Source organism: Myotis lucifugus, unplaced genomic scaffold (assembly GCF_000147115.1).
Source record: "Myotis lucifugus unplaced genomic scaffold, Myoluc2.0 scaffold_46, whole genome shotgun sequence".
Taxonomy (NCBI): Eukaryota; Metazoa; Chordata; class Mammalia; order Chiroptera; family Vespertilionidae; genus Myotis; species Myotis lucifugus.
In genome coordinates, this window is record NW_005871094.1 from 6,474,191 (window position 1) to 6,546,279 (window position 72,089).

Below are 72,089 nucleotides of genomic sequence, written 5' to 3' on the forward strand. Positions count from 1 at the left end.
ACCGAGCCTAGCCAGTTGGGCGGGGTACTTTTTATTGTAAAAAATGTTTGTTTGCTTGTTTTTTTAAATTTATTTTTCAGTTACAGTTGGCATATAATATTATATTAGAGTCAGGTGTACAATATAATGATTAGACATTTATATACCTTATGAAGTGAACACCCTAGTAAGTCGAGTACGCACACACCTAACACCATACATAGTTTTTACAATATTGTTGACTATATTCCCTATACTGTACTTTACATCCCCATGACAATTTTTATAACTGACAGTTTATACTTCTTAATCCCTTTGACCTTTTTCACCCAAATCTAGAAATTAATTTAATCAAGGAGGTAAAAGACCTGTACGTGGAAATCTAAGACACTGAAGAAAGAAAATGAAGAAGGTACAAAGAAGTGGAAGGATTTACCATGCTCATGGGAAGGAAGAAATAATATGGTTAAAATGGCCATACTACCCAAGGTAATCTACAGATTCTATATTTGTTTTTAATATCCAGAACTGGTGAGGGTTTGGAAAAAATGGGCACTAGTGGAAGAGTGTATACTATTACAACTTTCCAAGAGACAGATTTGGCAATTCAAATCCAAAAACTTGCCCTAGTTGGTTTGGCTCAGTGGGTAGAGCATTAGCCTGTGGATCAAAGGGTCCCAGGTTCGATTCCAGTCAAGGGCCCGTACCTTGGTTGCAGGCTCCTCCTCAGGCCTGAAGCCTGGTCAAGGCTCATGCAGGAGGCAACTAATCGATATGTTTCTCTCACATCGATGTTTCTCTCTCTTCCACTCTCCCTAAAAATCAATGGAAAAAATATCCTTGGGCGAGGATTAATAATCAACACTAATATGGAACTCTGTACCTACTGTTCTACTTTTAGGAATTTATTCTAAAAAAATCCTCATAAATACACATAAAGATTTACCTAGAATTTATATATTTTAAAATGGTGAAAAACTAGAAAAATCCTAGTGTCTTCTAATTGGCAACTGGTTAAATCAAGCAGAGCAAATTCACACCAACCAAAGATGAGGTGACCATTAAAAATTATGTTGTATAATTTTATTATCAGCAGATAGAAAGAAAAGGAAGGAAAGGAAGGAACGAAAGGAAGGAAGGAAGGAAGGAAGGAAGGAAGGAAGGGAGGGAGGGAGCGAGGGAGGGAGGGAGGAAGGAAGGAAGGAAGGAAGGACATGTATTCAAATTGTTAATATAGGAAGGAAATACACCAAAAAGTTAACCCAGTGATTTGGCTACAGAAATTGCCAAAATTTATTTTTTAAAGTATATTTTTATTGATTTTTAGAGAGAGAGGAATGGAGAGGGATAGAGAGATAGAAAAATCAATGAGAGAGGAACATTGATCAGTTGCCTCCTGCATGCTCCCTACTGGGGATCAACCCCACAACCTGGGCATGTGCCCTAACCAGGGATCAAACCAACAACCTCTTGGTTCCTGGAACCACACTCAGCCGCTGAGCCACACCAGCCAGTTGCCAAAATGTCTTTGCATTCACAGTAACTTTAATTTTCTTCAATGTACTTATGATTTAAATAAAAAGAAAGAAAAGACTAAATCTTCTGAGGTGGGAAGCCACGGTTCTCAGTATGTTTTTTATACCTTGGTCCCAGCCTGGTTTGGAGTCCCTCTTGATACTGTGCTTTCTAACCTGGTTTTCCCTTTGGTCTGTGGGTTCCTTCTTTGGCTTCACCTTAATATTCCATTTTCCCACCAACCCATCCTTTGGGACTCTCCAGAGCTCACCACCCAGCCCACTCCGTGCTGCTCCCTCCTGTGGTAGCAGACAACACCATGGTAACCTGGGGGACCTAGATTACATTGGGTCCCAGCCTTCTCCTTCCAAAGACAGCATTTGCTCTTGCTGAGTCTAAAATCTATTACACAGATTCTTTTTTATATTAGTCAGTTGGGAAGAACAAACAGACTCCACAGATCATTGCTGTTTGCATCCCCAGGCTGGGAAGACCTCTAGTACAACAACTATTTGCTCCTGCTCAGCTGGAAGTAGACAGGCCCCCAGCACCATGTTGTGAAGATCTGTCTTCTGCTCCTTCTCTTTCTGCATCAGGTTCCCATTTATGAGCCCCCCAGCTCATGGATTGATCATTTCTGGAATCATTGCGGTTACACATAGGGCTCCAAAAATGAGTAAGATCTTTTTAGCCAAGAGCTCACTGTCTAGACCAGCACTGTCCAATAGAACTTTCTGTGATGATGGGAATGTACTATCTCTGCCCTGTCCAATAATGCAGCGTCAAGAAAGACATGTGGCCATTGACCACTTGAAATGTGACCGGTATAACGGGGGAACTGAATTTTTAATTTTATTTTAATTAATTTTTACTTACATTTAAAAACAGAAGCAGTGTAAAATATTTTTCCTTTAAACATACTTTAATGACTTGGCAGGACATTTTAACTGTTGAAATTTTAGCATTCAAATTGAGATGTGCCATAAATGTAAAATACACACCAGACTTCAAAGACAAGACTTAGTATGAAAATTAGAATGTAAACTATCTCCTTTATGATTTTTTATATTCATTATGTGTCAAAATGATAATATTTTGGATACGTTGGGTTAATAAAACATATTATTAAAATTAATTGCACTTGTTTCCTTTTACATTTTTTAATGTAGTTACTAGAATATTTAAAATTTCATATGTGGCTTGCATTAAACTTCTGTTGGATAGCTCTGGCCTAGAGGGGAAAAAAAGTGATGTCTAAATAGTCTTCTACTAACATATATTATAGATTCCTGGAAATGTATACAAAAGTCTAATGTAGTCCTGGTTGGTTTGGTTCAGTGGATAGAGCATCGGCCTGCAGACCAAAGGGTCCTGGGTTCGATTTCCGTCAAGAGCATGTACCTCAGTTGCAGGTTCCTCCCATACCGGGCCCTGATTGGGGCTCGTGCAGGAGGCAACCAATCTATGTGTTTCTCTCACATTGATATTCCTCTCTCGCCTGCTCTCTCTAAAAATCAATGGAAAAATATCCTCAGGTGAGGATTTAAAAAATAATTTAAAAAATAAATAAATATACTGCATAAAAGTTAAATACACTTACCTGGGGTAGTTAATTCTCAAGAACCTAAAAAAAATCACAAAATCCTTAATTTCAGCCTGCATTACATAATAGGCTTTTTTTTCCAATTGCAAAAGTAACTGATGCTGATTATTAAGAATTGAAAGATTACAGCTCTGCTGGTGTGGCTCAGTGGTTGAGAGTCGACCTATGAACCAGGAGGTCATGGTTTGATTCCTGGTCAGGGCACATGCCCAAATTGCAGGCTCGATCCCCAGCAGCTGGTCAATGATTCTCTCTCATCACTGATGTTTCTATCTCTCTGTCTTTCCTTCTCTCGCCTGCTCTCTCTAAAAATCAAAGGAAAAATATCCTCAGGTGAGGATTTAAAAAATAAATAAATATACTGCATAAAAGTTAAATACACTTACCTGGGGTAGTTAATTCTCAAGAACCTAAAAAAAATCACAAAATCCTTAATTTCAGCCTGCATTACATAATAGGCTTTTTTTTCCAATTGCAAAAGTAACTGATGCTGATTATTAAGAATTGAAAGATTACAGCTCTGCTGGTGTGGCTCAGTGGTTGAGAGTCGACCTATGAACCAGGAGGTCATGGTTTGATTCCTGGTCAGGGCACATGCCCAAATTGCAGGCTCGATCCCCAGCAGCTGGTCAATGATTCTCTCTCATCACTGATGTTTCTATCTCTCTCCCTCTCCCTTTCTCTCTGAAATTAATAAAAAATATATTTTTTAAAAGAATTAAACATTATGGAAATACCTCAGAAAATTAAGGTATCTCTAGAGATAATTAACACTTCGAGCTATATAAACACGTATTGATATTATTGACTATTTTTGTTAAGTGGTAGATTATACAGCATTTGGAGAGAGCTGAATTGTATTCCACTATATGGATATATTGTAATTTATTTAACCAGTCTCTCATGTATGGCATCCAATTTTTACTATTTCAAAGCCTGTTACAAGGAACATTTCAGCACTACTTTTGAATGCTCTTTACTTTTTCTGCTTCTAAAATAATATTCTCACAGTAAAACCATTCAAACATTACTGAAAATTATAACACAAAAATGTGACAACCTCTTATATTGCCCACCCCCAACTTCTCTGCCCTAATCTGTACCTCTGCTGATTGTTACCAGTTGGGTGAATATTCCACAAGAATGTTTCTTCTGTGTCTATTTTTACCAGCTTACCTTTTTCTTTTACAAAATTTTGGACAGACTCTATATACGGTCCAAATTATATTTTTAACTTAAAAATATAATTTGGCTACTTTTCCATCAATGCTCATCAAGAAGAAACTAGTTCAATAAATTATGATATATACAGTGGAATACTATGCATCCACTAAAAGGAAATGATACATCTTTATGAATGAACATGGAATGATGTCAAAAAGCAAAAAAAAAAAGGCAAGTGGTTGAATAGCATTTATTACAATTCAATTTTTGTAAGAAAATTAATATTTTGGCTGGTATGACTCAGTAGTTAGAGTGTCAGCCCTCGGACAAAAGGGTCTCAGTTTCAATTCCTGGTCAAGGGCACATGCATTGATCTCTTCTCTTCTCTTCTCTTCTCTTCTCTTCTCTTCTCTTCTCTTCTCTTCTCTTCTCTTCTCTTCTCTTCTCCTCTCTTCTCTTCTCTTCTCTTCTCTCTCCCTTCCACTCTCTCTAAAAATCAATGGAAAAAATATCCCCGGGTGAGGATTAACCAAAAATATATAATAATAATAATCTGTACAATCATCCCTGGCTATCCAAATCTATTTATCTAAAGGCAGATAGCAAGAGGTAAAGTTTGGCTAGTGAATTCAGATAGTGAAGGATATTCAGTTTTCAAAATGTATTCAGCTCTGAAGTTTCAGATAAAGAATACCAAGATTTGGGATGAGAAGAAATATATCTCAAAATATTTATCTGAATCCATTCAGTTCCCAGGTTTGGAAAGCAAGAGTTCAGCTTATTACATGTGTTTATGCACAGAAAAAAAAAATGGTCTGGAAATTATATGCATTGACCTGTTGGCAGTAATCATCTTTGGGATGCAATTTTCTTTCTCTTTTAACATAGCTATCATTTTAATTTCTTACAATGTGCATCGGCACTTCTAATCAGAAAACCACACAATAAAAATGTCATTTTAAAAAAGCAGATTCTAGGAACATGGCAACTCTTAAGTACTTCAGTGAATAATATCCTTATATATGTATCTACATATATTTTTGATATCTGAAAGAATTTTTCTATTGGACCAATTCTTTTTTAAAGAGATGACTATTTTATGGTTAATATTTTATTGATTGATTTTTTTGAAAGAGAAAGAGAAGCATTGATTTGTTGTACTTATTTATGCATTCAGTTGTTGTTTCTTTTTCCATTGGTAGAAACCTAGGTGTATGGGGACAGCACTCTAACCAACTGAGTTACTCAGCCAAGGCAGTTGGACCAATTCTTTTTTTTTCCTTTTGTTTTGTTTTGTTAATCCTCACCTGAGGATATTTCCCAATTTTAGAGAGTGGAAGGGAGGGGGAGAGACAGAGAGAGAGAGAAACATTGACTGGTTGCCTCCCATACACATCCCGACCTGGGTCCCAGAAGGAGCCTGCAACTGAGGTATATGCACTTGACCAGAACTGAACCTGAGACCCTTCAGTCTGCAGACTGACGCTCTATCCACTGAGCCAAACCGGTGAGGGCTGAACCAATTCTTAATAATGGAATTGCTAGAACACAAAGTACAAGCATTTTTTATATTCTCAGGTTGCCCTCTAAAGAAATTATACCAGTTTTCTTTCCCACCAACATTTCTTTGAAGTGCCTGATTGCCACAGCTTTCAAATACTGGCTCCATCGCATATTGGTCGATCTAAAATAAGAAAAATGTTTGTCTATTATGTATTTCTTTAATTACTTGTAAAGTTGAGCATCTTTTTATATACTTATTGGTCCTTTGGAATTCCTCTTCTGTGAACTTTCTATTCATATATTGTGACCATTTTTCTACTAACTTGTTTGGTTTAATCTTTTGTTTTGTTTTGTTTTTTAAATCTTTATTGTTGAAAATATTACATCTGTCCCCCTTTTTCCCCCATTGACCCCCTCCATCCCTCCTCCACCTCCCACCCCAGGCCTTCACCACCCTATTGTCTGTGTCCATGGGTTATGCATATATGCATACAAGGTCTTTGGTTGATTACCTCCCACCCACTCACCCGCCCTCCCCCGCCTTCCCTCTGAGATTCCTCACTCTGTTCCATGCTTCCATGTCTCTGAATCCATTCCGTTCATCAGTTTATTTTGTTAATTAGATTCCACATATGAGTGAGATCATGTGATACTTGTCTTTCTCTGATTGACTTATTTCACTTAGCATGATACTCTCCAGGTCCCTCCATGCTATCTCAAAGGGTAAGGGATTCTTTTTTTTACTGCTGTATAACATTCCATGGTATAAATGTACCACAGCTTTTTTATCCACTCATCTACTGATGGGCACTTGGGCTGTTTCCAGATCTTAGCTATCATACATTGAGCTGCTATGAACATAGGGGTGCATACATTCTTGCTGATTGGTGTTTCAGGTTTCTTAGGATATAGTCCTAGAAGTGGAATCACTGGGTCAAATGGCAGTTCCATACTTTTTGTCTGAGAAACCCTTTATTTCACCATCTGTTTTGAATAATAGCCTTGCTGGATGTAGTAATCTTGATTTCAGATCCTTGCTTTCTATTACCTTGAGTACTTCATGCCTTTCCCTTCTGGCCTGTAGAGTTTATGATGAGAAGTCAGCTGACAGCCTTATAGGAGCTCCTTTGTAGGTAACAGTTTGCTTTTCTCTTGCTGCCTTTTAAGATTCTCTCTTTGTCTTTAATTTTTGGCATTTTAATTGGAATGTGTCTGGGTGTGGGCCTGTTTGGATTCTTCTTGCTTGGGACTCTCTGTGCCTCCTGAATTGTGTGGCTTTTTCCTTCACCAGGTTAGGGAAGTTTTCTGCCATTATTTTGTCAAACATGTTCTCTATCTCTTTCTCCCTTTCTGTCTCTTCTGGCACACCTGCTATTCAAATATTGTTACGTTTGCTGTCCTCCTGTTTTTTAATTGTTTTTTTCTTTTTGATTCTCTGATGAGTTATTTTTTTCTACCCTGTCTTCTAATTCACTGATCCAATCCTCAGCTTCCCCTAATCTGCTGTGTACTCCTTCCAATGTGTTATTTGTGCTATGTTATTCTTTATTTCTGTTTTCATAGTTATTATACCTTTTCTCATGCTGTTGAGCATCTTTATCATCATTATTCTGAACTCTATATTAGATAAATTTCTTATCTCCATTTCATTTATCTCTTTTGGCGAATTCTCTTGTTCTTTCATTTGAGGTTGTTTCTTTGTCTCCTCATTTTGGCTTCCAGTTTGGGTTTGTGACTATGCATTAGGTAGATCTGCTACACTTCTCAATCTCTAGTGCAGGAAAATGTCAAACGCTGTTTCTGACTAATTAGATCAAGCAAATACTCAAAGCCTCCAGAAACCACCTCTGCCTGCAGACTGATTGGATTCAGTCGTGAATAGCCCACATGCAATAGTCCACAGGTGTGGCGAGGTTTTTCCAGCTGCTTGGAGGCTGTTATTCTCAATTTCTGAATGGGCCTCAGAAACTCCACACCATGGGGCAATGTGTTCTGCAATAGGGTAGGTCAATTGTCTTCCCCCCTGGCCCCATGGGTTGGCAAACCCCGGCTTGGAGAGCCACATGCGGCTCTTTGGCCTCTTGAGTGTGGCTCTTCCACAAAATACCACGTGTGGGTGCGCATGTACAATGCGACTGAAACTTCGTGGCCCATGTGCAGAAGTTGGTATTTTGTGGAAGAGCCGGTATTTTGTGGAAGAGCCACACTCAAGGGGCCAAAGAGCCGCATGTGGCTCTCGAGCCTCGGTTTGCCAAGCAGCAGTTTGCCGACAACTGCGCCAGGCAAAACCACCTGAATAGCAAATGTCTGCATGAGAAAGATGACCTGTGCAGCGTGAGGGAATGACTCAGCACAGGAAACTGGGGTGTCTGCCTTCTGAGCTCTAACCCAACCGTGACTTCTGCTCACACAGCTCCAGTCCACTCTCCCTCCCTCTGCTGGAGCACAGGTGAGTGTCTGCACAGGGAATTTTGTGTGTTGGCCCTTTAAAAGGGTGCCTGCATTTCCAGCCATTTCTCCCTGGCAGATAGCAACCGCACTACTTTTCACAGCCAGATGTTATATGGGCACCCTTCTCAGTTTTGGTGCTCTGCTGGGGGGCCCAGCTTGCAGATTAGACCCCAGAGTCTTTAGTGGCAATCCCCCACAGCTGAGCTCTCTCTCTGGAACTTAAGTTGCTGTCTTTGGGAGACCAGCCAGCCCTTTCTCGCCCCCGGCCCCTCCTACAGTCTCTGTGTGGTCTCCACTTCCCGTCCTCGGTCATCAGGGTTCCCTCCAGCGAGTCCTCAGTTGATTATTCAGGGAGTATTTCTGTATTTTAGTTGTAATTCCAGTTTGGTCCTGGGAGCATGTCCATGCAGCATCTACTTACTCTGCCACCATTTTTAATCTCCTATCTCAGTGGTTCTCAACCTTCCTAATGCCGCGACCCTTTAATACAGTTCCTCATGTTGTGGTGGCCCCAACCATAAAATTATTTTCATTGCTATTTCATAACTGTAATTTTGCTACTGTTATGAATCATAATGTAAATATCTGATATGCAGGATGTATTTTTATTGTTACAAATTGAACATAACTAAAGCATAGTGATTAATCACAAAAACAATATGTAATTATATAGAGTGGGGCCTTGACTTACGAGTTTAATTCGTTCTGTGATGGAGCTCATAACTCAAATTACTCGTATGTCAAATCAACAGTGAACGAGTGAGACACATGATGCTGGGCTGATGTTGTGGCGTTCACTGTGACGTTCGCTGCGCCAACTAGCGGTGGGGTATCTGAAGCTGGCTTGTAACCCGAATTTTAGCTCGCAACTCAAAGCAAAAATCGGCCGAGAGGCTCGTATCTCGAAAAACTCGTTAGTCGGGACACTCGTAAGTCAAGGCCCCACTTTATGTGTTTTCCGATGGTCTTAGGCGACCCATGTGAAAGGGTTGTTCGACCCCCAAAGGGGTCGTGACCCACAGGTTGAGAACTGCTGTCCTATCTTATTTTAAAACTCTTTATATGTTACGAATATTAAGGGTTGCCCTAATTTCATGTTCCAAATTTTTTCCTAGTTTGTCTTTGTCTTTTTACTGTATTTACTGAGTCTCTCTTTCTCTGTTTCCCCTTCTCATCTCTCTCTTTCTCAGTTTCAATATTTTTAAGCAGTTCAAGTATCAGTCTTTAAGTCTTCTGGATTTATTTGTATTTTGCTTGGAAAACTCTTCCCTGCTTTGAGATTAGAAAACTGTTTGCTGGCACTTTTTTCTAGCACTTTTATGGTTTCCTTGTTTTCTCTTTCAATCTTGTTTCATCTGGTATTAATATTTATATAAGGAATTCATTCACATCACCTTTCAGATATATTCTTCAGGAATATATTTCTCAACATTTTATGTGTTTTTTTAATTTTGATCTTTTTTTCCCCACACATGAACAGTCTCAACAGGCTTAAGTCCAAATATATGATTGATACTAAAATGCACCCTTCCAGCTTGTCTAATGATTTCCAGCTTTGTTTCAACTGCACTAAATTTATTAAAATCTACTCTTCTTATCGCTAACACCAATACATTCATTTTCCATGTATAAATGTCAAAGACTAAATATTCAACTAGATATGCAAACACTGATGCACGAAGATATTGATGCCAATAAAACTAAACAATGCAGTTGTTTGAAAAGTTCATTCATGAGCTTACGTACAAATATTCAAGTTCTGGGAATTTAGGAGTATCAGTGCATATTGTCCAAAAATTCCAGTTACATTTGAACATCAAACATTTGAAAGACTGGGTTTCATTAGAGTAAGCTACGAGCAAGTCTACAACAGGGGTCTTAACTGTGGGAACCCAGCTTTCCTGGGAGAGCCACAGAATATGTTAGAGGGGTGACAGAATATGTTGAGATTAGTCTTAAAATTGAGGAGAGGTTCAACACTTGAAGAGTTCAACATTTAAAGATTTGGTGACTGGCCTACAGGCAGAGGAATCAAGTATGGGAAGGTGGCTAGACTGGAATGGGTTTCTTCAAGTCTCAGTACTATCTTTCTCTACCCCTCCCAACTTCCCCTCATCAAAGGAGGGAGGAATCTGATGCAGGACTTACTCTTACTGATTATTTGACCTCATTCACAACAATAGTATTACTCCAACCCTACATATGCATTTAATGCCGTCTTATCTTTAATTGTGCAGTAAAAGGCTTTTCTCTCTTTTAAAAAAAATATTTTTTAATTGATTTCAGAGAGGAAGGGAGAGGGAGAGAGAGAAAGAAACATCAATGATGAGAGAGAACCATTGATCGGCTGCCTCCTGCATACCCCACACTGGGGATCAAGCCTGCAACCCGGGCATATGCCCTGACCAGGAATTAAACCGTGACCTCCTGGTTCATAGGTTGAGGCTCAACCACTGAGCCATGCTGGCCAGGCGGCTTGTCTCTCTTTAAAGGAACTTCAGACAAAAACAAAGCAGATCAGGAGATTTTACAGGATATGGCCAAATGACCAAATTTAGCCCTTTGTTGGTATGGTAACTGGGGTACCAGGTAGCCTTGGCTTCTCACCCCTCAGAATGCCCCCCCTGACTGGTACAAGGTAATATTTCCCTTTTGTCAAGGTCTGGACCCTGCCCTCACACAGGTCACCTTCGTAACACCTTCCCAGTTGCACTCCCAGCCTCTTTCCTCAATCCAAGGCCCCTACCTCCCACCTCATCCCAATATACCTGAATCATTATTATACTGAAAAAATATTTTTTCAATATTATTTAAAAACTTAATCCTACTTTCTCTACTCCCTGAGCCCCAAGACTCTGCACATTTGAAATTAATTAAAATATTTTAATGCCAGAATTCCCAGCTTACCGGCCATCAGTATATAGCCCTGAATCTCCTCTATATCAAGTGAGTTTTCTGAAAAGCATGCTTTATGTTGTATTCCTAGGCAGTGTGAGCTGGAGCTGGCTCAGACCAGTTTGCCAGAGCCAATGTGCTCATCTCTTCCCAACTCCATGTTCAGTGATGTCACTTTGGTAGCTTGAAATAAGCAATAGTGGGAGTATTTATATCACTGATAAATCAGCAAGTGCATCAAAACAAGGGCTTTTAACAATCAGAGGCGATTGTTAAACATTTACCAACACACCACTGTTTTAAGGATTCTTTTGGTTTCTCATAATAGAAACCCACTTGAGCTAGCATAATCTCAAAGGGAAATTTATTATAAGAATCTGCTAGTGAAATGCCATGACGCCCATGAGCGGGTAAACAATTGGGCCTCAGGAAGTAACTGGAATCAGGGAAAAGTATCTCAAGTTTGATTCCCCATCAAGGGCATGTTCATACCTGAATTGCAGGTTCCACCCACAGGGCCCCCCCTCACCCCCCATTGGGGCACGTGCGGGAGGCAACCAATCAATGTGTCTCTCTCACAGGCATGTTTCTCTGTCTCCCCCTCCTTCCCTTCCTTCCAATATCTCTAAAAATCAATGGAAAAAATACCCTCGGGTAAGAATTAACAAAAGAAAGAAGAAGGTCTTACTGAAATCAGTGCCTGGACCAGGTGAAGGTGGGTGGGAACTGGCAGGATCACACTGTACCGGCATTCATGAGACTTGGGGTAGAAGAGGCTTCCAGAAAGAAGAGTAATAAAGCAGTCACCCCCGAAAAGGCCCACAACATTTACATAGACCTTTATAAATGAATAGCCACCGACCCCATCAAAACATGCATTTTGTTTAGTATTTAACATCTGCTGTATTATGGAGTGCTTCCCAGGTTAAAGGAGCTGTTTTAAAAATTATAGATGATATAAGAAGATGACTAAGACTCTGTATTGGCTGCAAGTAACAGAAAAGCCAGCTTAAAACGCTTAAACAATAAAGAGAATTTTCTTGCCTAATAAGTCAAATAGTTGGATGGTTCCAGAGTTTGCTAATTCAGCAGCTCAGGATTTAGTCTTTTCCACAGTCTCCCTCTGACATATTCAGAGTAATGCCTTTATGGACACGTGTAACTGTCACGGTTGCAGACATCAGGTGCAGACTTGAAATCCTCCACCAAACAAAAAGGGACCATTTCTTCCCTGGGCAAGTCTTTTTTTTAAGACCAAAAAGACTTTTCTGAGAATGCCCCCACCAGCAAACTACCGTTTCCAGAATTAGATCATGAACCCATGCGTGAACCACTCATTGACGGACCCGCATTGCCATGGTTGGCTTAAACAATCAGGACCTAATTCCAAGTCTTGAAGGGAGGTGGAACGATGGAACAAAAATGAGGGTCTGCTTGAATGGAAGGAAAACAATCAAAGGAGGCTGCCACAGACCCTTTCTGCAGCTGAAGGGGTGCAATCAGAGAAGAGAGACAAAAAGACCCTGGTCCTAAGTGGCATTTCTCCAAGCCCCTTTGTCTCTTGCTCAACTCTGACCTGCCAGTCAGTCTTACTAACCCTGGCTGCAGACCCTTCCACTGGGGCCTGGTTTTTATCTCCTCGTTTCTCCCTTTTGATTTACACTAATTAGTAGCAGAGCTGGCTCCCTGCCTGATGTTCTCACTGCTAAATCAAGATTTTGAACACATGAAACTTCATGGTGAGAGAGGGCCCTAATAAACAAAGACAATTATGGACAACAGACCCCTGTAATAAGGCAGCTTGAGGAACTGCCTGTGAAAGAAGCCAAGCTCAGAAGATTTAAAAAAAAAAAAAAAAAAGATAAGGACAAGAAAACAGTATGGCCCAGGATTATAACATTTTTGTTTTTTAGTTTCTTGTGGGGTGTTTTTTTTTTAGAGCATATTATGTATTTCCTTTGGTGCACTAAGTGGATATTTGCAATGAGAAATGTAATTCATAAAAGGACAAGTATATCTTTTTTCATAATGCATCTTCCAACTTCTCTAGGCCTCTCCAAAAACTTCCAGTTAACATTAAAGAAAAAATCAGTTTTCTATTTTCATCTGTACCTTTGTTAAATTTAGATTAAAAGTGCAACTCCTTTTTACAACAGAAAAGTGACTATAATCTAATATTGTTGATATATAATAGGTACCAAAAAAAAAAAAAAAAGCATTTTCTCCCTTTATCTCCTTCCCACCCCCACATGTTTGTGCCCTTCTCTCAAGTACCTCTGTGACCACATGTTCCTGACGGAGAGAGAATATCCAGGTGGCCTGGCACTTGGAAACTTGTCAGATGTTATTCAAAGCAATAAAGAACACATCATACAAGTCTCTAGTATATTGTTACAGGGAAACCCTATTTAGAATTCACTAATTGGGAATTTGTAATAATTTAAGGACAGGCTGGCTGAAGTTAACCTTTGTACTATCTATGCAAAAAAAAAGAAAAAGAGTTCACTAAAGTTTTGAATAGTGTAAACAAGATTGGAAGGGGAATAATTATCTACTTAAAAGAACCAGTTGTTTTGAAAAGCTTTAGAAGTATCCTTTTACATACAAACAGGGTAATTATGATTTAAACAAAGGCTGGCCTGTTTCTAAGGCTTCTTTGAAATGTCAATTACAAATTATGCTTGTCTATTCACCAAGGCTAAGCCCACCCCTGTGTACCAGGCAACAGTTGGTTAGCTTGCTTCCACTTACTCTATATAGAAATAATAAACCTTAAATTCTTTAAAAGTAGTTGAATTCAGTTCAGGCTTTTCACTGATCTAAACAGTTGGTCCATCCTAGTGTATGGATCAGTGGTTCTCAACCTTCTGGCCCTTTAAGTACAGTTCCTCATGTTGTGACCCAACCATAAAATTATTTTCGTTGCTACTTCATAACTGTAATGTTGCTACTGTTATGAATCATAATGTAAATATCTGATATTCGAGATGGTCTTAGGCAACCCCTGTGAAAGGGTTGAGAACCGCTGGTATGGATGAAGATTTTACTAATGGCTAGTGTACAACCATCAAAAATGCAGAGAGTGACAACTGCCTTCACTCACTCAGTGGAAGAGCTGGTTAATACTGAAAATCTGCAAAGAAAGCTACTCCCGTTCACTGGCTTTGTGGGGCTTCTTTTCTTGCCATAGTAAGAAACACATTTCGAATTGCAACTGAATACACACACACTGGAACAGAAACAATACTTACCCTTATTATGTGCAATACTCTGTTATTTTCTACTTACTTTCTAATAAATGCTAGTCACAACCCACTAAATTTGATTTCACACTCTATTAATGGGTGGCTGTTTTGGAAACTACTCTAGCATCTGCTGGGAGATAGTATTCCTTCCTGGGAGAAAGGGATGGCAGTGGGGAAGAGCAGTGGTTGCTACCTGGTTTCCTGGATGTTGTCCTCTCCCCATTCTCCTCTCAAATCCTTGGTCATCAACCTCATTGACTCTTATACCTTGACTAGTGGCCCAGTGCATGAAATTCGTGCAGGGGGTGGGGGTGTCCCTCAGTCTGGCCTGCACCCTCTCGCAATCCAGGACCGCTGGCTCCTAACTGCTCACCTGCCTGCCTGCCTGATCGCCCCTAACCGCCTCTGCCTTGGCCCCGCCCCATGGCTTTGTCTGGAAGGACATCCGGAAGTCCACCCGGAAGGCCTCCCAGTCTAATTAGCATATTACCCTTTTATTAGTATAGATACTCAGTGCAAAGTTCATTCTTACCCTCACCAACCTTTCCAGCTAATTTTCTATTCCCCCTCCCCCCCCCCTTTTTTTTCCCCAAAAGACCCTATGTTGTACAGCCTCTCCACTCAACAGTGTGAGCCCTCTCCAGCTTTACTAAACTGCTCCCATGGCTGCTCGGTTTCTGACTCTGCTCCATTTTCCATTAACAGGCCCCTGTTCACTTTGGATTCAGTTTGGTATTTGGTATAGTTCTCCCAAGTTCTTATCTAATCGCTCTCCATTGAGAACACAGATAATGTATTATCATCATGGTAAAAACAAAATCCTTGTGGTCAGACAAGACCCAGCTCCCCCACACTCACCAGCTGTATGACCTTGGGTATATCATTTAATTTCCCTAAGCCTCAGTTTCCTTATCCATAAAACTGGGAAAAGATGTATTCTGCAGGCTTGTGAAGGGTAAATAATCTTTACAAAATGCTTACCTCGGTGCTTGGCTTATGGCAAGCACTCTCTAAATGTTAGTGTTATCAGTATTATTGTTGTTGTTGTTGTTTAGATTTTACCTACTAGCTCATTTCCATCTCTGTTGGACTTTTCCCTGCATCACATAGCTCCCTGCATGGCAATTCCTGACAAGAATGATGATGTTTGATGTAAGCGGACATTGCCGCAGATGTCAGTTCTGAACAGTTAGCTGCATGGAAGGGCCACAGCTGGGAGGCAAGCCCAGGGACTCCATGCCACCCAAGCAGGTCGCAACCAGACACAGCCTCGTTTATCCCATTTACCAAAGGGGAACTGAAGAGGAGAAGTTATGCAGCTCAGGGATCCCACCCTGATAGCCCACACCAGACTGCATACAAGCAACATCCAGCCAAGACTAGAGTTTGCAGCCCTGGTTCCATGAACTGTCTCCCACATCAATAGCTCTGTACCTTAATAGCTCATTAATCCCATTCCAACATGCCTAGCTATGCTTTCGCTCCTCATCCCACGCCTTTGCCTTAGTCCAGCGTTCTCAACCTGTGGGTCGCGACCCCTTTGGGGGTCGAACGACCCTTTCACAGGGGTTGCCTAAATACATCCTGCATATCAGATATTTACATTATGATTCATAACAGTAGCAAAATTACAGTTATGAAGTAGCAATGAAAATAATTTTATGGTTGGGTCACAACATGAGGAACTGTATTAAAGGGTCTCGGCATTAGGAAGGTTGAGAACCACTGCCTTAGTCCTTTGATCCAGTGGATTTCTTTGCTTGGCTTTGTTTGGCTCTGTTTTCAGTTTAATGTACTCACAGATTACCCTAGTTAATCCCCTCATACTTAGAGGCCCTGGTTTATCTCAACCCTAATTCCTTCTTCCTATAGGTGGCTTTTACCCCCTAACTCTGATCTGTTCTAGCCCCATGGATAAAACCATGAAGAGTAAGTCTTCGATATAAATGACTCTTCAGAAAATAGTGTCATTGGTTTATATTCTAAACCCACAAGCAAGACATTTGGGGCATGTTCCCTTACTCTGTTATCTAAATAATAGTCATCTTTTCCTGGTAAGATGATATTTGCTTAGACATCACTTATGGCTGTGTAGGAGGTAGTGATTAACTTACCTTAAAATCAGGATCTTCCATCTTCAGAGAATAATGGTTAAATCATAGTAATTAAGAGCCCAAACTCTGAAGCCAGAATACTTGGGTCTAAATCCTGCCTCTGCAAACTACGACTATATTTTTACTTGTTTTGTCTTTTGTGTTTTGTGTTGGTGCTCTTTAGATAAACAAAATAAGATCTTGATCTTATCAAGTTAGAAATATCATACTTATTAAGTTTTAGATGTTGGCCTCTGCCTTGCTTTCTCTGTCACCTAGCTTTCCTCAGCTCCTCCTTTTTGAATTTGTGCATCCCTTTGTATATCTATTCAACTGCATTATTTATCTGTCATGTCTGGCACTGTACTGGGTCACAGAAATACGAAGGTGACAAATCATGGACTCTACCTTTAAGGGTATGTATATATGCATATACAGGAGTGGGTAAAAGTAAGTTTACAGTTGAGTACATGAAACAGAGAGTGAATAAAGCTACTGTAATAATCATAACCTGCATGTATTTTTCCATACAAACTATAAACCTACTTTTGCCAACATATATATACATATGTAATATATATATATATATAACTAACAAACACATTCATTAAAATATTAAGGGTGCTGATATGGAGGACTTTTCAATGTGCACTGGAGCATTAGAAAGGGCCTAGTGAATTTGCCTGAGGGAACACAGTGGAGGAGGGTGTGGAGAAGTAAAGGACATGGAAAAGGTAGACCTGTTTCAATTGTGAGGCAATCTGAATAAGACAGTCTCCTCAAATAAGCTCAGAAATAGCCCCATGTCCTGGACTCTAATAGCCTATTGGACTCTAGTTCTGATGGTAGAGGCTCCCACATTGCCCTCCTGGTCTCTTTGTTGTACAGCAATCAGTTAAGGAAGCTGCTGTTATCAGTGACTCATGAGCCCTGTGTCAGAGCTCTGTGATCTTCCCTCCCATAAAAGGCTCAGTCCTTGTGTTGCAATCTTTATCATATGTAGCACTTAAGTCCTCCCCTAAGACCTAAAGCCCTTCTTTGAACTTTAGCTTAGTGACCAGAGTCTCTGCTGCTTATCAATCCTGGCCAGCCCTCTTCTCTGGAATCTGGGTTTCATTTTCTATCCCAGCTGGGTTCTGCCATTAGAGAGTGATAGCCAGAATGGCCACCCTCTCCCCTAGGCCTACTGAGTTCCCCACTGCTGGGATCCCCACTTAACTGGAAAGCCCAGCCCCAACTATTTCTAGGTTACAGCTAACTTTCGACAAAGACCAAACTTTAAGTCAGGCTCTTCTGAGCCCTCTTGTTGAGCAGATCTCAACTCGGTTGTCTATCCTATCTTTGGCCTATCCAGCCCAGTTTTAGCAAAAATACTGCTAAGTAGGTTTAGTGAGAGTGTCCCATCCACCCTTGAGCTCTGATCACCCTTGACGTCTGATCGAGTTCCTCATCTTCCATCTTTGATGTGTAAGTCCTTGGCCTGCCTTCACCAAGAATTCTATTAGGTTAGTTTAGCAGAAACCCCTTATCCTTGATGTTTCCTCCTAATAATTTCTATTCACTGACCCCCTTACCCTGCTCCTTGGCTATAAATCATGGCTTGTCCTTGCTGTATTTGGAGTTGAGCTTGATTTCTCTCCTTTATTGCAATAGATTTGACCCCTGTAACAACAGTGTTGAATAAAGTCTTCCTTACCATAGTGTCAGAATACATTTTTTTTTAACATTTGCCATGCCCTTTGGACAATAACAATGGACAGCCCATGGGCCAGCTGCCCTTCTAGGTCTACCTTCCCTCCTTGGTCTACTCCAAGAATCAGAGATCTTATTCCAGGCTCTTGAGCTCCTCCTCCTCACCAGCCTCCAGCTGACGCATGTGCAGCAAAACAGCTCAGATAGAGTTAGTCACCTGAAAATATGGACCTGGAGAATATGGGCCAATTCTATTCTAACCAACTTCACTTAACTCATTGTCAGTCAGATCATCAAAACATATGAATAATTGTAAATGGTTCTGAACATAAATATAATTTTAAAGAGCTTCCTTAAACAAAATACATTTACTCAAGGGATAAAATATCTGTCTTGTGCTCTTTTGAATAAAAAAAAGATAGCGGATGCAGGTCTCTGATGCTCCAATGGTGCCATGAACAAATTCATTGGCCTGTTTTTGGACAAATAATTATTTGAAATTTTACCTCTTGGGTTCCAAGTATTTTTGTTGTTGTTGTTTTAATTTTTTTTTTAATCCTCACCCAAGGATCTTTTTCCATTGAATTTTTAGAGGTGGAAGAGAGAGGGAAAGACAGACAGAAATATTGACGTGAGAGAAACACATGGATTGAGATTGGTTGCCTGCTGCATGAGCCAACCAGGGCCGGTGCTGGGGAGGAGCCTGCAACCGGGGAGAAGCCTGCAACCGAAGTACATGCCCTTGACGGGAATTGAACCCGGGACCCTTTGGTCTGCAGGCTGATCTCTATCCACTGAGCCAAACCGACTAGGGTTTTGTTGTTGTTAATAGAGAGACTTTATTATAAAAAGCCTCCTCACCTACAGCTCTGGTGATTTTTCCTGTTTTATCTCTTTCATTTAGCTTCAAATAAGGTAAGGACTCGATAAAATTCAAAATTTACTGAATTTTGTGTTAATCTCAGGTACAGAATTTTCCTCTTGAATATCTCCCTTCTTTGGGGCTGTTGCTGTTGTGTTTTGAAGGAAATGGCGTGCCAACCATTCATTGGTTCTCATGGCTTTGCAGTGGAGGCAGGGCCTTTCCCTGATTTGGTAGCTTCCCACACTCTTTTGCCTCTGAACTGTTTTTCTTTTAATACCGGCTGATGATGGGTGTTCATTTTCACTCTCCTTCCACGAGGAGGCTCCGGAGTCAGATTCTTCACTGTCATACTCAGTAGTATCACTGTCAGGTTGGGTCTGATTCACCTGGCTGAATTGAGAATGGTGCATAGATCGTCTTCGTTTAAGATAGGCATTTACCAAAGCCACTTCTGAGTCAGTTATAGGAGTAAGCTGGATCTGCTTTGGTTTTTTCATCTTTTGTGGAGAGTCCCAGGCACCATCTTCGTTTTGCCACTTACGGGAAGTATCTTTGCTTGCTAACAATCAATGAAACAAATCAACAAGTTAGGCACATTGTTGGTTACCATACCTTCACATTACCTAAGAGCCTATAACATGTGTGGGCTCACTCTTAGTTGCCATTTGCCAAGCCACCACTTTTCTCCACTTACTTGCAAGTGTTGGCAGCTGACGGCATTTTCCAGTACCATACCAGATCTTCCAAATACCGGAAGGTCAAATAGATGCTTGACATATGACTTTTGAAGTTTCATGAGCCCTGATCTAAGACCAAGGGGAAAATCTCTAAACTCTTCCAGAGAAGGACCCTTTTCTCCTTTGAAGTCTTAAAGATTCACGTGTTTATATGAATGTGATTTGGGTAGCAGGAAACTAAAAAGAATCTTTTCTTTATACAGTGGTGTACTGGAATTGGCTGGTCAATAGCTTAGTTAAGCTTTCAGAAATTTTGAGAGATAGTTGTTAAACACAGACATTAGTAAAAAATTAAACTATCAACATTTACATCAATTTATTACAAATAAACATAATGCTCAAAACATCACTTCCTAATTATTTTATTACATTTTATTATGATGTATGCTCTTGAAGCTACTTGTCTGTTGTTGGGTGTTGGAAATACCACATAATGATGTGCTACTGTGCATCTCCTGCCCAGCTCCATGTTCAGTGACATGTTAGTGACTTGAAATCAGTTTGGGAAGGATAAAAATCAACAAGAGCCAAAAGTCAGGCATTGTTTTATGGTTTTGTTGACTGTCTAGGTTTAAAGTGATGGAGAACATGGTACTAACCTAGATTTACATTTAAAAGTATCATGCCTATAGCCATTACATTGAGAATAGCACCTCCAAAAACTAAGGAAATATTCTTCCAGAATATTCTAAAGCTATAATCCAATTTGCCAAGAAGTCACTCACATCATTGACAACCAAGTTAAGTTCCAACATACATCTTGTTTCTTTCATATTACTCTTTAGGGAAAGTAACATTCATAATGGAACTACACTTGTTGATCAATTGCAGACATAAGTTGGCTAAGGATGCAAGAGTCTGGTAAAAATCAAGGAGAGTATTTTGTGAGAATCAGTGGTCTATATGGAATTTACCATAAAGAGTATTATATATTTTACTAGAGGCCCGATGCATGAAATTCATGCATGGGGGGGGGGGGGTCCCCTCAGCCCAGCCTGCGCCCTCTCTTGCAATCTGGGACCCCTCGCTCCTAACCGCCCTCCTGCTCGCTCCTTACCACTTGGCTCACTGCTCCTTAGCACTGCCATGGAGGCAGGAGAGGCTCCCGCCACCGCAGCTGTGCTCGCCAGCCATGAGCCTAACTTCTGGCTGAGCAGTGCTCCCCTTGTGGGAGCACACTGACCACCAGGGGGCAGCTCCTGCATTGAGTGTCTGTCCCTTGGTGGTCAGTGTGCGTAATAGCGACCAGTCATTCTGGCCATCTGGTCGTTCCACCCTAATGGTCGCTGGGCTTTTATTATATAGATTATTTGTAAATTATGTTATATACATCCTTTATATCAGTAATTTTTTAATATATATTTTATTGATTTTTTACAGAGAGGAAGGGAGAGGGATAGAGAGTCAGAAACATCGATGAGAGAGAAACATCAATTGGCTGCCTCCTGCACACCCCCCACTGGGGATGTGCCCGCAACCAAGGTACATGCCCTTGACCAGAATCGAACCTGGGACCTTTCAGTCCGCAGGCCGACGCTCTATCCACTGAGCCAAACCAGTCAGGGCTATATCAGTAATTTTTAAAAAATGTATACACACATCCTTGGAGAGTCAATTGTTAAACATTTTCCAGCACACAACTGCTTATGGGTTATTGAAAAAGATGTTATTTACAGCTCATAATCCTGTAGTAACTCTAATCGTAAGTGTGTGTAAAAAGGAAGCTGTGTGAAGGGAGAATGCTGAGGAATGAAAAGAACTTGAGCTTTACCTACCAGTAATTCATAGCCCCTACTAAATTAAAGCAGCTAAATTATCCTGCACTAAAGCAAGGAGCTTGTCCAATAAGCTGCCACAGGTCTTGGGGAGGCCCTATAACACGCTTGGCTGTTCACCTCTGTTGCTTGCTTTCTACACTCGCAACATAGTTCTCTCATCAAAGTCCAATACTAAATATGCACCAGCTCTCACCTTTACTTACTGAAGTGCTTGTCCCACTATCTTCATCCTTTTTCTTCTCAGACATCTGTTTCAGAAATATAGATTAGTGATGGTGATCTTACATCATACACACCCTCAGATCATTCACACCCTCATAGTCCCAACTAATATGTACAGATGCAAAAGTTGGACAGTAAAGAAAGCTGATAGGGAAAAAATGGACTCATCTGGAATGTGGTGTGGAAGGAAAACTCTATGGATACCCTGGACCACCAGAAAGATGAACAAGTGGGTCCTAGAGCAAGTTTAACCTGAAACATTTCTGGAGGCAAAAATAACAAAAGTGAAGCTTTCCTATTTTGGGCACATCATAAGAAGGCAGAGAAAACAGAAGATAGCGGATTCTTCACTAGAAAGGCCAAATACGAGATGAATCGACTTCCCCAAAGAAGCCATAGGCATGAGTCTACAGCAGTGGAGCAGGGTTGCTGAGGACAGGACATTGTGGACACCACTCATTCATAGTGTCACCAGGAGTTGGAGTCACTCAATGGCACACACAATAGTCATCATAGTTGGTTGCTTTTCAGTTTCACTTCTGCTGCCCATTAGGAAGACCATACTTTGATAGCAGAATCTACCAAAATGTTTGAACCAAGCAAAAGGAACAAAGACTTGAGGGAAAATAATAATGATAAGGGGCTATAGGTTATAAAGTTTTTCTGTATTCATATGAGAGAGAAATAGCATTTAAAAAGAGATTTTGATAGTACTATGATTAGTGTTTTAAATTGTTTAAAAAAAAATTTTTTTAAGTCTCACTCGAGGACATTTTTTCCATTGATTTTTTTGATAGAGTGGAAGGGAGAGAAAGGAGGGGGAGGGGGGGGGAGAAACATCCATGTGAGAGAGACACATTGACCAAGGTACGTGCCCTTGACCGGGAATCAAACCCGAGGCCCTTAAGTCCGCAAGCTGATGCTCTAACACTGAGCAAAACCAGCTAGGACTTTAAATTACTTTTTAAAGGGCATTTTATCAAGTCACATTATCAATAATTCTTTCAGATCTTTACCTCAATTCATAGACTTAGTATCTCCTAAATCCTTCAGAAACTTTCCTTCAAAATGCAACCAAAACATATATTATCTGTGAATATGGCAACCAGAATAAATAGATTTCTCTGAATAGTTCCAATTTCAAATATTCTGCCTAATACAACATAAATGTATTTGTCCCATTTATCAGATCAGTCTCCTACTTTTTCATGCTGAAGATGGTTTTGTCAAATAATCCTATATAATAAGAGAGGAATATGCTAATTAGCCATTACACTCTGAGGCATAATGACCAAGTGCATCACGACCAGATCACAGATCAGCAGGAGGGTGGGCCAGCCAGGTACGAGGTACAAGCAAGCTGCAGGAGAGCTACAGGAGGGGGCAGGGCAGCAAACTATGGGGAGGAGGGGGGGAGGGGTGGGGGAGGGGGGAGCTACAGGAGGGTGGCAGCACCTACTGGCGCAAGGATTCATGGGCATGGCTACTGGTACAAATATAAAGCTCCTCCTCCTTCAGAATATATCAAAAATTTTAGGAATACTCGTAACACTTTTGACACATAATTCTTCTGGGAACTTTTCACCAGGAAATAACCCCCCAAAGAGAAAAAGTTTTGTGTACAGAAATATTCATCACAGCGTAATTCGGATAATATAAAATACAAAATTCAAAAATAGACATGGTTAATTAAATGCAGTATAATTATACAATCATATAATATATAGTTGTGGAGATGATTATGGTAAAAGTATGTTATAATATGAAGAAATAAATGTTATAATATTAAGTTAAAAATCAAGATGCAGCCGAAACCGGTTTGGCTCAGTGGATAGAGCGTCGGCCTGCGGACTGAAAGGTCCCAGGTTCGATTCCGGTCAAGGGCATGTACCTGGGTTGCGGGCTCATCCCCAGTGGGAGATGTGCAGGAGGCAGCTGATCGATGTTTCTCTCCCATCGATGTTTCTAACTATCTATCTCTCTCCCTTCCTCTCTGTAAAAAATCAATAAAATATAAAAAAAAAATCAAGATGCAAAGTTGTATATACAGTATGATCACAAGTTAGCTAAAATTATGAAAAGAAAAAAGACTTTAAAGGATTCCAGGAGTGTTAGCAATGGCTAACTTTAAGTGGTAAAGTAATTTTTCCCCTCTAATTTTTCAAATTGTCTAAATACAGAAAAAAATGAATTTATGTAAAATCAAACACTCTTTGGGTTGAAAAGTGCCATACTTGGGTATTCATAATTGCAATCTAAGATCTTTGGCCCATTCCTTTCTCTTTTTTAAAATATATTTTTATTTATTTCAGAGAGGAAGGGAGAGGAAGAGATAGAAACATCAATGATGAGAGAGAATCATTGATCAGCTGTCCAAACAAACACTAAACAAATATATAAGCTAAACGCAGCATATATAGTCTCTGAAAGCAAAAGGTAAATGCATCTTAAAAAGTGGCAAATCCAGCCCTTGCCAGTGTGGCTCAGTTGGTTTCCCGGTCAAGGCACATACCAGGTTGTGGGTTTGATCCCCAGTCAGGGCATGTATAGTAGGCAACCAAACAGTGTTTCTCATATTCTCATTCTCTCTCATTCTCTCTCTCTCTCTCTCTCTCTCTCTCTCTCTCTCTCTCTCTCTCCCCTCCCCCCAACTAAAAATAATTTCTTAAAAAGTGGCAAATCCAGAGGAAATCAGTGTGCTTCATGTTTGAGGATAATTACCACCACACTTCCATCACACTTTTACCATTACTTCAAGGTTTGTAAATAAAGGCTTATAGTTTAGCAGAGAAAATGAAGTTCAAAGGGAAGGAAAAATTCCATCCTCCTTGACTAGTCCTCATATGATTCTCAGATTTCAAATCTGGGACCCTTTAGAAGAAGCAGTTCAGCTGAACAAAATAAAAGATGAAACTTCTAAGATAATTAAGGTTTTAATTAGCACTGAATAAATTAATTCAACATTTCAACTATGCTTTGAAGCAAACAAATGGTATGGCAGGAAACTTGGGTTTACTGCTCCCAAGTTTGTGTGAGATTGGACAAGTCACTTAATTTCTTTGGGCCTTATCAATTTTAAAAAGGATAGATAACTGATATCTAACTTGCTTACAAACAGGAGACTGGACCCTATGCCAGTGGTAGGCAAACCGTGGCTCGAGAGCCACATCGGCTCTTTGGCCCCTTGAGTGTGGCTCTTCCACAAAATACCACATGCTGGCGCCCACGTACAGTGCGATTGAAACTTCGTGGCCCATGCACAGAAGTCGGTTTTCGGAAAGGAGATAGAGGGACGAAACAAGTATACAAGACGAGTGTGGATGGGGGAGTTGGAAGGGGTCGACCTCAGCAAATGTACCTCAATCAGATTGAGGATGTTTTTTAGCAAAGGCCAGCTTAGGAGTACAATGTACCTACCTACACAGTTTAAGTTTAAAAAATTTGGCTCTCAAAAGAAATTTCAATCCTTGTACTGTTGATATTTGGCTCTGTTGATTAATGAGTTTGCCGACCACTTGCCTATGCAACCTTGAGGTCGTAGAAGCTTGGGTCACTATGACTATGACAGAAGCAAGGGAGTAGAAGAACACAGCTTAGGTCTCTTAAGTGGTCTTCATGATGAAATTGCCAGGAATCAATTTCAATTTTTTGTTAATTTTCTAAACTAGCTTTTCTTGCCAGACCAGACAAATTCAATATACTTAGCTAGGGAGTCTAAGATACGTATGAGCTATCGCTTCTAAATCTCCTTTTGTCAAAGTATCTACCTTATGAAGCATTTAAACTTTAGATCAGGGGTCCTCAAACTACGGCCCACGGGCCACATGCAAATACAAATATTGTATTTGTTCCCGTTTTGTTTTTTTACTTCAAAATAAGATATGTGCAGTGTGCACAGGAATTTGTTCATAGTTTTTTTTTAAACTATAGTCCGGCCCTCCAACGGTCTGAGGGACAGTGAACTGGCCCCCTGTTTAAAAAGTTTGAGGACCCCTGCTTTAGATGAAACTTCTTAAGGGGGAAGACATGACGAGGGAAAGAGTCTTTGATTATTATAATGGAATCCAGCTGGCATAGACATAACAAACCTCCTCCTCTCCATCTAGAGCTGATATAGCACTCAGTCTAGCTGACCACCGACAGCCCAGGGTTCTGGCTGCAATGCTAAATGATGGTGGTTTGATTAATCGTCAACCTGGTATTAATGGCCAGCAAGGATCCCATGTCAGCGACTTACAAGAGCTTGGTCACAGTCATTATATATTGGAACAAAACAGTCCTGATAAACTGAGCTACCTCATTCCTAAGAGGATGGTATTTTTTTTCTGCTAGGAGGTGGTCTAGAGTAGCGACTTTAGTTCTGTTTAGTTTCATTTAGTTCTGTAGCTTATTCTATTCTGAGAGTATGTTGCCCCATTCTAAAATCCCCAAAATATTACAACACATATCCAATAAATAAAACGACTTTTTTATTTGTAATTAAAATTACCTGGCTACACAAGGAATTTCAAGGTCATTAACCGGTAGGGAAGTTTATCCCAGCATTACACAGCATATTAACAAAGTACAAACCACCTCAGTATCTCAAAATTGCAGATTTGTTATGGTGCAACCACAGACAAAACAAAAGTACGCAGTCACTAAGAATTCTGCTGTGTGAATATAATTTGGAGAAGTGTTACAATATCAAGTTTTAAAAAGCAGGATATGAAACTATACACTATAACATAAATGCCAACCATGTAAGATCAAAGATAGAGAAATGGAGAAATATATATTGTTATAGAGAAAAAGAAAAACTAGAACATACTACAAAATGTTAACAGTGGTTATCTCTAAGAAATAGGATTACAGTAGTTTAAATTTTCTTCTTCATCCTTTTCTATATTCTTGGATTCTCTAGAACAGCGGTTCTCAACCTGTGGGTCACGACCCCTTTGGGGGTCGAATGACCCTTTCACAGGGGTCGCCTAAGACCATCGGAAAACACATATATAATTACATATTGTTTTTGTGATTAATCACTATGCTTTAATTATGTTCAATTTGTAACAATGAAATGGGGGGGTCACCACAACATGAGGAACTGTATTAAAGGGTCGCGGCATTAGGAAGGTTGAGAACCACTGCTCTACAATAAGATCGTCTTGTTTTTAAAACTAGAAAACAAACTTTAAAAAAGTAGTTTCATCAAAGTAAAGTGAATTTTATTTTAATGAAAAAAAAACACCTAGTGTACAGTAAACATATTATTTAAAATAAAAAGAATATCCTACCCAGAAAGGAACTCGAGAGAAGAACATCAAGACCAATATAATGACAAAATACCAGAAGAGTAAGGTCCCTACTGCCCCGCAGGAGTCATCCTGCCAGCACTCATGATCCTGACTTGGAATGCTGAAAGTTAGCGGTCTGGGGGGAGGATCCACCGCCCAAAATAAGGAAAGAAGTTCTCCCATGAGGGCTTCTTGCTTCAAAAGTAAAACATGCTCAAAGGGATGACAGTGGCTGGGAAGTACTTCACTCCACATGTATGACAACTTCCTTGACAACCTATTATGACATACACTTCAGCAACTGTGACAGGAACTGACAAACCTTTCTTAGATTCCTAAATTTTTGGAGATTTACTTAAATTACTTTTATGAAAGTTTATGGTCTTTCCTCATAACTTAATATAGTGTGTTCTGCCTTATGTCCCCCTATCCCTGAAATTTGTATATATAATAGACCCTTAAGCAACATTGGTTTGAATCACATGGGTCCACTTATTAGGATTTTTCTTTCAATAAATACCTGTTATGTTTTGATCTGAATTTGGGAGCCCAAGGATGCAGAAAACTGTATGCATTGATCTATGCCATTTTCTATAGGGGATTTGAGCATTCTTGGATTTCGGTTTGGGGCCCAAACCCCTGCAAATACTGAGGGTAGTTAAGTTTTAGGGGAGTCAAAAGTTATACTTGGATTTTCTACTGTGAGGAGGTTGGTGCCCCTATCCCCCATTTTGTTCAATGGTCAATACTGTATTTTCTTTTTTAAATTGAATTTAGAGAGAGAGAGAGAGAGAGAGAGAAGGAGAGGGAGAGAGAGAGAGCCTCCTGCACACCCCCTACTAGGGATGGAGCCCCAAACCCAGGCATGTGCCCTGACCCAGAATCAAACTGGCCATCTCTTGGTGCATGGGACAACACTCAGCCAACGAGCCACAATGGCCAGGGCTGTACTATATTTTCTTTACATACAGTACTTTAATGTCTTTAAGTCTTAGTCTCTGAAGTACTCATTTTATTCAGTCTCTTATGATTGTAAATTAACATACACATTCTAATGCGTAATAGACTGAACTGTGTTCCCCAAAATTCAAATGTTGAAGCTGTAATCTTCAATTTGTCTATAATTAGTGACGGTGCTTTTAAACAGGTAATTAAGTTTAAATGAGGTCATAAGGGTGGGGCTCTAATCCAATATGACCGGTGACCTTATTAGAAGAGGGAGAGACAGTAAGGCTGTTCAAGCACAGAAAAAAAAAAGAAGAAAAAAAAAAAGGCCAGAGAGAAGGTGTTCATCTGTAAACCAAAGGAGACAAGCCTTAGGAGAAACCAATTCTGCTGGAATCTTGATCTTAGACTTTCAACCTCCAAAACTGAAAAAAATTCTTTTGTGTAAGCCACCTAGTCTGTAGTGTTTTGTTAAGGCAACCCTAGCAAACTAATGTGTAATGCCAAGTAGCAGTAGTGTTCCTTATTAAGCCTTGAATAAATGCACAGTAATTTATAGATTGCATTAAAAGGGAAATTATCCGTGTGTCTGTTGTGAATGACATCAAATGTATACAATTTCTTCTTAGGTAAGAGCCAGACATGGGATAAGGAGGAACCTGGTATTCTTAATTTGACTGTACATAGAACCCTTTCACTTTGAACAATTTTCAAGTTAGTTCATCTCTCAATCTAAAACTAGAGCAAAACACCATTGCTATTAAGACGATATGAAAATTATAAAAATCCCACTCTAAAAAAAAAATCTCTCAGATCTGTAAAACCACAGCATGCCTTCATTTTCTCAATATGCAATACCACAAGGAAACGTCATTTTCTTCTATTGGACTTTAGGAACATTTTAAGAAAAATTTTGGTCTTTGGGACTTGCATGATGTAACAATCACTAGCTTGCGATATGGGGTGTTTTTATTAGGGGCACACTTCTCTGCATCCTCAAGGGCACGTCCTCAGGCCCTGCCCATTCTGATGGTTGCCTGCCTGAGGCCTGCTGCTTCCTCCAGGCAGGTAGTGGGGAGCCGCACCTGGGCCCAGGTGCCTCCCAATGCACCTGCCCTCCTTCCCCCAGCAGAGCTCCCGGAGGCAGTCATCAGAGCGCTTTTATTTACACCCCTGCATGGTTCGGCGACACACTGCAGGCGTTTGTATTTGTTCAATAAAACCAAACTGAACTCTATGATGAACTTTTCCCCGGGATTACAAGTTCTTCCAAAGAAAATGCAGGAAATGTAAATTTTTTTTAAAAAAACCTCAAAACCACTAACAACTTTAACAAAACACATTTGAGTTTTTCTTGTTACTGCTGCACCTTCATTACACGGATATTTAAGAATTAACATGGGGTCGGAACATTTTTTTTTGAACACAGTTGTGAGAAATGCTTTGTCATTGCTGATGGTGTCTGGACACATCACAACGTACTCTAACCGACCAATTAGCCACTCTACTGAATAAAATGTCTTAAAATGTGAGTCCATAAGTGCCCTAAAGAAGCTATAATTATATTAATACACAGAAATTTACTTTCTTATAGTTATCAATGAGGACTCGGAACCTGGTCTGAATCCTTGCTGCTCAGTTTTCTCCCCGCACCTGAGCGCCAGCCACAAATCCGAGAGTGTTTCCCTGGTAACGCATTCAGTCCCCGTCTCTCCCCGCCCCGCCCCTTCTCTTCTCGCGGGAAGAGAGAACCCGTTCTTCCGTTAACGTAGACCTGTAAGCAGGTCTCTTTTGCCTGACCGTTGGCTCACCGTTGGCTCCGCGCATGTGCAGTAAGCGGCTTCCGGCCAGAGATCATGGTGCGTTTTCGGGGTCATTTTTTGTGCTTCCTGGACGCAAATCCACGCGGGCCAATCCACGCGGGCCGTGGGAATTCAGGGCCCGCGCATCTGCCGCGGGCTTAGCCAAAGCGGGGGGTGTGGCCCCCTTAGAGGAACGGAGGAAAGGCGATAGGGTTGCCGAAGTTCGGACTGGGAGAGCCGGGAGGGAAGCCGGTTGGCCTGGGGAGTTGGGACTCCGGCCGGGTGGCGGGAAGGGCACTGCTCTGTGCGCAGGGATGCGACTCCATGTAACTGGAACAAATCTTACACTTGTCCGCAACAGATGAGGTCCAGCAAAACAAAGAAAATGCAAATCCCAGTGTAGACCAAGGCCGAATGCATACTCCTCCCCACGCGCCCTCAGCTCCCTCACATGAACACTGGCCCCTCTAAGAGTTACAAACAAAACTGAGATCCCTGGCGGGAATCCGCCTGAGTGCAGAGTGAAGAGCATGGGCAGCGAATGGCCGCTGCGGAAGGCTTTATTTAGGATGCTTTTAAAGCCTTACCGCGCAAAGGGGGTAGTGTCTCCCGAAACTTTGTATTGGAGTCTCCTAAATTAGCCCTTGGGCTAGTCCTTGTGACATATTTAAAAAACACGCTATAGAGCGATTGCAGACATGACCACCAACACATAAATTACGAGCTAAGACATTTTTATCTGTTGAAGCATGAAGCTGTTTTCTTAAGTGACCAGCCACTTCTTTGTTGATGACAGTACAGCGCTGATGAGGTTATAATTCAGGGTTCCCTTTTCGTATCCGGATACTAAACTGTAAAACATGTTGGAAAGACATTTTAAAGATGAGGGAAAGTACGTGCAACTTTTACTTGCTGTTATGAAGGACACGAGTGTGATTTCTTAAACGGAGTCGTTTCTTTTTGATTAATTCTGGTGCTTTTTTGTTTTTGAATAGATGCAAGGGGAGTCTAACCCCAGTGCTTCCCTTATCGACAGAACCATCAAGATGAGAAAAGAAACAGAAGCTAGGAAAGTGGTTTTAGCCTGGGGACTCCTAAATGTGTCTATGGCTGGAATGATATATACTGAAATGTAAGTTAATCAGGAAAAAAAAATTTTCTTTTAAGAGGCCAATGGTTGGCTCCACAGGGTTTTTTTTGTGTTTGTTTTTATTTTGGTGTGTTTTGTATTTTAAAGACATTGAAAAACCTTTCTAATTTTTTCAGGACTGGAAAATTGATTAGTTCATATTATAATGTGACATACTGGCCTCTCTGGTATATTGGTAAGTCATTAATTTTCACTGTGATTTAGAGTTACTGTCAATGAAAAACTGCACTCGAGTTTACCTCAGCTTAGTATCCATGCCTTCATCCAACAAATATTTGAGTGCCTACAATGTTCCAAAAACTGAATGCAGCAGGGAGGGAACAAAGTCCCTGCCCTCATGGAAGGGACATTCCAGGAGAGGAGACAATCGCATTAAACAATACAATTCTAGAGAATAATGAGGTCTGTGAAGAAAAATAGTTTGGGGTAGTGAGATCTGTATTTGTTACTCTCCCTGAAATGCCTTCCCCACTTCTCTAATTTTTCACCTTTCAAAACCAATCAGATTTCTACAACATTGATGCCTTCCTCAGTCTCCTCGTTTCTTCATCTCCCTGTGCTCTTCAGTCGTCTTTGGGTATAGAGTCCTGTGGTCATTAAAGGAAATTCCATCGTCTAATGAACACATTAGTCTAAAGTCTGTGATAGAGGTAGTGTGGAAAATGGAAGAGCAAGAGTTTTGGAATCTCCATACCTGAGTTAGAATCAACAATTAGCTGTGTGCTCTTGCAAAATCACTTTATTTCTCTACAACTGTTGGTTGATCTTTAAAGTAAAGATGAAAATGTTTATTGTACTAGTTTTAAGGATTAGTGATACTATTTTGGAACTTAGTAGTAAGTACCCTACACATAATAGACATTAAGTGTTAACTGATAGGAAAAAGTTTTCAATTTTGTTAATTGGCTAAAGTGTAAAGAGTTCTGTTTCCCCTTGTTTTCAATTTTGTTAAGTTGCTAAAGTATAAAGAGTTCTGTTTCCCCTTTTAAATGTTTCACACACACACCCTTTTAAAAAAAAAATAAATGAATTGTTGTTTTCTTACAGAGCTTGCCCTTGCATCTCTCTTCAGCCTAAATGCTTTGTTTGACTTTTGGAGATATTTCAAATATACTGTGGCACCAACAAGTCTGGTTGTTAGCCCTGGACAGCAAACACTTTTAGGGTTAAAAACAGCTGGTAAGTGTTTGCATCTTTTGCAAAGATGGGGGAAAGGTTGGCAATAACTCTTTCTCAGTTTAATTTTCCCTTTTTCTAGACTCAGCTGGAAGGGGCTTAGGCCATCTGGTTCAACTATATTAAGCAGGTCTATAATAAATTGTCTTAAGACCAGTGACTATTATTCCTGTTTGTATAGATTAAATGAAATTAGCAATCAATAGCCTCCTGAAAGTTTGTTCTGTTTAATTATAATTAAAATTAAATTACTAATGCTTGCTGCATTGAAGCTAATTTCTTATTTTGAACTCTGGAAATGGTAAACAACTAATTTGTGTCTTTTGGTAATAATACTTTATGTAATTTAACAACCAAGTTCTCTTTTACTTTCCTTTTTGTTTTGTTTTTTTGTTTTTTGAAGAAAAAGATTCAGTTCATTAAATCTGTTTTCATAGAAATGTTATTTATATACACACACATTTTATTTATTTGCCATTTATTTATGTTTCTTCTAGTTGTACAGACTACTCCTCCACATGACCTGGCAGCCACCCAAATTCCTCCCTCTCCACCTTCTTCAATTCAGGGTCAGAGTGTGTTGAGTTACAGCCCATCTCGTTCACCCAGTACCAGCCCCAAGTTCACCACCAGCTGTATAACTGGATACAGCCCTCAGCTACAAGGGCTGTCGTCAGGGGGCAGTGGTTCTTATAGCCCAGGAATGACCTACTCACCCATCAGTGGTTATAATAAGGTAAGGACTCTTTTCTTTTGGCCAGTCAAGTTATTTCAGAATTTGGAGGTACCTATACAATCTATTGAGTTGAAATTCCTCATTTCATCAATGAAGAAATGGAGGAACAGTGGGTAATGGAGTTGCCCAAATTGCCCATTTAAGAGCCAATAATAGACCCAGATTTTAGTTAGAAGTTTTTGTTTTTAAAAAAATATATATTGTTATTGACTTTTAGGGAGAGGGGGAGGGCAAGGGAGAGAGAAGAGAGAAACACCAATGTGCGAGCATATCAATTGAGCCCGAAACCTGGCATGAGCCCTGACCAGGAATCAAACCACTAACATTTTGGTGCATGGGAGGACACTCCAACCAACTGAGCCACCCAGTCAGGGCTATAAAGGATATTATAGGAAAATGTTTGGTTAAATTTAAATAAAACAGGGACATAAAAATAAAAATGGATAGTATTGTCATTTATGTGAAAAAAATACATTGACATAGCCATATACATGTAAAGATTTGAAAGTACATAAAATGTGAAAAGGGATTATATTATCTCTGGGTGGCAAAGTTCTAAGTGTGACTTTTTTTCATACTTTTTAGTTGTGTTAAAACATGCATATATTACTTTTAAAAAATTGGCTTTATATTTAGAGCAGTTTTAGGTTCCTAGAAAAATTGAGTGAAAGGTGCAGAGATTTCCCATATGCCCCCTGCACACAGGCACAGCCTTCCCAACTGTCAACATCAGGCGCAAGAGTGGTACAGTTGTTAGAACTGACACTGACACATCATTCTCACCCAGAGTCCATGGCTCACATTAGGGTCCACTCTTGATGGTACACATTCTGTGGGTTTGGTCAAATATACAAGGATGTGTATCCACCATTATGGTATACAAAGTATTTCTACTGCCTTAAAAATCCTCATGCTGCCCTAACCGGTTTGGCTCAGTGGATAGAGCGTTGGCCTGCGGACTGAAGGGTCCCAGGTTTGATTCCCGTCAAGGGCATGTACCTTGGTTTCGGGCACATCCCCAGTAGGGAGTGTGCAGGAGGCAGCTGAATCCATGTTTCTCTCTCATTGATGTTTCTAACTCTTTATCCCTCTCCCTTTCTCTCTGTAAAAAATCAATAAATATATATATTTTAAAAAATCCTCATGCTCCGTGTCCCTCCCCATTCAGTGTCAGGATTCAGTGTCAGCCCTGAACCTTCCTTTCTGTAAGTTGAGGGGGAGGGGTATCATATCAGCAGCAGTCATCAACCCACCAATGGGATCTACTGAGTGATGAATGGATCGCTGTTTAAATGCTAAGAGTCACTGGCCTGACCAAACCACAGCATGGCCACAGGGTTCCTGTAGAGATGGCCCTCAGTTTCCACCTTTCCCCAAAACATTTGTCTCTTGCCTGATGGGGGAGGGGGTTTCTCAAGACCCCTGATTGGAGCCCATTGAGCTGTCTCCCTGCCTGTGTAGATAGGTGCTATGAAGTGGGGCTGGGGACCAAGAGCTGTTACTGCCATTTGGAAATACTTGCCTTGCATAGATCCAGCCTTAATGTTTTTCTGATATCCTAGTGATAGCAGACCCTGCACAAAGTGTTATCAGAGTTAATACTGTGAGGAGACAAAATAATGAAAATAGTTTTACCAAAGAAAATGAACCATCACATAATGTTTGCATTTTATCATTGATTTGAGTGCATCTTTAGAAAACTGAATGTAACAAAAACCCAGGACATTTTTGGAAATTGTATGCTCTCTAGCAACTTTGTGTGAATTTTTATACAGGCACTGTTTTATGAGTTATAAAATGTTTAAAAATAGAAAAAAAATCCACATGTTCCACTTATTCATCCTTCCCCCAACCCCTGACAACAGCTGATCTTTTTATTGTCTCCATAGTTTTTTTTTTGTTTGTTTTTTTTGAATCCTCACCTGAGGATATTTTTCCATTGATTTTTAGAGAGAGTGGAAGAGAGCAGGAAAGGCAGAGAGAAATATCAGTGTGAGAGAAACACATCGATTGGTTGCCTCCCGCACGAGCCTCGACCAGGGCCTGGGTTGGGGAGGAACCTAACTAGAATCAAACCCCAGACCCTTCGATCCTTAGGCCAATGCTGTATCCACTGAGCCAAACCGGCTAGGGCTGTCTCCATAATTTTGCCTTTTTCAGAATACCATATAGTTGTCATTGTACTGTATGTAACCTTCTCAGATTAGCTTCTTTCACTTAATATGCATTTAGCTTCCTTTATGTTTTTTCATAGCTCCTTTTAGTGCTGAATAATATCCTATTGTCCAGATGTGCCACAGTTTGTCTATTTACCTACTAAAGTAGGTTGCTTCCAAGTTTTGGCAGTTATGAATAAAACTATATAAACATCTGTGTGCAGGTTTTTGTGTGGACATAAGCTTTCAACTCCTTTGGGTGAGCACGATTGCTAGATGTATGGTAAGAGTATGTTTAGTTTTGTAAGAAACCATCAGGCTGTCTTCCAAAGTGGCTGTACCATTTTGCATTCCCACCAGCAATGAACGAGAGTTCCTATTGCTTCATATCCGGGTCAGCCTGGTGGTGTCAGTGGTCTGGATTTTATTATTGGTGTATTACTTTTTGAAAGTCAAAAGCCAAAACAAAAGTAAATTTCAATTAAGTAAAATAAAGGTTATTTTTATTTTGTATAGTTGGCAAGTCATAGTCCCTCTCCTTCTTCGTACCCTACCACTGTCGGACCCGTGGAGGGCAGTGGATTGCGATCTCGCTACCGTTCTTCACCCACTGTCTATAACTCCCCTACTGACAAACACGACTACATGACAGACCTACGAACCTTGGATACTTTTCTTAGAAGTGAAGAAGAGAAACAGCATAGAGTTAAGCTGGGTATGTACATATATTTTTAGACCTAACATATATATGGTGTCACTTTACATTATCCTTAACCTATTATTTCCGTTACTTGGATTATCTGTACATAAATGTTAAGTCTTTTTAACTTATATACCTTGTGTAGCTTAGGAGAGAAATACATTTTGTTTTTATATTTTATGCAGTTAGAGTTAAGTTCCAAATTTCAGAAGTAAAATAAAGCTGAACTAACTGAGAAATCTTGAACCTTTCATCTACATTAAGATTGAAAGCTTTTAATTATAATGTAAGTTATAATTTCTATTTAAAAGTTAAGACTATCAAATTTTTTTGAAGTGGCCGGTACAGCAAAGCTCAGTGAAGTGATAGTTGTCTCCTTTGGGAAGGTTGGTGTGGCCTGGAACGATGAAGGACAGAGCAGGGATTTACGCTGGAAGTGCTGCTGTTTTTCAAAACATTTTAAACTTATCTTTAATTTACCTTGGGAAACAATGTTAGAAAATGTTAATCTATTTGTGGTGGATTTGATTATTACAAAGTCAATTATTTGACACCAGATTAGGTTATTGAGCAGAGTAATGATTTTTCCCCCTCAGGAACTTTCACAGAAAGCACATTAGGTGCTAAAGCATGGCCACAATGAGGAAGCCAGTTATTGGACCATGGCTCTTTGTGTCACTTTAAATCTCTCCATTGATTTTTAATATAATTTGGCCTGGAATTGCCACAAATGTCAGAGAAACAAATCAATATTATCTTGTTATTTGTCAATGCGTGCTATTTCTTTTAAATTTTGAAATATTTCAAGAACACTGAAAACTATAGGATATAGTTCAAAGAACAATCTATTAACCCTCTACATATCCTTGTCATAGCCAGAGCTTTTCTGACTTCCGTTTTTATTTCTTCTTTGGCATAAAGGAGTTGTTTGGAAATATTGTTATTATTGATTAGTGTTGCTTTTAATTTCCAAATATATGAAATGAAAGGCTTGGTTATCTTTTTTCTATTCTCTAAGTTGATTGTGCTATGGTTAGAGAGTCTGATCTGTACCCTATTGATTTTCTGGTATTTTTTTCAGACTTGCTTTTAGGCCTGCTGTGTGATGACTTTTTATAAATGGTTCTTGTTATATTGAAAAAAATGCATAGTCTCAAATATCGGACCCCATATTTATTTATTTAGTAAGCTTTTTGGCGGTGTTCTTAAGTTCTTTATTAATTTTTGTCTGCTTGATCGATTAGTCACGAAGGAACTGTGTTAAAAACTGTCACTGATTGTCTTCCAGTGAATATCTCCTCGTAATTGTGTCAAATTTGCTAAGTGTCTATGAGACTATGTTAAGTGCATGTAAATTCAGAATCGTTAATATCTTTCTGGCCAATTACTCCTTTTATCACTTAGGCTTTTTGCCTTCAAGAATATTTTGTCTGACATTAACACAGCTGTACTGTTTTCATTTGGTTAGCATTTGCTGGGTACATCTGTGTTTATCCCTATACTTTTAACACTTCTGTGCCCATAGATTTTAGTTAAGTATTTTGTACAAATTAATTTGTAAATAATAAGTATTTGGTGGGGGGGGGAGCTACTTTGAGACTATACAAATATCCTCTTTCTCATTAAATTTGACTTACTAGTTTTAACATCCTTTTGAGATTCTTTTCAAAATTAATTATTACTATGTTTGTTGTCGTGGCTTTCTAATTCTGTCATTCTTTTAACATTTATACCTTATTTGTTTAAACTTTTTTGTGATATATACGTAAGATTTATCATTTTAACCATTTTTTAATTGAATTTATTGGGGGTGACATTGGTTAATGAAACTATATAGGTTACAGCCCTGGCCCAGTGGCTCAATTGATTGGAGCATCGCATATACAAAAGATGATGAGTTCAATCTCCAGTCAGCACGTATGGGAGGTAGCAGATCAGTGTCTCTCTCTCTCTGTCTCTCTCTCTCTCTCTTTTCCTCTCGCACTAAAAAAATAAAATTGGGTAAGGCTTAAAAAAAATTATATAGGTTTCAGGTGTACAATTTAATATATCAACTATATATTGTATTATGTATTCATCACCCCAAGTCTCCTTCCATCATCACATTTTGACCATTTTTAAGTGTATAATTCAGTGGTATTAAGTACATTCACATTGTTGGGCAACCACCTTTCATATTTATTTATTGGCATTGTACTCTAAGATGGACCTTTTTCTTCTTCTCAATTATGTCATTTATTTTAATGGTTATATTGTCTCAGATTTGGCTAGTGGGCCTCTGACTTCAGTGTTCTTTAGACATGACATTATTCATTCTTGAGCACTTTTTTTTTTAACTTTTGCGGACCACAAGATATTTCAGACTCCTTTTGTATTTTTCCTACTACCTGGCTCTGGAGTCATTCTGTTTCTTTAAGAGGCCGTAGTTGCTTTTAGTGAAAAATAATATTTAGAAATTAGTATCTGGGTATTGGATATGCCATGTTAATGGGGTGTCATTACTCTAGGTCCTCTCAGCAGACAGCTAGGAAATATATCTATAATAGAGGCCCGATGTATGAAATTCATGCGGGGGGCGGGGGTGCCCTCAGCCTGCACCCCCTTGGAGTTCGGGACCTCTCACTCCTAACCTACCGTCTGCTCACTCCTTACCGCTTGGCTCGCCACTGTGCTCGCCAGCCGTGAGCCCAGCTTCTGGTTGAGCAGCGCTCCCCCAGTGGGAGCACATTGACCACCAGGGGCAGCTCCTGCATTAACCTTTTCCCCCCTGGTGGTCAGTGCATGTCATAGCAACTGGTTATTCTGGTTGTTCCACCATAACGGTCGCTGGGCTTTTATTATATAGGTATGTACATGCACATACACATCCATATGTATTTCTACATCTATCCATCTATATTAATCCATCAGTTGATTCTTCAGTAACATGGGTTTGAATGGCATGTGTCCACTAACAAGTGTTTCGTTTTGTTTTTTCAGTAAATATGTACAGTACTGTAAATACATGTACTCTTATGATTTTCTTTCTTTTTTAAATATTTTTATTGATTTCAGAGAGGGAGAGAAAGAGGGAGAGATAGAAACATCAATGATGAGAGAGAATTACTGATTGGCTGCTTCCTGCACGCCCCCTACTGGGGATCGAGCCTGCAACCCAAGCATGTGCCCTTGAACAGAATTGAACCCGGGACCCTTCAGTCCACAGGCCGATGCACTATCCACTGAGCTAAACCAGCTAGGGCTCTTAATGATTTTCTTAATAGCATTTTCTTATCTATAGTTTACTTTATTGTAAGAATACAGTACATAATACATATAACACACAGAATATGTGTTAATCAACTGTTTATGTTATGGGTAAAGCTTCTGGTCAACAGGAGACTATTAGTAGTTAAGTTTTGGCAGAGTCAAAAGTTATACATAGATTTTTGACTGGAAGGGTAGGTTAGGTGCCCCTAACCCCCGCATTGTTCAAGGGTCAACTGTATTAAAAACCTTGAGTTCATACTAATACTTCCAATTCCAGTCCAGCCATGCTGGGTTTATTCTAGCCTCTTCTCCCTTTCTGTATTTGTAACTTCTTTCTCCAGTAGTGAGAAACCAGGCCCTCATGTGCTCTTTCTCACATACCCACTTTTTTGCTAAAGAGCCACTTCATCCCTAAATAGTTCACATGCATCTCCTGAGAACAAGGACATTTTCCTTTCTATCTTAAGTATTTTCAACATGATCATCATACTTAAGATACTACCATTATTCATGTTCACATTTCCTACACAGTAATGACCTTTGTAGTCGCCCCCCTTTTACTAATCTAATTAAGGTTCACGTATTGCATTTAGTTGTCATGCTTCTGTCTTCTTTAATCTAGAAAACTTAAGGTTTTTTGCATCTTTTATGACATTTACATTTTGAAGAGGTTAGGCTAGTTGTATTGCACAATTGGATTTATGTGATCATTTTCTCATTAGAATCAGTTTAAATATTTTTTGTCAAGAATACAACTTAGGTGGTGATGTGTTCCTTTTAGTGTATGACATCAGGAGACACATGATATCTTCTTGTTCCTTTATTGATAATGTTAAATTGGATCATTGGCCAAGGTGATGCAACCTGATTTCTCCATAATAGCTTTTCCCTTTTGTAATTTATAAATAATCTGTAGTGTGATTCTTTGAGACTGTGAATATACGGTATTGTTCCCCGTACAGCCTTTCAACAAGTGATTTTAGCTAGCATCCATTGATGGTCCTTTCCCAATAAGTTAATATAGTGGTAATTTCACAATGTAAGCCTGCTAATACTTTTCATTTCTTCTACATTTAGTCGTTTAGCATTCTTCTGTAAAGAACTTTCTGTTTACCCCACAGTTTGTTCATTTTAGCCAGTTGGGACTCATGGTTGGTTCTTTCTTTAGCAATGTCTAAACTGCTTTTTAATTAACTAATTGAGTTTTTTAATTCGTATTTTTTCATTTTTCAGTTTTATTTGGCTTTCTTTCAAATATGCCTGGTTTATTTTAGAGTATCTTGTTTTGTTTCTGTCTTCAATTCCTCTTCCTATCTCAATCACTTAAACATACTTTAACAAAGCCTCTGTCTAATAGTTCAGTTATCTGACGTTCGTGGAGGTGAAATACTAACATTTTTTTATCTTATGGATTCATGCTTTGAGCTTTTTTCCTTGTGATTCATCTGGTTTTTCTTTTGTGTTTTTGGTAGGCTCATCTTCAGTAGAGTTTTATCTGTGCTTTTTCTATCCTGGGTGGGCTGGATGTAAGCCTTGTTTTCTCTGAGAAGTTTGTATATGACTCTGCCAGGTCCCTAAGGAATATCATTAACTTTGAACTAACTTAAGTACTGTCTAGGCTTAAAAGATTAATCTCCCAACAGCCTAAGACACATAAGCTTCCTTGTTATCTCTTGGTACCCAGTGGTCAGATTATTTTCTTATCCACCGAGAATGTGGCCTTTGAGGTTCCTGGCCCTATGCCAGGTGCAAGGGATGGAGGTTGGAGAAAGGTCTCTATCCAACTCTCTACATCTTTATTTCCTACATCTTTATTTCCTACATCTTTATTTCCTACATCTTCATTTCCAGTTCCCATTTGGCCACTGAAATCCAAGCCGATAGGTGTCCTAAAACCTACAAAATTCTTCAGAGCAGCCACAGCATCAGCTTACACACATGCCACTCTGATTTTCAATTCTCTCTTCATTTCTAGCCACTGGCTATTCCTCTTAACTTTTTTGCAAGCTCCATTTTTATTTTAATAAATATTTATATATATATATATATATATATATATATATATATATATATGTACACTAGGGGCCCAGTGCACAAATTTGTGCACCTTGAAAGGAACTGTGGGCTGTGAGGCTGCAGTAGGCACAGGGGCGGGTCTCAGCCCATCCTCCACGCCCCCGCCCAGCCCCTCCCACTACGCCTCCGTGTCTGCCAGCAGCTCCACTCCTGCCGCCGCCACTGCTCCCACACGCTGACAGTGCTGGCCCCACTTGCACCCACTGACAGTGCGGAACGATTGGGGCTGGCACCAGCAGCGGGTGCGAGCCAGGGCTCCGGCACTGGTGCCAGCTGCGAGTGCGAGCAGGGCCAGCGACAGGAGTGGGTGCAAGAGGTGGCTGCCTGCCCTGATCACCCCTCAGGAGCAGGAGGAAGTGAAGAAAGCCCTGAGGGGCAATCAGAGCCGGCTGCCGCCGCTCACACTTACTAACAGCGTGGAGCGATCGGGGCCAGTGGGCGCAAGCATCGGTCAGGACCACAGCGCATAGGAGCAAAGAATTTTCAGTAACTTGCCCTGATGACAGTGACCAGTGCCCTACCTTGGTCTGGCGCCCCCTCTCATCTGCTCCACCATCCTGCATCGGCCAACACCTGCCATGTTCTGCGCATGCCCCCTGGTGGTCAGCACACATCATAGCAACCGGTTGTTCGGTTGTTCCGCCGTTTGGTCTATTTGCATATTAGGGTTTTTATATATATAGATAGTCATTCCTCTTAGAAATTCTGCTAAGATTAAAAAAAAACATTTCTATTTGTGATTGTTGTGTGTGGGTATGAAGTATCAATTGGTATCCTATCTAATAATAGACAAACAGGGTAATTGACCATACCTTTGCTTCGCCTCCCATTGGCTAATCAGCTCAATATGCAAATTAACCACCAACAAAAATGGCGGTTAATTTGCATACAGCACGAAGTGGCAGAGCGAAGACTGAAGGCAGCTCCGGCCGGAGCAGCCAGGGCTTGAAGGTGGCTCCGGCCGGAGTGAAGGCCTGGGTCCCGGGTGCTGGAGGAAAACCGGTGCTGGCAGCTAGGGGGAGGGAAGGCCTGTTGCACGAATCTTCGTGCAACAGGCCTCTAGTTTTTTATATTAGTTAAACTCTGAAAAAATAAGCCCTTTATAAGTATATAATTATCTTTCAAAACTTGCTGTTTATTCAAATACTGTGCTAAGTGCTAGGGGAAAAAAATACTCTCTGCCCTCCAGAAGCTCACATTCTATTTGGAAAGAGTTAAACTATGGCCCAGTGTTGCTTGGTTGGTTGGAGTGTTGGTCCCACACACTGGAGGGTCTTGGGTTCGATTCCTGGTCAGGGCATGTGCCCAGTTTTCAGGTTTGATCACTGGTTGGGACGTGTGCGGGAGGCAACCAATCTGTGTTTCACTGTCATGTGGATGTTTCTCTCTCTCTCTCTCTCTCTCTCTCTCTCTCTCTCTCTCTCTTTCTCTCTCTTGCTCTCCCTCCTGCTTCCTTCCTCTCTCTCTCTAAAATCAATTTTTTTAAAAAAGCATGTCCTCAGGTAAGGTTTTAAAAAAGAAAGATAATTGACTTTAATGTGATAATTACTCCCATAATTATAGGATTAAGTCCCTAAATATAACTTTTTACATTTCCTAGAAGTAAATTATTCAGAAGTGTGATCAGCAGTCTCTTTTATTTCAACACAGGAATTACAACAGGATATGAGTAAACACAGTATAGTGCAGGGAAGAGTGAGTTTAGTTGCTAGCCCAAAGAGTAGTTTATTAATAGGAGGCTGTAGTTATCCCATTCAGAAAGATTTAAGCAAGGAACTTCCTTAGCCTATTTATTTCCTGAATAAATCTCTCTTTTATTTCTCGTTGAATCATTTGAAAGTCTTAGAGAGTGAAACAAGCTTAATTTTACAACCAAACAAACCACTTTCCACACTTACGATTATGGCTCTTAAATTAATACTGTTCCTAAATGTCCTTGTTAACTTTTAGCATAAGTAGTTCATGTTCTCTAAAGAAAATATAATGTTAGGGAGGAGAAAAAAGAGAAGCGCCTTGAGGCACTGTCTTCCTTGGTTGCCCTTGCCTCTGTGCCTAGGTACCCTGTGCTCACATAGTAACTCTAGATGTCAAAATGCCTACTACACACTGATTCTCTTTAAATTCATCATTGTAGGGAGCCCAGATTCTACCTCGCCTTCCACCAGCCCTACTTTCTGGAACTACAATCGTTCTATGGGAGATTATGTACAAACTCTAAAGAAGTTTCAATATCAGCTTGCCTGTAGGTCCCAGGCTCCATGTGCTAACAAAGATGAAGCCGATCTCGGTTCTAAACAAGCTGCAGAGGAGGTAAATGAAAATAAAAATGACTTAATATTTATGATTTACAGATCATTAGAAAGTCATCTTTTACTTCTGGAACTTTTTTTGTCCCTGTAACCTCCACTTTTACTGGCGGATAACATAAATTTGGCACATTAAAGAGTGGAAAGTCTCCTATCTAAATCTGTACCTAAAATGGAATAATACTGCATGTTTTACTCTTTATAACACATAGTTGACCTTAGTATCCTGCCTAAAACATTTTTCTGCATTCATTTATAAAAAGGTATCTCAAGTATCAATTTCTATTTAACATAAACAGAACTCTTGTTTTTAAAATATATTTAGGTTAGAACAATTGACAGTCTAACTTCATCAGTTTAATACCAAATACAGGATTTTTACTTTGTTCTTAAAAAGCAAGAAGAATGTTTTTTAATCATACCGACATTAGGAATTTCAAAGATATGTCTGCATGAATAGCAACAAATGCGTAATAAAAAAATGTTACATATTAGATCATTATTGACATGTATGAAGTTTTTTCCCCCAAAGTATTCCAAATATTTTTGAGGTTGAGGAAAAGAATAACTGATTTCTGGCAAGATTTTTTTCCTCACTGATTGTTCATTTTAAATGTTTTTAATAGGTTTGGGCAAGAGTGACTATGAATAGACAACTTCTTGACCATATGGATTCATGGACAGCTAAGTTCAGAAATGTAAGTTTGACATTACTCTTTGGACATTATTAGTGCCTCTTAATATACAAAGTATGTTATTAGAATATCAATTAGAGATCTTAATTATTAATTAGATATCAGAAATTGTAAAAGTGCAATATGGATGGAACATATATAAGGATAAACATGACATTTACCTTATGGAGTCCATTTTTTGTGTGTGTGTGTCCATTTTTAAGGGATTTTTCCCCCTCTATGTTTAGTAAATCAGTGTCTTTTGAATAGATAAAGGAACAATATGACCTTCTTCCCTTTTCCAACATCTCAATTTTATTTTTCAAAGAGCTTTTTTGTCAGAGCCTATTGTGTGTCTAGAAATGTGTGGGAAACAAAATGAGGTTCTTGCGGGAGGCTCGGTTGGTTGGAGCGTTGTCCTGTATACCAAAAAGATTTCAAGTTCAATTCCCAGTCAGATCTCATGCCTGGGTTGCAGGCTTGATCTCCAGTGGGGAGCATGTGGGAGGCAGCTGATTGATGAATACATATCAGTTTCTTTGATTTTTTTTTAAAGAAGAACCCTCTCTGTTTTTGGCCTGGAGGTTGGGAAGGCCAATTCTTCCATGTACAGAGTGTGTTAATTCCTTTGTTTCCACCCCTGCCTCTCTTTCTCGCCCTCTGTAGTGCCTGTATGTCCCAGGTTCTGCTGGGCACATTGGCCCCTCCTCCACTGCAGGTGTCCACGTAGATTCTGTAGAGGCCACCACTTCTTCCCCTGTTTCATGTTGCAACAGTTATTCATCTGCAGCTACTCATTTCTAGAAATACCTTGAAATCACTTGCACTCCTTTTGCATTCTTTTATTGTAATTTAAATAGGGTATCAAGAGGGAGTGATGAAAAATAGCAGCCTATTTTCTTGAACCAGAAGTCTGGATGGGTGTTTTTTTTAAATATATTTTTATTGATTTCAGAAAGGAAGGGAAAGGGAGAGAGAAATAGAAACATCAGTGACAGAATCATCAATTGGCTGCCTCCTGTACCCCCTGCAGACTTGTGCCCTGACTGGAATCGAACCCTGGACCCTTCAGTCCCACTGAGCTAAACCAGCTAGGGCTGGATGACTTTTTAAAAATAAAATTTTTTCCCTGTCATATACACAATGGAATACTATGCTGCTGTAAAAAAGAAGAAATACTTACCATTTGCAACAGCATGGATGGAACTGGAGAGCATTATGCTAAGTGAAATAAGCCAGTCACTGAAAGAAAAATACCACATGATCTCACTCATTTATGGATAATAAGGACCATTATAAACTGATGAACAAAAATAGATACAGAGGCAGAGCAGCATTAAACAGACTGTCAAACTACAGCAGGAAGGCTGGGGAGGGATTGGCAGGGAGGGGGCGGGGGGCGGGTAAGAGATCAACCAAAGGACTTGTATGCATGCATATAAGCATAACCAATGGACACAAGACACTGGGGGGTAGGGGAGGCAGGGGGAAGGTCAAGGGGGGGAAAAAAGGAGACAAATGTACTACTCTTTGTAATATTTTAAGCAATAAATAAATAAATAAATAAAAATAAAATTTTTGCCCTGTCCTGTGTGCTTAGTGATTAGAGCAATGGCCCACACACCGCAGAGTCATGGGTTTGATTCCTAGTCAAGGGCACTTCAATCCCTCGCCCCTGTTGTGGCAAATGTGGGAGGCAACCAGTTGATGTGTCTCTCTCACATCGATGTCTCTCTCCCTCTCTCTCTCAATCCTCCTCCCCTCCCTCCTTTCCAGTCTCTCTAAAAATCAATGGGAAAAATATCCTTGGGTGAAAATTAACAAAAAGTGAAATACAATTAAATTAAAATAGATAAATAAAAATTCTTGAGCCCAGCCCTGGAAGTACTCAGACTTTCTGGGAATGGGGCCTAGATCTCTCTCCTGAACCCCTTAGATCAGTTTGTTGCAGCGAAAGAGTAGCTGACAATGTAGAATGTGTTTAAATAAATGTTGGAAGTATGAATGAGTGAAATGATATTTTAGAATTGTACTCTCTCTTATTTCCACATATAGGCTTATCTAAAGTGCCAATATATTTAAAATATAAAGGCTTGGTTGAGAGTATTAGCTTGAAAGAAATATAAGCACGATCCCTTATCTGAATTCCTTAGGCTACAGTGTTCTGAAATTTAGAATTTGGGGGATTTTTTTTTTTTTTAAGGAATAGTAGACATTTATTTGACCTGAAACTTTTTTCATCCTTTAATTTTATGGTTAAACAGACGCATGGAAACAGAAATGGTGGAAGTTTCTAAAAACATACACACACACAAAAAAAGAAACAACACAAATAAACCAGATAAGCTATTTCCTTAGACAGTGTTTTCATTTCCTGGAATTAGTTTGATAATAGCCACACAAAGTGGCATTTGAAATTCCTAGTCCTAAAGTAATATGGTAATGTTCACAAGCCAGTTTCAAATATAATACATTTGTTTGCTACGTGGTTAGGGAATTGGGTGAGCCTGCTGAGTTAATCCTTTTAGCTTAGAATAATAAGCATAGAAAGAAACATTTAAGAAAAACTTAACATACAACTGGATGTTTCATATATTCTTCAAAAAAAAAAAACAGGCAGCCGAGGCCGGTTTGGCTCAGTGGATGGAGCGTCGGCCTGTGGGCTGAGGGGTCCCGGGTTCGATTCCGGTCGAGGGCATGTGCCTTGGTTGTGGGCACATCCCCAGTGGGAGGTGTGCAGGAGGCAGCTGATCGATGTTTCTCTCTCATCGATGTTTCTAGCTCTTTATCTCTCTCCCTTCCTCTCTGTAGAAAATCAATAAAATATATTTAAAAAAACAAAACAAAAAAAACAGGCATATGTGATTTAAGACTATAACTTAATCAGCTTACTTAACTTGGACTTCAGGTAGCTGCTACTTCCATTCTCTTTCACTATACTCTGTAATATTTAAAGTACACAGCAATAAAAAAATCTTAGAGTCTTGTGAATAATTATTTGAGAAATGCTTTGTAGTTACATGTGTAAAATCTTTACCTCATTTTTTCCTAGTGGATCAATGAGACAATATTAGTGTCACTTGTACAAGAGATTGAGTCTGTCAGCACACAGATGAGACGCATGGGTTGTCCAGAGCTGCAAATAGGAGGTATGTGAAAATAGAGCCCAGCATTTGATTTACCCTTCGGTGAATCTGCAGGTGGGACATTTCTTCTGTAGTGGGCTATTTAACAACTTCCTTTGTTATCTTGAGGTGAAGGAAATAAAACTAAATCTTTATAATATAGTTTTTTTAATATTAAGTTTTATTGAAATATAATTTACTTACATATAGTTCATCAATTTAAGTCTACAGTTCAAAGGTTTGAGTTGTACAACCATCACCATAGTCAATCTTAAGACTATTTCATCACTTCAAAAAGAAACCCACATACTCTTTAGCAGTCACCTCTGCTTTCCCACCACCACCCATTCTCCAGCCCTAGGCAACTAGCAGGCTTCTTTCTGTCTCTATAGATAGACCTCTTCTGGATATTTTGTACAAATGGGATATGCAATATGTTGTCCTTTGTGACTGGCTTCTTTCACTTAATATTATAATGTTTTCAAGTTTCATCCATGTTGTAACATCTGTCAGTACCAGCATGATGTGCTTTTTAAAAAAGAACACCATTGCTTTATGACTACAAAAGCAGTATACAGTGTTCAAGTAGAAAATTCAAAAAGTACAAAAATACACAAAGAAGAATATTACTTACCATTCAGCTTCCAGCAATAACCATTATCAATTTAGTCACGACCAATTGTTATTTTTTTAAGAAATACTATGATATTAACTATATATATATATCAATTGTAAGTTATCTTATAATTTAAGAACATGAAAAGTGTATATTCAGAGGTTGAGGAAATATGGTACATACATATATCTAATTAAATCAGAGTCTTATGTTTTTTTCCCCTTGCTCTTTCTATTTTGTTAAGTATTATCCAGTATTATTTTTATGGCTGGACTGTAATGTATTAGTTGTTTATATATCTTCCAAAATGGATCTGGCTGATTCTTTGGGGGGCTGGGAGGAGGAAGGGAGGGAGACAGAGAAAGATAGATATCTGGCCACCTTTGTCAGAAATGATAAAATAAATTATAAGTAAAGTAGATAAATGCAAATTGTTAAGATAAACTATCATTGCTGTCATTTACTAGTATTCCTTCAACGTTTATGTAGGAAGAGCATTTTAAGTATTTTTTAGAGGCCCAAGTGAATAATAATGTTTTTGGTGTGTTTTATTTTTAACAGAGGCTAATATTACCAGCTTGAAACAAGCTGCTCTTGTCAAAGCTCCTCTCATTCCAACTCTGAATACAATTGTGCAGTATCTGGACCTTACCCCAAATCAGGAATACTTGTTTGAAAGGATCAAAGGTAACTATTGATTTGAAGAGGGGGGGGAAAAACGAGAACTTTTTCACTACTTTCAGATTTTATAAATAAAGATAACAAAGGGGAAAATTTTTTGCAAAAAATTAAAAATATCACTAAGTATGATCTTACATTTTATAAAAATATATTTAATTACAGCTTTATTAAGAGTTATATTTGAACAACTTGGGTTTTATGTTTTATATGCTTAATAATTATCAAAATAATATACTTAGCCTTGAATATGTTAGTTAATAATTTTATTCTATATAGAAAGACTTAAAAATGAGCTAAAAGGGCTCAATGAATATTTCACTCATTTTCTATTCTTAAACTGTCAAAAATGGTGCCACTTTGACATTCTTTATAATTTCAGCAAGGTGATTCTTATTTCTTTCCATTTTTATGTCATATTTATGTTCTTTTGTTGTTGTTGTTTTGTTTAATCCTCACTTGAAAATATTTTTTCCATTCATTTTTAGAGAGAGTGGTGGGGTGAGGGAGGGAGGGAAGGAGGGAGGGAGGGAGGGAGGGAGGGAGGGAGGGAGAAGGAGAGAGAAACACTGATGCCAGGGCAACTCAGGTACATGCGCTTGACTGGGAATTGGACCCATGGCCCTTTGGTGCTCAGGTTTGACACTAACTGCTGAGCCCCACTGGCCAGGGCTATTATGTTCCTTTTTTTACATTTTGTTATCTTCTGATCATTTGGGGGAAATGTGATCTGAGGAAGCTGACTTGAGAATCAGGAAATTTATCCTCCCTGATATTCCCACACACTCTCTTTTTGCCTATTTTCATTTGGGTAAACTCTGTAAAATGTTCTTATCTCTAAAGCAAGTTTTAGAAATAATATCTCACTCTTCAGATTTATTGTAAATCTTAATTTCAAAATATTATGGTGCACCCTTTTCCCCCCTAGGTTTGACTGAGGTACAGGAATAAGCATTTATCATGACTTCATAGGTTGACTTTTTATATAAGGAGAATTAAAACATACATAAAACTAGACACAACAGTATGCTCCACACTTTTGTACCTAGCACCCGGTCCCAACAACCATCAGTCCCCGGTCAATCTCTGCCCTCTCCATATCCCAATCTACCTCCTCTCTTCCTGTGTGTGTGAAGCAAATCCTATGTATCATTATCACTTTATCTGTAAATATCTCTAGATATCTCTAAAAGATAAAACCTTTTAAAAAACATAACTATAATATAATTATTACATCTAATATTTTAACAATTTCTTTTAAAATATATATATGTGTGTGTGTATATATATATTGATTTCAGAGAAGAAGGGAGGGAGAGAGAGAGATAGAAACATCAATGATGAGAGAGAATCATTGATCAGCTGCCTCCTGCACTCCCGGTGCACCCTTTTCCCCCCTAGGTTTGACTGAGGTACAGGAATAAGCATTTATCATGACTTCATAGGTTGACTCTCAACCATTTGAGCCATACCACCTGCGCTATGATAATTTATTTATATCATGAAATATACAGTCTATATATACAAATTTCCAACCATCTCTTAAAATGTGTAATTACTTTTTTTTGGTACTGTTTATTTGAATTGGGATTCAAATATTATCACATGTTGTGATTGGTTGCTATATTTGTTTCTTTTAAGCTATAGGTTTCCCACCCATCATTTTTTTTCTTTGCAACTTATTTTTTTTTCCAATTAGCAGTAATCGCGCCTTGGATAAACCTCATTGGCTACAATACTGCCACTGCGCAAAGCTCATTTTTTGAAAGAACTGGATTGTTTGTCCTGTAGTGTTTCCCATGGTATGGATTTTGTTGGATGCATCCCCATGGTGTACTTTTACTTGACCCTCTGTTCTCTGTTATTTCCTGAAAATTTAGGTTACAATTTTTTGGCAAGATTGCCCCATAGGTTTTGTATATAAAAAAAAAGTGTGTGTGCGCGCGCGCTCATATATATGCAAATTATATATAAAGTATTAATGTATATCAAATATACAAAGAAGTACAATGAACCCTGTATAAGCCTTCTAGATTGAATAGTTATTAACATTTTCCATATTTGATTCTCTCTCTCTCTCTCGCTACACATATACATGTACATATATGTATACATACACACTTTCTTTTGCTCATTTGAAAGTATATTGTATAGGCATTATTATTTTTCAGCATGTGAATTCCTAAAAGAATAAATTCCCCTACATTACCATAATACAATTAAAAATTTAAAATATTTCTATATTATCTAATATACAATTCAAATTTCCCAATTGTCCAAATAATGTTATATGCCCTATTTTTTTTCTAACCAGGAATAAAGTGTAGGTTCACACATTAAATGTATTATTTCATCATTTTCTTTTTCTTTTTTCTTTTTTTTTTTTGTCTCTGTCTCGAGTCTGCCACCTTTTGCCTACATGACATTGACTTTAAGAATCCAGAATATTAGTGTTATCTCACATTTTGGATTTATGTAGTTCTTTCTTCTGGTGATCTTTAAGTTAATCTTTTATATTTATGTTATGGATCGTTTAATCAGGTTTTTAAGATGATGTGCTTCTCTTATTATAACCCCTTAGCCATTTTCCCCTCACTTTTGCACAGTCTTAGCTTTTTAAATTTCACCTTTATTGGCACAGAACTTTCTCAGGGAGGCTGTATGAGCTCGTTTCGATGGAATAGAGGCGGAGACTTCAAAGGACGCAAGTGGGATACAGACCTGCCCACTGATTCTGCTGTGAGTCTGCAGTTTTATTTTTTGTTGTTGTTTTTCTGTGGTTTTTGTTTGTTTGTTTTTAGTGCTTTTGGAGAGAGAGAGAAAAAAAGATTTGTTGTTCTACTTATTGATGCATTATTGGTTGCTTCTTGTATGTGCCCTGATTGAGGATCAAACCCGCAACCTTGGCACATCAGGATGATGCTCTGACCAACTGAGCTACTCGGCCAGGGCGTTTTTTCAGTTTTGTTATTGGATTTCTGTGTTTTTATTTTCCCGTTATCAAAATAAATATTTAAAAGAATTTGGAAACTAAAGTAGAAATAAAAAATTAAAATTGTACCAACATCTTAACCCAATAAGTGTTACTATTTTGGTGTATTTTTTTCCCTTTACTTAGGTTGTACTATTTTTTAATGTTTTTTATCACAGTTGTAATCATGTATGTAAAATGATATATCTTGTTTTTTTTTTCACTTTTGCAATATTTAACTAGGTTTTTTATTATTATATACTGTCATTCAACTGTTCTCCAATATTAGACTTAAAAGTTTGAGAAATGTGATAGGGGAAGGGATTTTTGTTTTTCTATCTTAAATAATATTGCAAGGAATATCATGATGCATATTTCTTTCTTATTTGAAATTACTACTTTAAGAAAGATTCCTTGCCCTAGCTGGTTTTGCTCAGTGGATAGAGCTTCGGCCTGCAGACTGAAGGATCCCAGGTTCAATTCCAGTCAAGGACACATGCAGGGTTGTGGGCTCGATCCCCAGTAGGGAGGCAGCTAATCAATTATTCTCTCTCATCATTGATGTTTCTATCTCTCTCCCTCTCCCTCTCTGAAATCAATAAAAATAAAAATAAAAAATTTTAAAAAAAAGAAAGATTCCTAGAATTAGATTTATAAGATCAAAGATTATAAAAATTTGGGTCATTTATGAGTTTTTCAAAATCATGTTCTTGATTTTTTTTATAGTGACTTTTGTGTGAAAATGATGTTTTAAATGCTGATATTCAAATTGAGAATTGGATAAATATGTATTTTTTTATCTTGGTTTTGCTGCTCATTAGCTATATGGGTGTGAATGATCTACTTCACAGAAAACTAGGAATGTCTTTTTTATCTTTTCATTTTACAGATTTCATCTTAAAACCACTTGAAAGCATTTTTGCTAATTTTCTCTTTAGGGAAAAAATTTTAAATTAGAGTTATAAACACAGATTTTTTTTTTTTTTTACACATAAACGTTTGGTTTATTAATCCTCTCATGAAAAATCTGCACCATCACCACCGATAAAGTCACTGAAGAATCTTTACTTCTTTTTGCCAGCACCAACATTGGCCTTTGCAGCCCCCCTGACTGTCTTCATTCTGTTCTTGGGTTCCTTTCTCTGTTTTCTTGAGGTCTTCTTTTTTTCATATAGGCCATGTCTTACAAGTCTGTGTTTGGGTTCATTTTTCTTTGCGTAATCCAAGGAATCATACAAAAATCATGCCAAAGCTAATTGTCTTGCCACCACCAAAGTGGGTTCTGAAGCCAAACACAAAGATGACATCTGGTGTGGTCTTACACATTTTGGCTAGTTTTTCCCGAATTTCTGTCTTGGGTACTGTTGCCTTCCCAGGGTGAAGGACGTCAATGACCATTTGCTTCCGCTGAAGTATTCTGTTGGTCATGAACTTCCTGGTCAGGATAGTTACTGTGTCATTCATGACGAAGATTGATCTTCAAGCAGCCAGGAAGGAAAAGAGCACAGATGTTTTTAAAGGGCTACATCCATGATAGATTTTCATGCTGATTTTAAAAAGTTGTTTTCTCATTTTTAGATCATTATGCATGTGTTTTGCACCTACCTTGATTCCAGATTACCTCCACATCCTAAATACCCCGACGGAAAAACATTTACTTCTCAGCACTTTGTTCAGACACCAAATAAACCAGGTATAAGCCTCTTCTGAAAGAATGAGTTGAACTTTTTACATGAAATACATCTGGTGATTTTGTTTGTTTCTCATGTAGCATATTTCCTTTACAGATGTGACAAATGAGAATGTCTTTTGCATTTATCAGAGTGCTATCAACCCTCCCCATTATGAGCTAATCTACCAGCGTCATGTCTACAATCTTCCAAAGGTACTTCTAAATGTAGAAGCTGCTATTATAGAATGTCACGGATGACTTGCTTTGATGATGTTTTTAAAATTAGAATCTCTTGTTTATGAAATAGGTAAACTTTTTAAATTAGGGAAAATGTGTTTCTTGCTTCAGCCCATTTTTAACTATAAAATATATGTTTAATTGGGGAAAGTATAAAGAAAAATCACTCATTATTTTATTACTTAGAGGCAGCTGTTAACATGTTGGTGTATTGTTTTCAGTAAATTTCATTTTGCTCTTTTTCTGTACTTTTTTTTTTTAGTCCTCACCTGAGGATATTTTTTCCATTGATTTTTCAGAGAGACTGGAAAGGAGGGAGGGAAAGATGAAGAGGGAGAGAGAAACATCAACGTGAGAGAGACACATTGATTGGTTGCCTCCTGCATGTGCCCCGACTAGGGCCGGGGATGGAGCCTGCAACCCAGGTACTCGCCCTTGACCAGGAATCAAATCCTCGACCCTTCATCCTTGGGCCAATGTTCTAACCATTGAGCACACCATCCAGGGCCCTCTCTTCTTTTTTATGGGTTGAAATCATTTATGTAAATGATTTTAAAGATTAACTTTATAATTTCCATACCATTAAAAATCTTCATAAAGATACTTCTTTAAAAATATATTTATTTTTATTTATTTATTTATTTATTTATTTATTTTAATATATGTTTATTGATTTCAGGGAGAAAGGGAGAAGGAGAAATAGAAACATCAATGATGAGAGAGAATCACTGATCAGCTGCCTCCTGCACGACCCCTACTGGGGATTGAGTCCACAACCCAGGCATGTGCCCTGACCTGTAATCGATCTCGTCACCTCTTGGGTCATGGTTGACGCTCAACCACTGAACCACACTGACGGTGCTCTAATTCTTAATTACCATAAATATTGCTGAATATTCATCTTTATATGTATAGCTATCTGCATTTTGGGTGATTTCTTTAGCTCAGAGTCCAAAAGTAAAATTCTAGGTTACAGGATATCTTCAAGGCTTTTAAAATCGATATCAAACTACTTTATAAAAAAGGGAATTGTACCGATTTACACTTCTATCAAGGGTTTTGTTTGTCTTTAATATGGAACACTTCACCAATTTGTGTGTTACCGTGCACAGGGTCCATGCTAATCTTCCCTGTATTGTTCTAATCTTAGTATATGTGCTTCTGAAGCCAGCATTACCCAGGTGTTTTATTCTTGATTGTAAACATCAGTTCTTTTGAGGACCTTTGCAGTTATTTTTATCAGTGTCTTTACTAAGAAATTTTTACATTGACTGTAATTATAAAATGTGTTCTCCATCAGATTCCCAAGGAAGAATATTAATTTCAATTTTTCAATTTTAATATTTCAACTTTCTAAAAGTATAAATATTTTGGGCCATTGAACTTCCTTTGAAATCTTTTTTTTTTTTTAAGAAACACTGTGTTTTAAAAATTATATAACCTTAGATTCTTGAGTAAAAAGACTGAATCAGAGTAAGTAGGTGCAAGTTGATCAGTGAATTGAAAACCTAAGTTAGGAGCTAGTTTAAAGACCAGAGATTACATATCATTGCTTGATTTTAGGGCTAGCAAAATGCTGCCGTGTAGTCACTTGTAGATAAAATAAATTTATGTTTAACCTGTTACTTATATTGTTATTAACATATAATTGAAGTATGATTTAAAGTTTTTTAATCCCCATACTTTTGTTTATGCTGTTAATTTTTGAGATAGAGCATTTTGTGTGTATAGTATGCAGGGGCACCAGCCTAACAATAGCTCTCTTCCAGGACTTTGTAAGTGCTACTCTCCACGTATAGAAACTTCCCAGTCTGTTTACTTTCTACTCATCTTTCAGGTCTCAACTTTAAAATCTCTTCCTCAGAGAGGCATTCCCTGGTTCACCAGTCTGGGTCAGAGGCCCACATGTGTTCCCATGGCACCTTCCCCCTCCCCCTCATAACATTCATCACACTTTTTGTAATTCTGAATTTTCTGTCTGCCTTTTACTAGACTTTAAGCTCCTTGATTTAATGGATCCTCTCTGTCTTACTCACTTCAGTATTCCCACTTCCTAGCACAAAGTAGGCACTGTCTTTAATGAGTGAATGAAAATCTGAGTTACATGGAATTCTGAGTTTGTAGAATGTGAATTGATAGGATCTGCATTTATCTATCAGACTGAATCTTTTGCTTGGTTTAGTTTTTGTGGGGTTTTTTTTTGCTTGTTTTTTGTGTTGTTGTTGTTGTTGTTGTTTTCTTTTGCTTGGTTTAGTTTAAATCTTGCTGTCTTTTTTGTCTTTGTTCCAGGGCCGAAATAATATGTTTCATACATTATTAATGTTCCTTTACATCATAAAGACCAAAGAGTCAGGAATGCTTGGGTAGGTATTTGTCCTTAAAAAACACAAGTACATAATTTATTAACTGATTTTCTTCCTTTAAGATTTTGCAGGAGTTTCAAGTGGTGACTTTGGGAAGTGGCTTGGGTAATACAGGGAACTGCTTATTTCTGTCATTAACTTTTAGCACTATATGATTTATTAAATTATGAGTATGCATTTTGATAAAAATTTTTAAAATGTATTATAAAAATGCCCTTCAAAAATGGTAATTTCTAGCCACGGTGGCTCAATTGGTTGGCTTTAGACATATTTTAAATAAACAATGAAGTTTTAGTTTTTTGTCTTTTTGTTTTGTTTTGTTTTTGTTAATCCTCACACAAGGATATTTTTCCCATTGATTTTTAGACAGAGTAGAAGGGCGGGGGAGAGACAGAGAAAGAGAAACATTGATGTGAGAGAGACACATCAATTGGTGGCCCTGGTTCAGGCCGGGGATTGAGCCTGCAACCGAGGTACGTGCCCTTGACTGGAATCAAACCCAGGACCCTTCAGTCTACGGGCCAACACTCCAATCACTGAGCCAAACTGGCTAGGGCTAGTTTTCTGTTTTAATTGAAAATTTATCTTTTCTTCTGTAGATCCAAATTGATAGTTAGATGCATAAATGATTTGCCATGATGGTGTGAATCTTGTGTGGAGTGCCACATACAATTTGTCATATGCATAAAAACGTAAAAGCTTTAAAAGTACTCAGTGGAACAATAATTTATTCAAAGGCCACAAACAAATTGATACAGTGCTTATCTTTAAGTGTACAACTTACATGTAGAAAATGAAACATTTTGACCAAGACTAATTTGTGTTTTATTTATTTTGGGGGTTTTTTTAACCAAGGAAAATAACTTTGAATTAAATTTAAAAGTATGATTGCTTACTCTTTTTAACATATTCTAAAATAATGAAATGGTTAAAAACTACTACCCTGTATCTTAAAGGAAATAGCAAGTGGCTCAGATATACTCCATTTGGAATCATGCCCGTAAATCAGCAGATTGATCCAAAAACATTTTTAATTTAATGCCACGTATCTGTGTCGTTACTGGAATAAGATGAATGTTTTACTTCCAAAGGGGAAAAAATCTAGACAGAATTGACCACATAGTAATTTAAGTGTTCTGTTCAGCGAAAGACATCATAAATAAAGTTTAAAGTTAAATGTCATACTGAAACAAAGCATTATAGTTGCAACACATATAGCAAACCTACGTTAATATTCATCACATGTAAAGCATGTAAGTTAATTAGAAAAGAAAAATATAGAAAGTGGTCAAAGACACAAAAGACTTTTTCATAGAAAATGTTATGCAAATGGTTAATAAACATGAAAAGATGCTTAGCCTCATAGACAAGCCCAAATTAAAACATTTTTCTATCAAATTGAGATTTATCATTGTGTGTCGGTGGGGTATGAAAAAATAGGAAAATAATGGCTGATAGAAATTACCTTTTTGAAGGGCATTTTTGTAATATATATTTTTAATTTTTATCAAAATGAATACATACTCATAATTTAATAAATCATATCGTGCTAAAAGTTAATGACAGAAATAAGCAGTTCCCTGTATTACCCACTTGAAACTCCTGTAGCTTTTCATTCTGATATTACTCCTATGACTCCAAGTAATAGAGGTGTGCAGCTCTCTCTTGATTCTTCAGTGTTGGACACAGTTGATTGATTTCTTACTCTGTTAGATGAGTAATTTATCTCTCTTATAGCCCTCTTCTCACACTTTAAATACAGTTATATTACTCTCTGGAGTAGAAACCGATTTTTCTTTTTGTTAATCCTCACCCAAGGATATTTTTTTTCCCCATTGATTTTTAAAGAGAGTGGAAGGGAGGGAAGAGAGAGAGAGAGAGAGAGAGAGAGAGAGAGAGAGAGAGAGAGAGACATTGATGTGTGAGAGACACATCAACTGGTTGCCTCCCGTACACACACCCCTCCCCCCTCCCCCCCCAACTAGGGCGGGAATCAAGCCTGCACACAAATCTGTGATCCATCAGTGTGTGGGCCACCACTAACCACTGAGCAGATCAGCTAAGGTGATTTTTCTTTATTTATTTTTTAATATATTTTTTATTGTTGGTAGTATTACAGATATCTCCCATTTCCCCCCTTATTCCCCTCCTCCCAGCCCCTACCTACCCCCTCAGTGATTTTTTTTATATGTGAAATATGGTTTAGTTTATATTAATGCCCATATGCAAATCCACTAAAGCATCCTCTAATATTGGAAAATTCCTAATTCAAGTCAAATAGGTAAATTTCTCTAAGAGGCCTGTCTCTATATTCTCCATTTAGAAAAATTTTATTACACATTTACTTTGATTTTACCTACTAAAATGATCCTGTTAACTCTACCTGATATAATAGTTATTGAGGCTCACTGAAAAATTAATTTTCAACACTGTAAATTCATTTATTCTAAATTTGGGTTTTAAGCACAATTAAGAAAGTAATTACTGTTACTAGAATTCAGCTGATAAACCATGTGGACCATAACTTATTACAGAATACTGTTAAATGTCATCAATTAAACATGCACTCTGTGTTTAGTTATATGAGAAAAGACCTTCAATGCTTGGCAATCAGTTTCACTAAAACTTTTTTCTTTTTTCTTTATAGGAGAGTTAATCTTGGTCTATCTGGTGTGAATATTTTGTGGATTTTTGGCGAGTAGTTGGTCATTAATTCCAAACATTTGGACTTTTATTTGTCTGAATCAGAAGTTGAATCTAAGTATCTCTGAGTCACCACCTCTTTTGTTTTATGACGTGTATATTACAGACTCTTTAGATTTAATGAAAAATAGCTATTTTGGAAACTTTCTTGTGAAAGTATGTCCTATATCTTCAACAACAGACATTACTCTCGATTTTTTATCACATTTCAGATTTTTCAGTTGCTTACAAAACTGCAACCCTTCAGGGTTGTTGTTAACCTAAAACAGTGCAGTCCCCCCTTAATTAAATAAAGATGAGTCCCTTTTCATTGTAACTTTCAAATAAGAATCATCTACCTGATTCTTCAATTGACTCTTCAATTACATTATTTAGTGTAAGTACTTAAAAAGAAACAAGCAAATTGTCTGACTTTTTTCATCTCTATCTTTTCCCAGTGTTTGGCAAATCAGCCCAAGGCCCATGTTTTAAAAATGAAATCAACTCCTAAGTAATGGATTAGTTAGTTCCTGTGTATTTTTTAAACTTGATGAAAGAAGTTTGACCATATTGTGCTTAAAAAGTCAACTCTTCGATTAAATTTAGCTGATAGAATTAAACTATTTGGTCTTAGTTAAGAAGCTGAGGACATCAAGAAAACTGCTGCTTTGTTTTTTGTTTTAATCCTCACTCTATATGTTGTTGTATTTTCATTGATTTTAGAAAGCGGAAGAGAGAGGGAGAGAGAGAGAAACATCAATTGATTGCCTCCTGAACACGCCCCAACCAGAATTTAAACCGGCAACGTGGGCAGTGCCCTGACCTTAGGTTCATGGGACAGAGCTCCAGTCAACTGAGCCACACTGGCCAGGGCTGCTTTGGTTTTAATAACTCAAGCCAAATAGGGAAAATTTTCTAAGAGGCCTATCTCTGTATCATCCACTTTAAAAAGTTTCATTCCATGAGAGTTCCCTTTAAGATCATATGATAGGTTTACATTTTTTAGGTATTCAAAACATCTGGAGAATGAGAAGTTACCAGGTTTATAAGTTTTGCATGACTATTTTTTTTAATGTGTATATGTAGTACCACTAAGGCCAGCCAACAATTGCATATATTTTCTGGATTGCCATATTAGACTATTCCCATCACCTGGAAATAACTAAAACCAGTATCTTCTGAATAACTGCATGTCAGTATTTTATGTGCAGCCCGTTTTGTATAATTTGTAAATTTTTTTAACTTGTTTCTGTTTTTTAAAAGTCTTATGTCCACTGGAAAGGTGTTTCTATATTTTAACTGCTTTTGATATATGTTGATATGTTTGCTATGATATTTTAGAGGAAAATGTGAATTAAACGTGTTAAATATGAGGACATGTTAAGATCTAAGTCTGTTTCATTTTGTTGTTGTTGTTAATCCGCCCCCAGGGATATTTTTCCATTGATTTTTAGAGAGAGTGGAAGGGAGTGGGAGAGACAGAGAGAAACATCAATGTGAGACTCTCACATCGATTGTTTGCCTCCCGGGGCTGGGATCAAGCCTGCAATGGAGGTACATGCCCTTGACTGGAATGGAACCCGAGACCCTTCAATCCACAGGCTGATGCTCTAGCCCAGTGGTTCTCAACCTTCTGGCCCTTTAAATACAGTTCCTCATGTTGTGACCTAACCATAAAATTACTTTCGTTGCTACTTCATAACTGTAATGTTGCTACTGTTATGAATTGTAATGTAAATATCTGATATGCAGGATGGTCTTAGGCAACCCCTGTGAAAGGGTCGTTCGACCGCCAAAGGGGTCACGACCCACAGGTTGAGAACCGCTGCTCTAGCCACTGAGCAACCCCAGCCAGGGCTAATTCTACTCTTTCAATAGTTATTAAAGGTGTCATGGGATAACAGTTGCTTTGCTGTTAGACTATTTGGTGCATATTCTTTATTAAAGGCAAAAAGGAGAAAATGTTAGCAATACATAAAACAAAATATTTCTTTATAGGATTTAAGGCATCTTTTAGTCCAAAAATTCAAAGCTACAATATTTTCTTTTTTTTAAATGACTGTCAAAAAATACAGTATACTGTAAATATACAAGTAAAAAGACTAGGCCTAAGAAAGAAAAGATATTCTGTTTGCATGCTAAGTCTAGTGGGGCTTACTATACTCTGGGTAGCCTTCCTATATTAACTCATCTTCACAAATGTTTGAGCCAGCTTATGCTTTAATGCAGCCTTTATTAAAAATTCACACTCAGGAAGACAGTGTACTGCAAATATGGTAAATTTATTGGTCCTATGTTAAAAATGAGTAAATATTTACTTTTCTCTAATTAAATGTTATTTATAGGATATTTTTCACAAGTTTTTATTGCTTGACATCCTTGTGGGCTTAAATCTACTAATCTTCTAGATTATGTTCACTATATCATTTATTCTTTTTCCTCTGGATATGAACCTTGAATTCAGCCAAATTTGTTTAGGGGAATAGTTAGGTTATTATAATTTAGTTCCTACTGAGTCATAAAAATGCTATGTTGCTTGGGTTTCTCAAACTGATATATACTTTAAACTGATTTTAATGGTGAGGACATGCAGCATGTGGATGGCACTTTCTAAACCCAGGTTTGTAATAGAAACCCTTTAAATGTGGGCCTTCCTCAGAGGTCAGTCTTTGGTCCTCTGTTTCACTGTATTAGGCTTTCCCTTAGAGATCTCATTCATTCAACGACTTCATTTATCACTTCTCTGCACTTGAGATTCTCAAGTTCATCACCAACCAAAACATCGCTCATGAGCTCTAGTTTTAAATTTCCTGTGACCTGTCAGACATTTCCACTTAGGCATCCTGCAGGCTCTGTCTGAACTGAATTCGCATCTGTTGAAAACAGCTCCCTCTTCTAACATCCCTTTTTCTGTTCAGTGTATCAGCAGTTGCCTACGCTCAAAACTCTGGTGTCATCTTTGATTCCTTGAGCTCCCTGGGTCCCCAATCCAATCAGGCAGCAAACCTCATTCATTCTTTCTTAACAATGTCTCTTGCAGCTGTCCCTTTCCATTTCTGCTGCCGCTATGCTCATTTACACCCTTATCAACTCACATAGGACTACTGCAACAGCCTAATTAATCTCACAGCTTCCTAATGGTTGCCATGCTTCCAGATTTTCCAATTCATCCTGCACATTCTCTTCAAATTCATCTTCCTAAAACACCTGTTTGATCATTTCATTTCCCTGATAAATTCCTTAGCTTGACATTTAAAGCCCTCCGCAATCTGGTCCCAAGCTAGCCTTATCCCCCAGACCTTGGCTCTAGCTGGTGCGGGCTGCTCCTTGCTGGGCCCCCTGCAAGCTACCTCTGGTCATCCTGATCACTCTCTGGGGATGCCCCATCCGCCTCCACAGTCCACCCTGCCGACAGACTTCACTCTAATGAAACTTGCTCCCTTTTGGAGCTGGTCCTGACTACTTCAGCTGCCAGCCACTTCTCCCCAGGGTGATTGGATCTGTGCCCCTTTCTTGGTACCCAGCAGTCATATGAATGGATTCATGAATGACTTCTAGTCTCTCTAACAGAGTATCCTTATATCTTGCTTCATCCTCATAAAAGAACAGTTTTTTTTACAGCTGTACTGCTGTTGAAGAGAACTTGGTGAGGACCGCTGCTTTTTGAGGAAGGCTTACATTCATCTCTTTGAAGGACAGACACCTTTTGAGCAGCCCAGCACTGCGGCTTTCCTTTGTGGCTAGGTAAGGAGGACATGCTCCTCGACAGCTGCCGCAGGGGGGCTGCCTGAAAGTGAAAAGTGATGGTGTTAGGAAAACAACACCACCAATTCCATGGACTCTTGGGGTCTTCCATTGCACTCAGCAGCAGCACACTGTCCCAGCTGCCACAGGGCCCACGGGAGGGATGGGAGAAGCTACCGGTTCACGTATCCCTCCAGCTGTCCCGGACAGTGTGTGAGGGCAGGCAGCAGAGGGCTGAGCTCTCTGGCAAGAAGGCTTCGGGGAAGGATCTGTGTGGGGCCCTTGTCTGCCACTTAGAGGGATTTGCACAGTCAGCACCTGTGCTTCTTGGGCCCGGTGACTGCCACGTCTCTCGCTGGGTATGACAGTGGCTCTCTGCTGAATTTGCAGGATTAGTAGGCATTAGCTGTGAGCCATATCGCCAATTTGTTCCCTGGATGGCCATCAGCAACTTCATTTCCACAGTGAGTGAGCTGCACTGGCCTGGGGAACAGGTTATTGATTCTACGGGGGTGGCACCTCATTTGGGATTAGGGAGAAGAGTCTGATACAGCAGGATGGACATGGAGAACAGCTTTGTGTGTCCCTGGGACCCTGTCCACCTAGGACAGCAGTGACCCCAAAGATATTTCATAGCGAAGTCACACACAAACAACCCTGGGCACTGCTATGGATGAAATTGAAAGCTATAAGTTTTTTCATGCCCTAAAAACAAAAAGAATATTCCAACGTCTGTCAAACTAGGACAGCTAGTGGCCTAAATGGGCTGTAACTTGTGAGGACAGCTTTGTCACTGATTGGGGCAGGGCAATTAACCTTTACACTGTGATTTCTGATTAACTTAAAGATACTCCCCATGCCTCAGATCATTGAGAAGCTAAAAGTGATAGTACTTTTAGGCAGTTTTAAAAAAAAAAGCATTTAAAAGTCTCTCAAAATAACATTAGTGTAAACATAGGAAATGGCCCCTTTGGCTTTGTAACACAACTATCTCATTTTGGGGTCGTGCTGAACTACAGATCTTCATGGCCTTGACACCCCAACCATCCTAGCCCAACTGTATCTGTGGTCTCCTTCCTCTGTCCTTCGCCCCCGCCCCTTCTCCTACCCCTTCAGACAAGGCCATCCCCAGTCATAACAGTACTGTCCTTGTAGCCTAGCGGCTGGGCTTTCTGGTCTACCAAGAAAACATTCTCCTTTCCCATTTCTAAACCGGAGGGAAAAAATAACAATCCTGAATCAGACTCTGCTTTCATGAACTGCGACCCATAGGAGGCAAGTCAGAAGGTGGTGATCTGCTTTGTTGGGGGCAAAACTTGTTTTTTCAGGAGCAGCAGCCAGGCATGCTTCTTCCTCTAACACGTGGTGTGTAAACGAGTCAGGCAGCTCTGTGATAGTTTTGGCTCAGGATACAGGCATTAGCTTACTGAGCTCCAACTCCAAAGAAAGGCTCCTTGTGTTCCAAACGGGGAGGGGTATCATCCCCTGGACAGCCTGAGGGGCGGAGAGGAGTCCAGCTAACTCCTGGAAAGTCTGAACGAAAGCCACCAGCCCCCAAACCTGGTGGTTTGAGAAAGTGTTATATGGTTTCCATCTCAAGTTTGTCAACCACCCTTAAAAAGAAAGTCAGTGCAATGTTCTGCTTGAGTTCTTTAAAGTCTTTTTTATGCCATCTTGAACATTCCTGGAGTTAAATGCCTTAAAGTGGTGGTTAGACTCCACTTAGACCAAGCGCCTTGGACAGAACTCGGAGGCAAAATCCGCATCCTAGAATAGTGTCTCTTCAGTAAGACTAGATATTTTCTATGTAGCCAGAGTAATTACGTTTCCTCGAGGTTACTGTATTACTCTGGATACGTTGCTGCTTTTTCCCACCTTGCAACTCTATTTCCCCACACAGCCCCTCTCCACTCACCCACCCCGTAGCTTCTATTAGAGAGGGAGCTGTGAGTGTTGCTGGCTTGCTCTCCTGCCCCTATCCTGGCAGGTGCAACAGTAGAGCAAAAGCTAGAAAAACACCCAAGGCAAACTGCAGGTCTCTCGGATGAAACTCATGTAAACAAGACTGCAGCTTCCTTGAGAGCAGGTGTGTATTAGATGCTTGGTAAATATGTGTTGAATCAATAATTGGGTTAAGTAAGCAGAATTCACTGGAAAAGCAAGCCTTTTTTTGGACTGAAATTTTCAGTGAGCACTTTTTTCATGCTGAAGGGCATGGAGAGCTCTCTGGCTGGTGAGTATAAGTGTGATAGAGAAGAGAAGCAAGCCCCTGGCAATTGGCAATTGGATCAAAACTCAGAAGGGAAGGCCAGAGGCCCACTCTGCATGTCCATGCATTCCTCTGTGGTGGGCTCTATGAAAACATTCAATAGTATAGGGTGTGTATATGGCTTGGGGGTGGGGGAAGCCATCTAGATACCTATCTGCCAGTAGTTTCTCAGTAGGATGCAAAATTGGTGGCATCACAAGCCCTCATAGCTGGGAATGTATTTGGGTGAATGCAAGGTATGAGGGCTGGGAACACTCTGATCCAGTCACAGGACACCATTTTCCTGTTCTCTGAAACCATAGAGTTTTCTCCAAATATGTATGTAACAACTACAGGATGTATTTTCTGAGCTGTTTCTCTGGAATCGGCCTTCTCCCATGGGGAAATCAAGATAGCCTTAGTTGCCCTGGCCCGTGTGGCTCGGTTGGTTGGGTGTCCTCCTGTGCACCAAGAGGTCACTGATTCAATTGCTGGTCAGGACTCACACCCTGGTTGCGTTGTGGGTTGGATCCCCATAGGGCAGTGGTTCTCAACCTTGGCTGCACATTAGAATCACCTGGGAATCTTTAAAATCCTGATTTCTGGGCCTCGTTCAAGGTTGAGAACCACTGCCATAGGGAGTTTGCTGGCGGGGGGAAGGGGGGGTGCAGCTAATCAAAGTTTCTCCCTCTCCCTTCCTCTCTCTGTAAAATCAATAAAAACATATTAAACATTTTTTTAAAAATCTTTATTGTTGAGAGTATTACACGTGTCCCCCTTTTTTTGCCCCACTACCCCTTCACCCCATTCCTGCCCCACCCCAGGCCTTCACCACCCTTCTGTCTGTGTTCATAGATAAAATATTTTATTAATCTCTTCCCATCCCCCAGCCCCCTTCCCTCTGAGATTCACCAGTCTGTTCCATGCGTCCATGCCTCTGATTCTATTTTATTCACCAGTATATTTTGTTCTTTAGATTTCTTGTTCACTTATTTTGATTTTTGGATTCAATTGTTCATAGATATGTATTTGTTGCCATTTTATTGTTCATAGTTTTTCTCCTCCCCCCCCCCCCCTTCAGCTTTTTATTGTTTGTGAAGCTCTTTATCTGACCTTCAATTCTAAATGACAGCTTTGGTTGTAGGCCCTTGCTATTCATCACTTTGAATATTTCTTGCCAATCCCTTCTGGCCTGCAAGTTTCTGTTGCAAAATCAGCTGACAGTCATATGGGAGCTCCCTTGTAGGTAATTAACTGCTTTTTTTCTTGCTGCTTTTAAGATTCTCTCTTCATCTTGGCATTTTCATTATGATGTGCCTTGGTGTGGTCCTCTTTGGGTTCCTCTTGTATGGGGCTCTGTGTGCTTCCTGGACTTGTAAGTCTATTTCTTTCACCAGATAGGGGAAGTTTTTTGTCAATATTTCTTCAAATAGATTTTTAATATCTTGCTCTCTCTCTTCTTCTGGCACCCCCATAATGCAAAGGTTGGTACACGTTCCCAAAGGCTCCTTACACTATCTTCATATTCTTGGATTCTTTTTTCTTTTTGCTCTTCTGATTGGGTGTTTTTTGCTTCCTCGTATTTCAAATCATTGATGTGATTCTCAGAATTCTCTACTGTTGAATCCCCATATATTATTCTTTATTTCAGACAGTGTATGCTTAATTTCTTACTGGTCCTTTTCCATTTTTTTGGCATTCTCACTAAGATTCTTGAAAGTCTCACTGAGTTCCTTGGAGGTCTCAAGAAGATTCTTGAGTAACCTTACAACTGTGGTTTTGAACTCTATATCCAGTAGTTTGCTTTCTTCCATTTCTTTCATTTGTGACATGTTTCTTTGTCTCTGCATTTTGGCTGCTTCCCTGTATTTGTTTCTATGTATTGGGTAGAGCTGCTACATCTCCTTGAGTTAGTAGAGTGGCCTTGTGTAGTAGGTATCCTATAGGGCCCAGTGGCTTAGCCTCCCCAGTCACCTGAGCTGGGCACTCTAGGTATGTCCCTGTGTGGGCTATGTGCACAGTCTCGTTGTAGTTGAGACTTGATTGCTGTTGGCATTACTGGGAGCTAATTGAGCTCCAGGCCAATTGGTTGTGGGAACCAGCTGCGACTACACTGGGAGAGCTGCTGTGTAGTAGACACCCCTATGGAGCAGGACTTGCTTTAGTGGGGTTTTGGTGCTCACTGAGTCTGACTTTGGAATGTATCGCTTGTGGATGTATAGAGTTGTAATCTGCTATTGGACTGAAGCTATCCACCAGGCACACTTGTTCTAGAGCCTCCAGGAAGGTGCAAAGTCAGCCACTTCCTGGGGCTACCCAGCAGGAGCAGCAGAGTGATTTGCAGATGTCTGCTATTTGCTATTTGTATTGGGCTTGGAGGTGCCCAGGTGAGGCCCAGATGTGAAGCAAGGCAGCTGGTGCTAGTGCTGGATCATGGGCCTTTTATTGATAGGCTCAGGGCATGCTGTCACCAAATGGAGCTTGTTTGAGAGGTTTTAGTAAAGTCTGAAACCTGAGCATGGACAGGCCATTCATATGGAAAAGCTGTTGCAAACAACTTGGGTGGGGCTGCAAATTCGATGAGGTGGGGTCTCAGGGAATCCCCAGGGGGTAAAAAAGGGTGCTCCAGGATGATGGGGACTCAGATATGGCTGCCAGTCAGCCCAGCACAGGAACAGTGACCCCTGGGAGCACCCCCATCTGGGAAAAAGCCACCCCCAAGTTCCTGCCCTGATGCCAGACAATCCAGTTCCTCCCCATATGTATCTAGGTTCCCTAAAGCCACTCGGTACTGGGAATCCAAGTAAGTTCGTGTGCTGGTCCTTTAAATGGAAGCTCCCTGTCACTCAGCCATAATCCATGCTGTTTTTTATAGTCCGTAGTTGCAAGTCTGGAACCTTGGGCTGGGGGTCTGTTGTGGGGCTGGGACCCCTTGCTCCTCACGGGCAGCCTCCACAGAGACTATCTCTCTCCCGATTAAAAAAAAAAAACCTGCACGTGGGGTCGAACCAGCCTGTTCTCACCTCCACTCCTTCTATCAGTCTCAATGTACTTCTTTACTTTTTTTAGTTGTAGGCCCTCCATTCAGCCAGCTTTCAGGCAGTTCTGAATGATGATGGTTCTGTATTTTGATTATAATTTTAATGTGGTTCTGGGAGGCGGCGAGTACTGGCACGTACCTACACTGCCATCTTGGTTCTCTCAAACATTTTTTTTTTTTAAAGATAGCCTTAGTCCGGTTCAAATCCAGGTACCCCCTCCAAAGGAAAAAAAAAAATAAAGATAGCCTTAGTCCGGTTCAAATCCGGGTACTCCCTCCAAAGGAAAAAAAAAAAAATAAAGATAGCCTTAGTCTAGTCCAAGCATGTCAAACTCGCAGTCCACGGGCCGCATGCGGCCCACAACGAATATTTTTGCAGCCCAGCCAATATAACGGTATGTAGGAAAATTTTAATGAAAATTTTGTAACTTAATTTTTACAATACCCTATTATACATAATTATTAGTAACAAACCACAACATTCGCTAATGACTGATTACTATAATCGTGTTGCATTCATTTCCCTTACGTGCAGGCGCACCGTTTCTCTCCACTAATACCAGCAGTGAATATTTTAGCAGCCGATTGCCATGCCATTGGTCTTGTACTGACTTGTTTGGTGTGTGCAACAGGAAATATTTCGCTTTTGGAGAACAAGAAAAATAGGTTTATTTGCATTACACTTATGAATTTGTGCAGTTATTCAGTGTCTGGTAAGTTAATGTTCAAGAAAAAATATTAATTTTTATTAAAATGTTCTATTATTTTATGTTAACGATGACTCATTTATTTCAGCTCTTTGTATTCAGCATGTCTCTATCGAAATAAACCTACGTTTCTATGAAAATTGAAGCTTTTGTTTTTTTGTGGCCCAAGAAACTTAAACCTTGTCTATTTGGCCCGTGTTAGCCTTTGAGTTTGACATGCATGGTCTACTCTAGTCCATGGTCATAGTCTGCCTCCTGACCAGGGCAGTCTGACAAATGCGTACCCTGGTTATATATACTTTGAACATTTATGTACCCGCATTTACCGAGTGCCTGCAATAAACAATGTGCAATGCCCCACACTCCCCCAAAATATTGTTACTCTGGTTCATTGAGCCCAGGAAAATATATCCTAGGGAAATAATCAACGGGAAAAAAAAGTTATGCCTAAAGATGTTTGTTGTATGCATTTTGTCATCTATTCACCTAATAAATACTGATTGAAGTAGTTTGCTAGGTGCTAGGAATACAGAGAAGACTTAGGATCTCTTTTTCCCCTCAGAAAGCTTCTAGTTTATAATAGCCCAAACCAAAACCCATCCAATACCCAGTGCTAGATCAACTCTGTGAGATACATCCTTGAATGAGACACTTACAGGCTTATTTTAAAACTCCTACAATTTTAAAAGACTGTAGGAAGACGGGGAAAATGTTGGGTAGAAGTCAAAACAACGTCTGTCTACTGTGATTACAATTATATAAAAATATGCATTCAGATAGCCAAGGCCTGGAAAAGAATATCTTCTTTCACTCACCATCCCCTTTACCCCAGTCAGATGTGAACTCACTCGTTGAAATGAAAATATGAATGATTGTATTTTCATTTTCAATTCTTTTCTCAATGTTACAATCGAAAAGGGCCAGAAATAAAGGAGGTGCAGATCGAATTTTATAGGTCAAAGGAAGAGAAAGCTCTGCTGAGTGAGAACCGAGGAGAGACTTCATGGGAGAAGTGGCGATTGAATTTCAGTCGGAGGAGGAAGCGGCCAGGCTCCGGACGTGAGGACAGGCGAGGAGAGGCTGTCTTTGGGGAACTGCGGGGAGATGGGGTGGGAAGGAAAGGGGGACCTTCGTTCTGAGTAAGGACTGCAGGCTATATTTGTAGAGACACTCAAGTTTTTCAAGAGGAGAATTAAGTCAAAGCAGAGCTGAAAGAAGCTGACTGACCACAGGTGGGCAGAAGCCAGAGCAGCTGCAGGCAGGAAGGCCTGTGAGGAGAGCATTTGGGGAAGCCATGAGCACCACCTGGGAACCTGGTGCACACAAGTCCAAGATTTCGGTCCAGGCGATTATGGAGATAGTGGCACTAATAACAGAAGTAGCGCCGGGAGGCTGAGGAGCTGGTGCAGAGCAGGAGAGAAATTGTAAACACGTGGAGTTTGAGCTGCCACTGGGACATCCAGATGGAGAAGACAACAGGTAGTTGGAAATGTAAGTCTGAGTCTTAGTAAGGGATCCCCCTTACGGCAAAACAATCTGAACGTACCCCTCTCGCCGAGTGCTCTTCCCCCAGCTGTCTGTGACAGCTCAGATAGCACCTCCTCAGGCCCTTTCTTGTCACCCTAAAATAGCACCGCTGTCACTCACCATCCCCCTTACCCCACTCAGCTCTTGTTCATTGCACATGCCTGAGCTTTTACTTATCTGCTTCCCCCACCAGCATCTCCTATCCCCTTTAAAGGTGGGACTCTGTTGGAAGAACTGAACATTAAAGGGTAACTATGCCCTGGCCGGTGCAGCTCAGTGGTTAGAGTATCCACCCACACACTGAAGGGTCTCCGGTCCAACTCCTGGTCAAGGGCAAGTACCTGGGTTGCAGGTTCGATCCCTTCCCCATCAGGGCCCATGTGGGAAGCAACCAATAGATGTGTCTCTCCCACATGGATGTTTCTCCTTCTCCCTCTCTGTCTCTCTTCCTCCTCCTCTAAAAAATAATGGAAAAAAATATCCTCAGGTCAGGATTAAAATAAAAAAATTAAAGGGCAACTATGTGCCAATACACTCTTACGTAAATTTCTATTGTGAAAGAACAGATAGCATGTGTTTTTCTGACTGCTTCAGATCTTAGTCTGAAGGTTTAAAATGTCTCTGCCATACGACTCAGAAGAAAGGAGACGCACCCACTGTTTCTGAAGGCCCCTGGATGGTGGCAGACACTCCCAGGTACATCCCCGTGGCCAGCACATCTAGCTGCAAAGGGTTCTGGGAAAGCAGTTTTTGTTCACAATGGCCACGGCCCGCTTATTATCCTAGCACAGCCTGCCTTCCCCAGGAGAAAAGCGAAGCGTGCCCATCTGACACCTCGCCTGCCTGCTCCCTGTGACACGTTCATCGGTCCTCGCCGCTGCCCCTGCTGTGCAGCGCCCCACCCCCAGCTTCCTGCTCCAACCCCCACCAGGACAACTGTCCATGTGCCTGTCCCCACCCCATCCAGTGCTGTCCAGGTGAGCATGGCACCTGGAGGCAGGCCATGCGTCCTCACACCACCCCCTACCCCCCAGGGAAAAGGAGAGGGTGGATATTAGCCGTCTGTCACCACAGGAGATGTCTGGCTCCAAGGAGAATAACTGCAATGCATCTGGGACCACCATCCCCTGGAACAGTTTAACTCCCACCAAGCATTGTCTTCACTGGCTCACCCTCTCCCCCTGCCCCAGGCACTGAAAATGAGGAAACGTTCAACTGCTGTCTTCCAGGTACCAACACCCTATAGAACAAAACATCGCAGACACGTCCATCCGCTTCTCCTCGGCCAGCATTCTAAGCACCTTTAGCCAGCACCAGCTGCAGAACTGCGGGGCTCCATACACAATGAAAATGCGGGCCCCTTGCTCAGTCATTTACAGACGCCACAGCAGAGCGTTACACTTCTGAGTGGAGGGTCCGGCGTGACTGTCCAGGTGGCAGGCCTGGGAGGCCACTTCCGTTTAGCCTAGTAGAACAAAGGAGCTATTTCTATTGTGAAATACCATGAACAAGCGGTGTTTGCTTTGCAGACCAGCTTTTAGGCGAGTTGTTATTTTTCCTGTCACAGCTTAGAAAGCTTAGGAGTGGTCTCAGGCACCCAGCAGCTGGATCGTCTCATGTTACAGAAGCCCAGAGGGGCCTGGGAGTGCCCAGCGTCCTGCTCACCACCAGGGCCCTGGCTGCACTGCAGGAGGTAGTCTGCCCTCGGGCTGGCTCTGTGGTGCCAGGGCAGGGGTATCATTGACACTCCCAGGACCTACTTGGGCTGGTCCCTTCTTCCAGCCTCTGGCCAAAGCAGAGACACAACCAGGAGCCAGGTTTTGGCTTTTGACTCCCTTTAGGGGAGATGCCACCGTTCACAGAAAGGCCAAATGGTGGCCCCAAAAGGGAGTACTTGGCCACTGCGCTCTGCTACTCCTCTCCGTGGACCTCCAGGCTGGGGGTGTGGAGGACACACACCTGCCTCCAGGTGCCAAGCTCACCTGGACAGCACTCGATGGGGCGGTGGGGGGGGTGGAGGGCCGGGAGGGGAGAGACAGACACATGGAGAGTTGTCCTGGTGGAGGTTGGAGCAGGAAGCTGGGGGTGGGGTGCTGCACAGCAGGGGCAGCAGTGAGAACAGATGAATGTGTCACAGGGAGCAGGCAGGCGAGGTGTCAGATGGGCACGCTTCGCTGTTCTCCTGGGGAAGGCAGGCTGTGTGAGATGTGAGGCGAAGGAGAGGGGAGTGATTAGCAAGCAGTGAGTGAGTCATGCATCCGGTCCCCTAGGCGGCCGCGTGCACCACGGGCTCTCCTGGGTGCAGGACCTGGTGCCAGGCGGCGCAGCTGGCATTGGAACGGTGCCAGATTATCTGTAGGGGGCTCAGGAGCTGGGGGCCGGGGATCTAATGGCCACCTGCTCCTGGCTTGAATCCCAAGGCATCTCTGCCTCTGGGGGGATACCATGGGGGCAGCTCTACTTAGCAGGCCTGATGCCTCCCCAGCCCCCG

At 39.9% G+C, this 72,089-nt stretch overlaps 2 protein-coding genes, 1 non-coding gene and 2 pseudogenes across 3 annotated transcripts; 1 reads left to right on the forward strand and 4 right to left on the reverse strand.

Annotated features, from left to right (window-relative positions):
- Nucleotides 1-19,073: 19,073 nt before the first annotated feature.
- Nucleotides 19,074-27,201, reverse strand: SSMEM1 (serine rich single-pass membrane protein 1). Its single transcript, XM_006088356.3, has 3 exons — nt 27,019-27,201; nt 21,714-21,768; nt 19,074-19,564 (listed from the first exon to the last, which is right to left on the reverse strand). The coding sequence occupies exons 1-3, from the start codon at nt 27,199-27,201 to the stop codon at nt 19,074-19,076; spliced, it is 729 nt and encodes a 242-aa protein (XP_006088418.1).
- Nucleotides 27,202-29,800: 2,599 nt separating this feature from the next.
- TMEM209 (transmembrane protein 209) lies at nt 29,801-59,710 on the forward strand. Its single transcript, XM_006088357.3, has 15 exons — nt 29,801-29,822; nt 30,761-30,897; nt 31,032-31,090; nt 31,963-32,094; nt 32,589-32,827; nt 35,500-35,698; nt 43,143-43,318; nt 43,941-44,012; nt 47,041-47,137; nt 48,291-48,416; nt 51,049-51,146; nt 52,957-53,071; nt 53,166-53,263; nt 55,577-55,650; nt 58,298-59,710. Exons 1-15 carry the CDS (start codon nt 29,820-29,822, stop codon nt 58,350-58,352), a joined length of 1,680 nt encoding a protein of 559 aa, XP_006088419.2. The 5' UTR covers nt 29,801-29,819; the 3' UTR covers nt 58,353-59,710.
- LOC111825922 lies at nt 50,081-50,163 on the reverse strand (annotated as a pseudogene).
- LOC106697099 lies at nt 52,443-52,842 on the reverse strand (annotated as a pseudogene).
- On the reverse strand, nt 54,356-54,461 carry LOC111825929. Its single transcript, XR_002829159.1, has one exon. It is a non-coding gene; the product is annotated as a U6 spliceosomal RNA (small nuclear RNA).
- Nucleotides 59,711-72,089: the final 12,379 nt, after the last annotated feature.

Coding starts and splice junctions, on each gene's coding strand:
- SSMEM1 (XM_006088356.3), bottom strand. CDS start 27,201: ATGGGAGAACTTCTTTCCTTATTTTGGGCGGTGGATCCTCCCCCCAGA. Junction 21,769..27,018: donor TCTCTCGAGTTCCTTTCTGG/GTAGGATATTCT, acceptor TTTCTGAAACAG/ATGTCTGAGAAGAAAAAGGA. Junction 19,565..21,713: donor AAGCACTTCAGTAAGTAAAG/GTGAGAGCTGGT, acceptor ATTGATTGTTAG/CAAGCAAAGATACTTCCCGT.
- TMEM209 (XM_006088357.3), top strand. Junction 30,898..31,031: donor GGAATGATATATACTGAAAT/GTAAGTTAATCA, acceptor TAATTTTTTCAG/GACTGGAAAATTGATTAGTT. Junction 53,264..55,576: donor ATGTCTACAATCTTCCAAAG/GTACTTCTAAAT, acceptor TCTTTGTTCCAG/GGCCGAAATAATATGTTTCA.